The sequence below is a fragment of the Nicrophorus vespilloides genome, unplaced genomic scaffold (genome assembly GCF_001412225.1).
Source record: "Nicrophorus vespilloides isolate i.1.1-1 unplaced genomic scaffold, Nicve_v1.0, whole genome shotgun sequence".
Taxonomy (NCBI): domain Eukaryota; kingdom Metazoa; phylum Arthropoda; class Insecta; order Coleoptera; family Silphidae; genus Nicrophorus; species Nicrophorus vespilloides.
This window is the reverse complement of record NW_017095778.1, coordinates 494,017-566,105: the sequence shown is the minus strand read 5'-3', so window position 1 is coordinate 566,105 and position 72,089 is coordinate 494,017. Positions and strand designations below refer to the sequence as shown.

Below are 72,089 nucleotides of genomic sequence, written 5' to 3'. Positions count from 1 at the left end.
GTTACCAATGTTTACAATGATATATTTTGTTATATCTGTTCTCAGTAAAAAAAAATGAGTCCTTACATAATTTGATAGGTTAGAGTCCTTAGCAACCATTCAGCGTTCTAAACAACCAAATCAAAACTATAGTTACCAATGTTTACAATGATATAATTTGTTATATCTGTTCTCAGTAAAAAAAAAATGAGTCCTTACATAATTTGATAGAGTAGAGTCCTTAGCAACCATTCAGCGTTCTAAGCAACCAAAGAAATCCTGTAGTTACGAACGTTTACAATGATATAATTTGTTATATCTGTTATCAGTAAAAAAAAAAGTCCTTACATAATTTAATAGAGTAGTGTCCTTAACAACCATTCAGCGTTCTAAACAACCAAAGAAATCCTATAGTTACCAATGTTTACAATGATATATTTTGTTATATCTGTTCTCAGTAAAAAAAAAAATGAGTCCTTATATAATTTGATAGGTTAGAGTCCTTAGCAACCATTCAGCGTTCTAAACAACCAAAGAAATCCTTAGTTACCAATGTTTATAATGATATAATTTGATAGAGTAGAGTCCTTAGCAACCATTCAGCGTTCTAAACAACCAAAGCAATCCTATAGTTACCAATGTTTACAATGATATAATTTGTTATATCTGTTCTCAGAAAAAAAAATGAGTCCTTGCATAATTTGATAGAATAGAGTCCTTAGCAACCATTCAGCGTTCTAAATAACCAAAGAAATCCTATAGTTACCAATGTTTACAATGATATAATTTGTTATATCTATTCTCAGTAAAAACAAATGAGTCCTTGCACAATTTGATAGGTTAGAGTCCTTAGCAACCATTTAGCGTTCTAAACAACCAAAGCAATCCTATAGTTATTAATGTTTACAATGAAATAAGATTTATAGGATTATGATAAACTTTAATGTGCTGAAATAGTTGAATGTGATTGCAGTTGATATTTGAATTTCATGAAAGATTTAAAGAAGAATACGCGGTTGAAATATGCGAAAGCACGTTGTTTCGTTTGCGAATTTGTAAGAATTTAATATGCATAAATATAAACGGGAATATTATACTTATTTTTAAATTGCGGAAATGATTTCCTCCCTCCTGGCTTTATTAATAAAACTTCCTTCTCTCTCTTTCATTTTCTCTCATTTTTTAAGTCTATCTCTCCTGCTCACTTTATCTGCGTATGCATGGTGTGCTTAATATTCTCAAGTAAATAGAAATTTCTGATTTAAAAGGAATTTATTTCCTTTTGCAGGAATTGAAAACGTTTCCCGTAAAATGTAATTAGAATCAGGAGGTGGATAAAAGGAAGTAAGGAAGGAGGGAGGTGAAGAAATGGAAGGGGGTCGAGTGTATAAAGAAGTGAAGTAGGAAGGAGATGTAATAATAAAAAGGATAATTAAAAATTCCTTTTCATTATTTTGCGTTGTGTCCTCCGCGAAATTCCAGCCGTTGTTTTCCTAAAGTCCTTTTTACTCTGTATGTATGTATATTTATTTCGTTGGAGTTTGAGGTGATGCAAGAGGAGAAGAGCAGAAGAGGTCAGCAGGAGAGAGAAAGAGACGTGATGAAGAAGATGATGATGATGCTTGGGTACCTTTGTACCGTTACTCACCTAACAATATAATCAATCGAATCCTCCATGCAGAAGGGGGGCAAGCTGTGCGACTCTCCTTCTTCTTCGGACAGCTCTTCCTGAAAACTGAAAGAGACGGAATCGGACAGGCCGCGTCCGTGTTTTGCACATACACACGGACACGTGGATGTTGTATATACATATATATATATATTTCGCAAAGAGAAAACGATGCTGCTCGGCCGTATTAAAATGCTTTTTCCCTCCTCTCGCCGCCCCGACGTAACCTTATTATTGTGTAGCCAATTTTTCGATGCATCATTATTTATTGCTCCGGACCAAACTTTCCAATAAGCGTCTCTTTCTTTTCTTTTTTCCGTTCGGTTTCGACGAGAAATTTCTTTGAAACGCGCATTCCGTAGGATAATACAAATGAAATATTGATTTGCCTTATATATATAATACATTTTGAAATCCCTCTGAATGATGATGACATAGCATTCGTGATTTGCGACTATGGAAACACTCTTTGTTCACGTTTTTTTACCTCTTTTTCTAATACCAATTTCACAGTTTCTTCTCACTTTCTTTCTCTCAATTAAGGCAATTTGTGTTTATTGAAATTTTGTATTAACTAAATTAATAATTATTCAATTTATTGCAGTACAAGTTTTTTTACATTCACTAAAATTATTTCAATAATTCGTTAGTTAGGAAATTCTTTAGCACTTAGGCTGAATTCCTAAGCATCAAGCACTAAACGAAACAACGAAATATAAAGTTTCAAGATTCGAGTAAACCGCTTTATATCAAATCAGCGTTAATTAATACGTAAACTAATTACAAACATATTTGATATAATTTAAGGTTACTAACTATAATATTTACATGATCATATTAATTTGTATTATTAGAGTTAAAAAATCAATTTATAAGTAACAAAGATAATTGGTAGAAGTATTATTAATAGTAAATTAGCAATTAGTTGTGAAGAAATAGAAAAATTCAAATTGGTAAAACTGCATTCATCACACCTTTATAATTATTTTAAATTGAGGCAGTTGAAACAATAATTGTTATTGTAGAAATGAAGAAAATAAAGATGTTAATATTGACAAATTATATAAATGGAAGTAACAAATATTGAAAAAGAAATGTAATTAGTATTGAAGAAATAAAAGAAAAAAAATGTTAACATTGCATTTATCACATTTTATATTAGAAATTGAATTCTTTAACTCGTAAGTCCTAGAGATGGGTGATCTACTTATTTGTTATTATTCGTATTCTATTTTAATTTGCAGTAGGAGCAAACCAGTCGCGGTCAGAGGATTTGGATTTCAAAGTGGAATAAGTTTGTTTTCCTATGTACCAAAACTGGGAAAATTAGTAATTCTGATATCCACTATGCAGCGCACTAATACCATAAATAAAATTGTTCTACTTTTATCATATGTGATAATCGGGTCATTATTACCTATACTTAGTATTTGTGTTTAATTTATATATGCTTAGTAGTTGCGGATTATATATTGATAATTGACGGAGTTCGAACAGAAATTGTTATTATAGAAATACAAAATACTTTTATGACACCCTGTATAAATATTGATATATAAATGAAATGTTATTCAAACATTAATTATAATTGTATAATTAGTAGATAAATAAAATAGTAACGTTTCTTTTATGACTATTATTAGTGTAAATATAGAATTTTAATTTGTAAAAGTAAGTTGTATTGAAATAAGGAAGTAATGATAGAAAAATAATTATGTCTGATGTCTAAAATCAATTGCAATAAATTAGTCTCATTTATTTAAAATTTTAATTATTCTTGTGTAATGTAGTGGAAAAGAAAACAGTAAAGTTTCTTTTATGACACTTATAAGTATAAAATTAGAATTTAATAAATTGGATCAAATTAGTCTTATTTACATTTAATTTGATAAAATGTAAATGAATTAGAGTAAATATTATAAAATATATAATAAATTGTATTTACAAGATTATATTTATGTAACAATTATTTTTTATTATAATAACACCTCATTGAAGTATAACGTAAATCTTTCTTTACTAAACACTTGGTTACCAAAGCGTTTATGCAAGACGATATAGATGCAAACTAGCTATATATATATGAGTTAAACAGAGTGGATAAAAGCAATTAATAACTTAATAAACTTGCAGAAATTATATGCTCTTAGCGGATTAACAAAAAGATCATTAGTATTAAAGAAAATCTGATAAGTGCACTACTCTGCACGATACCTGCAACTACTTATGGATGGAGGAAGGCTTGCTTGCAAACATAATGAGGTAGGGAGAATGCTGAAAGAACAACTAAATAGCAGCAGCGGCAAAGCACACATCCTTGCGCCGCAATCAGATCGTCTTGCATCGCCACCGAACAACACCTGTCAAAGAAGCGAAATCAGAACGATTAAAATTGTATTTACAAAATCATATACAGGTATCCCCCGACTTACGAACTAGTTCCGTTCGAAAGAGTTGTTTGTAAGTCGGAAGAATTTTAAAAATGTCAAAATATACTTATCTTACCACACTTAAATTCCGTATTACTGACTGCATAAATTTGAATAAATAGATTAAAATAAACAAAATACTTACTTACAAATACTTTTCAATGTAGACATCACAATTATTTAATAAAAAACAAATGCAACAAAACAGATAGTACAAAAATATTGTATTAGTTAGAGCTTTTAGAATTTTGTTCGTAAGTCCGGGAGATCGTAAATCGGGGGATACCTGTATACTTGTTGAAACAAGTCAAAAATATTTAAGCTGTCTATTCTTTTTTTTATAGAAGATTCTAAGCTTAAGCTTCATTCCGAACTGAAACGCTTTCACGACCATGAAAGTAAAATAAATAAGACGCGTAGACTAAACTTAACCGTCCCATTTACATGGAAGCCAAGAAATAAGGCCTGTTTTGTATATATCATATTTTACGAACTTTTTTTCATTGCATTCAATAACAATATACAAAATAATTATATTCGGGTCAAAAAAATAAACTAAGTTGTAATTAATACCATTTTGTATTATCCTAAAATAAGAATGAGGTGTATAAATAAATTTAAAACTAATTGACGAAATATCTTTTAATTGAAATTGTACACAATTTTCAGCTAGAAAACAAGTTTTTGAATCAGAAAATGAACCAGATTTAGAAATTTTAGGTAAAATTGGCGATGGAATCAGAAAAAGACAAATAATAAAAAAACAAACGATAGTAGTGACGAAATTAATCACTAACGTTATATTTACCGGAGTTTCTCAGACGCCACGCGTGTAACGGTTTTACGATATACAGCGCGAGTAAAATTACTTCTAAAATATTCCTCTCAATACATTTTGAACCCACTTCAGTGCTTTCATTTTCTATTGGTTTAGATTTGGATTTAAAAAATGATGAGCCACCAATGGTTTGCGAGCCAACACAAACGTTAGAACCAATAAAATTGATAGTAAGGAAAAAAAGTGACGTGTTGCCAATCCCTCGTTTCGCGTTTGGCGATATGATTCGCAGCTGCAACTATTTTTTCATTATTACTATCTTATCTACTGTTCAAAACTCACTATTTTTGTGGCCCGTTCAAATAAGTTGTGATTCGTCGTTTCTCAGATAGTTGTATACCAATCTGGAGTATTTTAACTTTAAATACAAATAAGTCAGTTATGGCGAATCTTCTGGAATAGGTGTATTAAAATTCGGAAAAAAAATGTAGCTTAACTGGAGGATTTCCAATAGTTTTTCTAAAATTATAATTTCTGGTGTGACCTAAAATGTCTCACCGTGTCATCTCTTATACGCGTGTCATAGGTTTATGTAAACATAATTCTGAAACCAGATTTTAGAAATTTCCAAAATGACTCTAATTCATCAAAATATGATCTTAATAAACAAATCATTATATAATAAACGATTCAATAGAGGAAATTGACATAAATACATTTATTCTCTTATTAAACAATGTATACAATTGATATACTTGTAACAAGTTTTACAAAAGTTGGATTAGATGAAGTTAGGTTTACAGTTTCGTTTGTACTTTATTGGTTATAATTAAAGTTATGCTCAGAAGTTATGAAATTAACTTTCATTCCTAAAACCAAGACATTTTCAAACTTGATAGAGAAACAGTCATCATAAACTTTTTTAAATTTTACCTGAATTTCTAAAAAGTTTAATGTGTAAAGCAAACGTTACTAAATTATACGTTTTTTTTACTAAAGGAAAATACTAAATACAAAAAAATGGGGTGTTTCCAAATTCAAATCGGATTGATTTATACGCAATTTGCATAATGAAGAGTCGTTTCGAATTAAACACTTTCCTGTTAAAAAATGGATCGATTTGAACAGAAAAAAAATATAACTGTAATCGGAAGGCGTAGGCGGTGTTTTTATTATCCTCCACGTTTTTTTTTTTGTTTCACGTTGTCGCTTGATCCTGGCCGAGTCCTTTGTTTGCCTGTTTTATCTGCAAATCTCTATTTGTTTCCATTTGATTTACGGTCCGAATTTACATTTCGAGGGGTTTAAGCGGTACGAAGGGGATGCGCGAACGCAGGACGGGGGAGGGATTGTGTTTCGGTTTGGTTTTGGATCGGATGGATTCGAGTGTTGCGAGAGAAAAAAAAAGAATAAATAATCGTCACATTAATTTATGAAATATTGCAAATTATTACCCGAAATAGATTCAATTTAACAATGAATAATAAATCGCCGCCCGCTTTTTGGATGAGGGGAATTTATTGCCATCAACCAATAAATATTAATCGAAATGTATTACGTTATTTATTGGTTGCGAATTGCAAAAAATGGGTGAGCTGGATGTGGAAGAGGAGGTGGGATTGCATGTTGTTGATGATGGTGATGATGATGATGAAACAGTCGCACATTTGGGAGTAAAATCTGGTTTGCTGGTCCCATGTGGTTGTGGTTTGGGTGGATGCATGTGAGAACGCGAAGACAAAGTGAATTGCATGTAGGTCAATGCATAAAATATCCTATTGAAATTTGGCTTCGGCATCGGCTGTATCCATGGTGGGAGATAAAAATTGCGAGCGGCTCGCACATAAAGTTTGCAACAACTACAAAAAAAACACATACACAGCTGTGGCCCTCCTCTCCATTAACTCCTTTTCTGTTGCTCCTCTTTCCCAATTCTGTATTTAGTCTACTCTAAACTTTCTCGTCGCTCTCAAAAACTGAAGCTGCTGTATGTGTCTGACTGGTAGGAAGAAGAAGATGGTTGGAAGGATGGATGGATGTGGATGCGTGCACGGAGGAGGCGCGGTCGTCGAAAAACGCAGAGAGAGAGGAATAAATAAATAAATAAATAAAAGGCGATTTCTCATCTCGCCTGTTTATTATTGTTATTAGCGCAGACCCCTCCGATCTTTAAATAATTTCTGATTCTTGCACACATGACACATTTTTATAGGCAACTTTCGAATATGTCTCTCTCTCCTTCCATTCACCAATTGCTGTTGTTGCTGCTGCTGCAGCGACTAAGAAGATCATGCCTCAGTGGTAAAATGTAGGCGAAACCTGCCCACTTCTGCCAAATTATAACTTGCTTACAATGAGCGTATTTATTGGACATTTTATTGCCTTTTCACCTGCTGCTGCTACTCCTCCTGCAGACCATCGCGCATACTGCATTCGCGTACTCCTTTCCAAACAACCTCCACTTACACAAGAATTGCAAACCCATTATTTTATTCAAATTTCGCAAAAACTGATTACATGCAAATACCAATCTTTCTTTTTTTTTTTACTTTTCAACGACTATTCAAATTTAAACCACAATTATATAACAGCCCTTTGTTTCGATTCAATTCGCATTCGTATCAAAATCTACAATCTAAACGCAATTTCAAATATTCAATCATATTACAATCTACTAATACAAAGCAAAATATATGTTTTATTTTTTTCTTACATCATTGTTAAACATTGTTTCATTATTAAACACACGTTCATTTCTCATTATAATATTATTCAATATTACTAAATAATAAAATCAGTTCCAAATTTGTATTTTATGAGCTTGATAAATAATGATACAATTAGCAAATAATTACAAAATCTAATTTTAAATTTTATTATAAAAAGCAATCTTAAAGTTTATTTAAAATTCAATTGAGCAGGTGAGAAATATATGAAAAACAATTATTTACTATAACGATCTTCTTAAAATAAATTTATTATATTGATTTATGTTGTAGCTATTTAAGACAATAGATAATTTTGTACTTTCAAGAATGTTCATATAATTTGAATAAAAACTGTAATAAAATTATTTTTCATTTTTTACATTTTTAAGTTTTATATAAGATTGAATAACCACATTATTTATATATGTATATACAATGTCTTAGTTTATAAATTTTAATAATTTAATAAATTATAAATTATATACTGCAGATTCCTTTTCTATTTCTTAAGCTCTAATTTGTAAAATGGATATTTCCTATTAACTATAATGCAAAAGTAATTTTCTTAAAAAAAATCATAAAATTAAGTTCAATTTTGACATAAATTGAGCAAAAAACGATTAATGAGTAAAGACATCGATCTTAGTAAATATTTGTTGGAATTGGAATAGAAATCAATAATTTTATTTTCTTCGATATTTTGAATAATCATTAAGAAAATATTAGGACAAAGTTTTACACATACGTTTGTACTATTAAATTTCAACACTCAAATCTTATACAATCATTATGGGGATAATAGGTTTTTGATCTAATTTACTATGTTTATTATATCAAAATTTATTTACATTATATAACTAAAATAACTAATAGTAAATTATTGTTCTGCAGATGATAAACTTTCTAACATTCTCGGTTTATATTTCATAAACATTTTTTTAAAATTGAAACTTTAATTTAATTTAAGATAAAATATTTCATTTAGCCTACAATTTCTGAAAGATTGAAAGACAATTTTCTACAAATATGTTTTTTTTACTGTTTCTATTCCTCTTCTCGAATTCAGCATTACCTAAATTCACGTACACAAATTTGATTATATCACTGAGGAATTATCTTAAAAATAAACCTAGAATGTATGGTCTATAAACAAAACAAAATCTCCTACATTCTAATATAAATAAAGCGTTAATCTCCAATTTGTATAACACTTCTTAGAATAAACGACCTTACTAGTCTTATTTAATATCTATTTAAATTTTTAATGTCATTAAATGACAGCTGTCATCTTACGTCATATCGTCAAACAAAAATTATCTATTAGGACAGAATACAAAATTTTTAAACAAATTTGTTGGGTGACGCAAAGGTTAAGAAACTCTGATCCAGATTGAAAATTAGAAAATTGAAAAAAATATTTCTAAAAATAGAAACAATTTCGTAGTCATATTTATTATCTAGATCAGCGTTCCTCAACCTATTTTCAATGGCATTAAATGACAGCTGTCGCCTTATGCCAAATCGTCAATAATGGTATCTAATAAACTATTGATCTAGATTCTTAATCAATTAGATATGTTTTTAATGGGTCACAAAAAATGACAGCTGTCACCTTACGTCAAATCGGCAAAAAATTATCAAATAAACTATTTGGACGGAATACGACTATAATATATACAAACAAATTTGTTGGGTCACGCAACAAAAAGGTTAAGAAACTCTGATCCACATTGCAGATTGGTCAGTTGATGAAAATATTTCTAAGAAAAAAACAAGTTTATTATATAGATTACTTTTTTTTTAAATATTAGAAACAATTTGTATACCATTTCTTAGAATCGATGATCTTCGCAGTTATATTTATTATATAGATCAGCGTTTCTCAACCTATTCAAATTTGTAATGGCTTGAAATGACAGCTATCACCGTACGTCAAATCGTCAATAACGGTATCTAGTAAACTACTGGGTTGTAATACTACTACAAACAAGTATATTAGGTAACGTGATAAAAAAGTAGAGAAATGCTGATCTAGATTCTGAACTAATTAGTTAATTTGACAGCTGTCACATTACGTCAAATCGGCAAAAAAAATATCTATTAAACTATTTGGACGGAATGCCACTACAAAATCTACAAACAAATTTGTTGGGTCACGCAGCAAAAAGGTTAAGAAACTCTGATCCACATTGCAGATTGGTCATTTGATGAAAATATTTCTAAAAAAAAAACAAGTTTATTATATTGATCAATTTATTAATAATATATATATACTCACCGCAATTGCAGATAAAGTTTCTATTTTTTTTTCTCTGTTGAAACTAAGAAATTAAAAGAAACAAAGACATTTTTAAACCACATTTTTATTTAATTCGCTTATGAATGAACGAATGTATGTGAGTCTCACAAATCAATTTTCTAAGACTTAAAATCTGCGTTGTTCATTTCCTTATTCCCATATTCTTGTATTTTCTGTTTATCTCCTTATTACATCATGCATTCAGTAAAAACTAATGAACTGTTAACACTTTAAGCCCGGCATCAACAAAAAAAAAGAAAGAAATACTCCTCCACCACACATCGATTACAAATTACAGCACATTTATAGTAATAGTATTATTATGATGATAGTTATGATAAAGTTCGCTATTATATTTAATAATCCCTCTTCTTTTTTTTAGCATCTACCCCTTTGCATCCTCTTGCAACAATCACAAGAAGCAAAAGGGAAAAAAACCAAGACTGAAAGTGTTAACGAAATTTAAAATTTCTTATTTTTTTTTTGGTTCCTTTTCATTTTATTTCATAATTTTTTTTATTCCCTTTTCCAAGTTTTAAATTTTATTTAAAATATTATATAATATAATTCATTTATAGTTTCATAACTTACAATATATATATATATATATCATCTTTGTATTTTTTTTCTCTCTTTTCTTTGTATTAGTTTTATTTTAGTGTATAATTAATGTTTTATACCCGCACAATGTGTAATTAATAATAATCTCCACTAAAACTCGCTTATTCCTTTCATCTATATACAATTTACGTAAAACTTCAATTACAACCCATTCAAATATATAACTTGCATTATTATTATTTTATATTTTTTTTTCTTTCTTCGTCTTCTTTTAATTCATTTCTCGAATGATCACAATTTTTTTCCTCTCCAAAATATCTAAATCAAACAACAACGTTTCGACGATCCAAAGGAAACTTCAACGTTCCAAATCCGAATTCTCGTCTATTCGTTTCGTTGTTGGAAATACAAGTTTGTTTGTTTTTGTTTAGGAACTTTTGGATTCTTTCTGTTCGGATTCGAACAATTGTAGTTTCCTTGATTCGTCTCACTACAAACAATATAATACAAACAATTCCAAATTACATAACAAAACAACGCCTTAAAAATATCTATTCTCACTATAAAGAAAAACAGTTAGAATTCCCTTTACTTTTTGCTTACAAATTATAATAATAATAGTAGCAGTATTAATACTGATAAAAGATACAATCACAATTTTTCAATTTCTTTATGTTCATTAAAATAAGATCACTTTTTGTACATGCACGACACTTATCTTTGTCTTTTAGTATTATATTTTATTACTTCTTTTTTAATATATTTATGTTATTTATATTCTCTTCTTCCTATACTTGTGTTTCACACAACTAACTATCCTCTACAACAGCGTTTCTCAACTTTTCTTTGTAGCTGTACCCAATTGCTAAACACTAGTTCACCAGTTCATTGCTTTTGACACATGATGACAGCTGTCATTTCGCGACGCTTTAGTAAAAACAAATTTCGGTTATATAACAGTTGAGAAACGCTGCTCTACAAAATCTGGACAAACTACGAAATCAATATATCTCAATATATTATTTTTTTTGAATCAATGTACAATTTACAATAAGGACGGTCGTATAATTAATTATTTCACTTACTAAACTTATAGAAAATAAGAAACGTATCGCAGGCTCTAATATATTTACTTAAAGTCGTCTTTAAAGGAACGTGACGGGAATTGCTGTTGGATCTAATATCAAATGGAATTTCGAATGCAAAATTATTGTGGTGTTCAATGTTTAGAGCAAAATCGAGCCATTTTCATGCACGTTCTTCGAATGCAAATGTTGTTTATTTCATTGGAATCTCGCCTATCGCATTTTTTCTTCTTCTACGCATTTCTCGCTGTTCCTTTAATTTCATATTCTAAAAGAGTCTATCTGCAGCGGAATGTAGGTTCTGCATGGCCTAGCCCACTCTCATTGCATTCTTTTAACATTTATCTTCCAATACAAAAAAAAACTGTATACAAAACGAAGAATTTTTCTCAATTACCATTAATTTCTCACATTTAACAATAATAATATTATTTACAATATTTAAATTGAAATAAAAATCTGTTTAATTTCACTAATGAATTATTAAAACTATAGACAATTATCGTTTTTTAAATTGTTCAGTAGTTTGTGTTAATTTTAATTGAATCCTGAAAGAAAAAATATTGATTTAAATGTAATAATTCAACGTTTGAAATCTTAAACTTATTATAGAACAAAAAATCTAATTTATGATATATTAATACAAAATAGTGTAACTTTTTTATAGGAATTAGTAAACTTTTACTAAAATTTTAAAATATTTAATACATTTATCTTATACTGTATATATTTAATAAACTTAATAAAGAAGTTAAATATCATATTTCTATGTATGAATTAAAATAGTAATTAATGTAATTAAATATCAATGATTAACATTCTTTTTTTCTCATGTGCTTTATGTACCTTTTAGTTAAACTTAATAAAATAACTAATATAAAATTTCTATAAATTAATTATAAATTGTTGTGTTTCAATAAATATATTAGAGCCTGAAGCGAATTCGTAAATCCTTCGCATATTTGTATAAAATAAATGGCAAATATAATGAATTTGATTCACAATTTGTACCCTAAAATAATGTGTTTTTTATGCACGCGAAACGTCAGTTATAACAGCAGCAAAACGTGCAGCGCAGAGACAGGACTCTCTCACATTTAGATGAGTATCATACAGCTCCGTACTCGCTCTCTGGAAACGCTTTTAAAGACACCAAAAGCTGATGAACAAGATGACGATCTCCGCACCATAGCGATGTTTATCTAATTGGTGGATAAATTTATGTACATCCAGTGTGAGTTTGCAAATATGAGGAACAAAACGTTTCCAATTAATTAGTGTTGCAAAAAAAAATATGAATACGTACACTCTTCAAAAGTTATGTATTTTCATTCCCTCCTCGTCCCACGGCCTTTATTTACATAATAATAAAGTGGAGCTAATTAATTGGTCGGGAATGTTTCTCGAGCGATTCTGATCAATTTACAAAAATAATAAAAATCAACAGCTGCGCTTCTTCCTTAAAATATTATTATAAAGCCATCCCCAAAAAAAAACGCTCCGCAGCAGTGGTTATTATATGTATTATTTTGTATTCCACGCGTCCTTCTTTTAGTTTGATTTATACAACTACACCTTTCAATTAAAATTGTTCCCAGCCTTCGGAGAGCGAAAACTGTTAATGATGCAATTGCGAAATTGTTATTTAAGTGAGCCTGGTGTGTGTGTGTTTGTGTATATATGGTAAGAAGAGGAGAGTCCAAGAAAACTGGAGTTTGCGTTTCTAAGAAGACTACTCTGATCTTCCTCGTAATTTTCATAAAAATATTTTTTGGGAGGAACCATATAGTATATGTAGTATGTGTGTGCGCTCGGATCGCATGTTGGAATAACCTGACTTGACCCATGGGTCTTTAAACTGTAATAAAAGGACAGAACAGGTTTCGCACTCTTCTTGCACCTCTTCTTCTCCTCCTCCTCACCTACCCAAAAAACTAAGAACCACAAAACGAGCAGCAGGAGGCGGCTGCAGCGGCGGATGAAGAGGAGGAGAATGTGAGGTAAGATGAGGCAGGAGCGCAGTTTACACCCTTCCAAATAAAACAACGTCAGAAATTAAATTGATACCTACAAATATTTGCATGGGATGCCAACGCCTCCTCCCGCTCCGGCCCAAAACGGCGTACAACAAACCGAAGAATTCCTCGCAGCTGCCCCCAAAGACGAAGAAGCAAAAAATAAACGAACGAGGCGAAGGACAATCGAGCGAGATTTATATGGGATCGGATGCCTTTTGTTTTGCTCTCGTCACCGTGAGCGAACGGCTCAATCATCTCCGGTGGCGTCGCCCGATCTAATTTGCTCCTCGACATCCTCCACCCGTTTCACGGACAGATCCGAGAGCAACGGGTCCATCTGATCGGAAGTCCTGGGACTCTTGTAGACGGCGGAGGTGATCTTCGGTTTGCTGCTGTCCTCCAGCTTCTGCGGCGGTTCATCGTTGATGTAGCCACTGTACGTGGGATAACCGTAGAAGCCGTTATCGTATCCTTGCTGATTCCCATAGCTGTAGCTTTGGTTGGCCAAGCTCTGATTCGACTGCGATAGTCCGGTCCTGCACGTCACCATCTCCTGCACTTCAGGCGAATCCTCTCCTGAATCTCCGGAATCCTCCTGATAGTAACTATCTCCAAGTTGGTCTTCCTCGCTGTCCCTAGATAAACCAAAATTAAAATAAACTTCAAATTATGTGCAAGAATAAAGAGCCTCACGTGTCGGGTTCGTTGTGCACAAGCGCGCATTGGTGTTTCTGATGCCTGTAATTATAGTTAGCTCCTCTCATATCGTCAGCCCCATAAGCTCCGCCGCTCGGACTCCTCCTCACACCCTGCTGCACTTCAACCACGAACACGCTATCCCTCGCACCTGGCGAATACTTCATAGTCGTCTCTCTGCTGTCCTCCTCGATATCCTAAAACCAAAGAGCGACACGTTACGAAAATAATCCATTCCCAACAAATGCGAAAAACAATCAAGGCAACAGCACTAAAAAAAACTATAGTTTTACGGAAGGTTACACATAGAAGAAGCAAGTTTTTTTAAAGCGAACAAGTAGGGTATACAGTTAGGTGGTTTTTCATTTGGAAGTGAGTGTGAAACACATAAATTAAAGTCTGACTTTCATACGTTTCTCTCCTCTGTCTCTACAATTAGATGATTATTCTTCAGAGTCATAGTAATGATACTTCCATTTGTCGTCGAATGACTGTTGCCGGTTTCTTTGATGCCATTGGTGATGGCCCCGTCGCAGATTTCCTCGGCGCTATTGCACACGTGAGACTCGACCAGCTGAAAACGAAATTACATAATTCCAAGTGTAACTCAAAATTGCACATCATCATCATCATCATCAGAACATTGTCCTATATTTCCGGGGCACTCTTGCGGTGTCCTCTTTTTTTTTCCCCGACAAGCACATAACGGTACACACACAATTATATAATGCGGTAATTCTCCAAAAAGAAAAAAAAATGTATAAATATTCAAATTGCTCGTCCTTTTATATAGATAATTCGGAGCCGGGAGACAAAAATAACAGAAAGAGAGATTCGCAGTGGGGAAAAAGCGCATGTAAATGTGGTTTGCGTGATGGCATTTCAATGATAACATTTGTTACGAACCCTCGGAAACAGGACTAAATGACCTGCTGCTGCTGCTGCTTCATCGGAAAAAGACCCAATTTGAATAAAATAAAATGAGAAATAATAATGCAACAAGAATAAAAAAAAATAATAATAAAGAAGAATATGGAGGAGGAAGAGGAAGCACGAAGAGGTGGATTCGAGAAGGAGGATCAAACAAAAAAAAAACAAAAATATTACGTGAAATGGGCACCGGGCCAGGGTTTCTTCGAATTCGCCTGCCCCTTCCGAGAATCGGGCGTTGCGTAATTATTAAGGGATCTCGGATGGTCAGAGGATATGTCGAATATAATTTCTCTTTGTTTTTAAGGATAATGGCCAAATATAGGACGACTGAGGTCAAGTAAACGTATAGGAGACGAGAACAACGGTATTGCTGCAGCCTTCTTCGACTCGCTTTGCTTCTCCATTCCTTTTCTCCTCTCATCACATCTCATTCCTTTCTCTCCATCTTTCTCTTTCACTTTTTTTTCCTTCTTCTTTCCTTTCTGTTCGCTCGGATCCTTTATTGTTTCGTTTCACCATTAAATATGATGTTTCAAACTGCAATTTGCTCGACTGCCAAATTGATATTAACTGGGTCAGCTTTTAACATTTTTTATTTTGTTTTGTTCGTTTTCATTCTTTTTTTGTTTCTCTTGCCTTCTTCCATTCCCACCCTTAACACGACACCAAAATTACTTCGACACCATTTCCATAGAAATGCAATATAAACAAAACAAAACGAAAGTAAATAAAATTAAACAGAAGAAACAATCATTTTCTTCTTTTTTTTTTACAAAACGAATCAATGACCTCTTGTTTATCTAACTTTAAAAATAAAAAGTTGTGACATTTCGGTATGATTTCATTGGAATAAAATATTTAGAATAAACGTCTAGACATGTAGTTTGTATATGAATTGCGTAAACATTCGCCGATGACACACGAATAATAAAACCCAAGGAAAAAAGCATTACACACAGAATGCACTTCCTTTATTGATCGCAAACTAAATATATATATATATATACACAAATAAGATTTACAACAATGTAAGGATGATTGTTGGAATAAAGTTAAATGAAACATATTTTATAGGATCGAAAATAATACGAGTCCTTCAAGGCTAATTATTGGGTTTTAGAATAGCAGCGCAGACGTTCATTTCCTCCTACTTCCTTAATAACACACATTTCAGTGGACATGGGAGCTTCTTTGTAATTCTAATATTTGTATTTAATGGCGACCCTAAACAAGACAAATTTCACAATTCGTTTTTTTTTCGATTCTTGGAAACGTATTTTTTTTTGTACACACATCGACTAAATCAAAATCCTCATAAAGCAACAAAAAAATACAACATTAATTTATTTATTCTTATTAAATCAAAAGATTTATTAGGAACGAATGAACTTGTTTGTGTCTTTGATGACTTAGGTGATATGAGAAAACAAACAATACTATGGGATAAGTAATACCAACGTCACCGTTGATAAACAATAAAAAAAATACGTTACGAAATATTTCGATGAGATATTGCCAAAGTGCACAAAAAAAAGAAACGGGTCGAGTGTGTGTGAGAGAGAGAGAGAAAAGATGCATGTTTTCGGTTGATGTTAGAAATTGGTTGAGAATTGTTGAATGCATCGTTGCATTTATAGTATTGACGTCAAGTGGAAATGTCGAGTAATTTCACACCATCTCATTTCAATGCAAACTGACCACGGTTAATAGTCTAGGAGGATGAAGGTCAAGGCTGTCAGAAGGCCATTCGTATACATACTGGTAAATACAACCGCGTTTGCATTGTCTTTACTTTATTGGCTAGAGACTAAATGAAACGAAATAAAAATCCAATTACCAAAGAATTTCTTGAGTAAATTTCAATGTTCTCCATTATTGTAATATTTACTAACATACAGTGTACGCTTTATCATATGAAACAACAACAACAACAAGTGTTAATGCGTATAATGACAGTAATTGGTACTTAGCAAACTATAAAGTAGCTTGTTGAATGAGCGTCGAAATTATGCGTTGTCTTGAGAATAATCTCTAATACAATTATGTGATATAATTGGATTAGCAATTCGCTTAGGCCGTAGTAGTACACGATTCAACAAGTTGCATTCGAAATGAGCAATGTTTGACGCCTCAAATAACATTGGCCTACTTGACCCAATGTACATTGGAAACCTTGAATTTTCGTATTTACTTTGCATACTGTCTGTTTTACATTTCGGTAACTTTACTGTCTAATAGATACATGTCTAAAATATTTTAACAAATTTTAAATACAATTACAGCTTTCATTTTTACTGTTTTCATTTCAATCAAGAATAGAAGCAAATATTATTGATTAATGGAAATATCAATATTGTTTCGAAAATTGAGTAAAACTTTCAAAACATTTAATTCTCAATAAAATAAAAATATTATACCCATATGAAAATACATTTTTTTGTACAAGTTGAGAAAAATGGATTAAGTTAAAAGAATATTCAAATAACAACTTGATATTTGTAGAAATGTATACATCAAAAGACTTATAAACTAAGGTCATACGATTCCCAAAAGAAAACAGTTTAAAAATAATAAAAAAACTCGTAAAAAAAAGCAATTTCTTTATATACATATAAACATGATATAACTTTTACAGTTGTTGACTTCAAAATTATTTAATTTAGGATAAAATAAAACTTTTTTTTGAGAAATTGTATAAAGAATTACAGCCTGGAAAAAATTCGTACATATTTAATTTTTTTAACAATTTTTACAGTTTCTAATTGTAATTAGTGAAGTAAATGTTAACAGTTAAAAGAAAAACTTCGTATTAATAAAAAAATAACATATTTAAATTTAACATTGTTAAAATTTATAAATATTTCTCAAAAATATTTCAATATCAAAAATTTATTATAACAAATTCGAATTAGTTTGAAGCATATGAAATAATAAATTGAAAGTAGATTTAAAATTATCGTTATTGTACAGAATCCTAATGAAATTTTCAAGTTTACCAAATTTCTTCATTATTTTGGCATTCTTTTTAAACTCATATCTATAAAGTTAAGTAATTAAGTAGTTAAGAAATTAGTATATTTATGTCGAATTCCTTCTTGAAATTAGTTTAAAAGCATTAAATATTCTAATTACTTCATTATTTTGGTATATATTTTAAAACAAATTTGTATTGATTTAGAAATAGTGTAAATGTATCAAAATTATAATTGTACTTAATTCTATTTATACATTATCTTCATTTATTTGATGGTATCATTATACCATTGCGTCTACAACATGAAGAACTATTATTGGTTATATATTGGTGCTAATAAACTATAATTATGTCTCTTGTATAGTGTGGAAGAAGGTTTATAAAAATTGTTATGAAATCATGAAAATAAAACTGAAAGTTTTTCAGAGGAGAGAGATGATTCAATAATAACGCGTTTAAATATAGCAGCAAACGCGTCGCGTGTGCTGTGTGAATTGGAAGTGGAAATGAGTCTGGTTACGGTCCTGCTCGATGGTGAGCAATTGATGAAAGAACCAGTGGGCTTGTATTTTCGTCTAGTCACTATTATTGCATAGATAGCAACACATTAAGCAGCTCGAAAACAAGTCTCGCAGAGTTTATTCACACTGCCTGCATCGGTGTGAGTGCGTTCGTTGTGTCCGTGTACGAGTGTGTGCATATGTGAACGTGTATGATATGCACCGCGGATTCGGCAGAATTTGGGGTAGACCCACCGGTCTATAGTCGCGCCGTCCGCTCGCAAACCTCAACAGCGTAGGAGAGACAAGGATGGGGATAAGTGCAAGTCCGTGCAGTCGATGTACGAGCGCAACATTCCGTTGACTTTGCGAAAGTCAAATGCGATTAGAGACTCTGCCCAGTTCAACAAAAAAAAAAACAATAAAAAAAATATATGGGGGGAACCGAAAGGGGGGACGCCCAAATATTTTCGGCGCGGCACTGTCTCCCCCCCTTGTCTCTCGCAGCCTTGCACACACACATATTTGTATGAGCATGCATATATATATATATATATACACACTAAAATATTCTTATGTATAAGTGCGCTGCTTTTTTTTTTGTAGACCATATTAATTTTTCGTACACGTCGTATGCGGCTCTCGTTGCAGTCGATGTGAATGGACTTTGCTTTGCTAATAAATATGAATTTGATAATTTTTTTTCCCCCCTCGACGGATTCCGTCCGTCTGTGTGTGCACATGCACACGAAAAATGTTCTTGTAGACTTTACAAAATAATATTTATAGTTGGTGTATCGACCTCGTGTTTATTCAAACTAAAACTCCTTTCCTTCTTCTTCGCATCTTCTCAAGCTTCTTTCTTTTCCTCCACATTATTTATATTAATGTGCACATTCGCCCATCCGCCATGACTAACAACCTAAAAACGTACGAGAACAAACAAAACTACAATTTCAAAATATCAATTACAATCCGCAATTATTTAATTAATTAGCCTTAAAACCCTTAACCCACTTTCTCGATCCTAAAAATAATCAAGCCTTAAGTCAGAGAAAAAGAGAGTAAACGTAACGCTTCGTTTTACGTTATTATTTTCAAAATTATTTAATTTAAGACAAAATAAAACTTCTTTTTGGGAAATTTGTACAAATAGTCACAACCTGGAAAATATCGCACATGCTGATTTTAATTCAGTTTTTAAAATTTATATGTTGTTATCAATTTTTGCAGCTTTTAAATAAAATTTCTCAGTGTTAAAATTTGTAAATATTTTTGAAAATATGAACAAGCAAAAATATATAAATTTATATAATAAACAAAAATTCAATATTAAAGTTTTTTTAATTATTTATTAGTTATTTTAAAATTATTCTACTATATGGATCAAATTTCTATTCGAATTAGTTTGAAACATGATAGTAGATATAAAACTATCATTACTTATATGTTGTACAAAATCTTAATGAAATTCGTTTACTAAATTTCTTCCTTATTTTGACAAAAATTTCCAACTGATATCTATAAAGTACATAACTTCTTTTTTTTTCCTCCACATTATTTATATTAATGTGCACATTCACCCATCCGCCAAGACTAACAACCTAAAAACGTACGAGAACCAACAAAACTACAATTTCAAAATATCAATTACAATCCGCAATTATTTAATTCATTAGCCTTAAAACCATTAACTCACTTTCTCGATCCGAAAAATAATCGAGCCTTAAGTCAGAGAAAAAGGGAGAGAAAAATATAATTTGTAAACGTAAAAAGAAGCGAATCAGTCAGTGTTTTCAAAATTATTTAATTTAAGACAAAATAAAACTTTTTGGAAAATTGTACAAATAATCACAGCCTAGAAAATGTCGCACATATTGATTTTAATTCAGATTTCTAAATTTATGTGTAGTTAGCAATTTTTGCAGTTTTAAATACAATTTCTAAAGCAAAAATATATAAATTTATATAATCAACAAGAATTCAATATCAAAGTTTTAGATGTATACTTTATATACAAAATAAATCAGTTCAAAGTTATTCGAAATTATTTAATTATTTACTATATGGATCAAATTTCTATTCGAATTAGTTTGAAACATGATAGTAGTTATAAAATAATCAATCTCTTAATAAAATTCGTTTACCAAATTTCTTCATTATGTTGGCAAACATTTCAAAATTATATCTATAAAGTACATAGCTTCTTTCATTTCCTCCACATTATTTACATTAATGTTCACTCGCCCATCCGACATGACTAACAACCCAAAAACGTACGAAAATAAACAAAACTACAATTTAAAAATATCAATTACAATCCGCAATTACTTAATTAATTAGCCTTAAAGCCCTTAACCCACTTTCTCGATCCGCAAATAATCGAGTCTTAAGTCAGATAAAGAGAGAGAGAGAGAAAACAAATTAAATTCGAAAACGTAAAAAGAACCGAATCATATCCGACGACGAAGGTTTTCTTTTTGGGTATGAAAATCATTAGCATACTTGAAAAACAATTTGGAAGGAACGTCGGATTTGCATTTCTATTGTCAGGAGTGAGACGAAGCCACTACGGTTTGCTTGCGTGTGTTGTGTGTGTGGGGGACGTTAAATTCGCGCAAAAGACATTGAAAAAGTGCAACGCTTCGAATTGAGGTCGGCAAAATGCACCAAGGCCATATCATTTGGACGGCTACTACTAACAATTTAAAACAAATCCGACTACGAAAAAAAAATTAAATAAATAAATACACATACATACACACCACAGAGAGCGCGCGTCATCGTGGACAATAATATTTATTCCGTTTTCTATTGGTTTGCGGTTAGAATCATTCATATTTTTTGTTTGTTAGTATTTTTTTTGTCTGGAAAGTCTGATGACTGATTGAAGGTTCTCTTTATAATACAGTATTCTTGCAGACGGTCTACAATGTTTGGTCTACGTTCGCCCAATCTAGATTGAAATCGTTAAAGCTGCAACCATACATTTGTATCAGCAGCTCATCACAAATTATATTAATATTACATTTCAGAATCACTGCCAATGCTATTAATAATATTGCTTATATTATATTAAAAAAAAATTGTATTCATACACGATGAATCATAGTTCTTCAAAAAATACATTAACTTTAAAATACTAAATGTATTTTAATAACAACAAAATATGACAAATATTGTGAAAAATAATTAATAAAAAGTGCATTTATTTCCTAATATTATGTAAATTTAATTTAGCTAATTATATAAATTTGATATAACAATTTTTCATTTATTTAAGAATAACTTTTTTATATATTTTTATAGTGACTAAAGAAAGCACAGAAAAATATATTTTCCGTGTATAATTAAGTTTCAATTTTTAGTCTAGAATTTGTGTTTGGAAAATAATTAATAAATATATAAAAGAAATACTGTTTTTCAATTTTACTTAGAAAGATATAGGAAATACTTTAATTACATTAATTTTGATTGATTGGCTTTGAAGTTCTTAATTAATAATTTATTACTAATCAGGAGTTATTTTTAAATAAAAGAATTATTTCTCACATAAAATGACAGAATATCACTTTTCTTTATAACTATTGAACCATTAATAGTTATAAAGCTAATTATATTTAAAATCACCAATTTCTTATAAAAATTGTATAAAACTATTGGGTCGGAAAGAAAGTAGGTTCGATTTGTTAGTGTGAATGTATACAAAGAATACAATTTAATCAATTATAAATTTTCCATTTTGTTATCTTTCTGGCAACTTCATGATTCTGCGCTCATAGAATTTCTCATCTTTATTAGCAAAAAACTGAAGAAAATGCGATTTAAGCTCATTATAATTAGTTAAATTTTCTAAATTTCGAAATAATTCCCAATGAAGCTCCAATAATTTTTCACGGTGAGGATTTGCATTGTTTTGATGGAATGCCAATTCTGGCCACTTTTCCTCCAGTTTCATTAGTTGCTAAAAGTAAACATCTGAAGAAACATCTCAAAATACACAACACCTTGCAAATTCCACCACATTTGATCTTTTTGATGCAACTCAGTTTTCGATGTGGTTTCATCAAGTTTGGATCATGACTGTTTTCGATTGATGTTATTATAGACAATCTATTTTTCATCGCCATTGATGATTCGTTTAAAGAAAGTGATGATTCAATTACGTTTGAGATGGACATTGCAAATATTAAGTGAATCTTTGACAATTCTTGCGTATATTGCGAAATTCCAAGATATTTGAGTGATTTTCAGTTGTGTGTTATATATTTAACCTCTCTGCACTCTCTTACACAGTTATATTACGATCCAATTCAATTATGACTTTGATTTGATCATCATAAACTTCAGTAGATAGATCAGAATATTGATCATCTTTGAATGAAAAGTCTCCAAATTATTTTAAACCAATTTTGATACGTGCTTTCTGTTAAATAATCAATATCATAAACTGTACATATCTCTTTGTCAGCTTCAGCAGCTTTTTTTTGCTTTATGGAAAAAACGAAAATATTTGAATAAAAAGAGGGCGACTAATAGTCGAATGGTTAAGTCACCCTACCAATGAGCTAGTGTGCGCAAGTTCAAATCCTGGTTAAGCCAGGCCCTTTGTGAGCCGTGTCGGTGCTTACATCAATAGGGCCATCGTTCATCACAGATAGACAGTCAAATGAATGAGGTTCAGCATATGGACCTTCAGGCAATGACAATGTTAAAGATAGTAACGGATTCACAGTGAAAGAAAATAGTGGAATCGCAGATCTTAAATATATTCAATGTTCTCATAGATGAACTTATTGTGAATAAAATTACACGACATAAAAAAGTATCTTGAAAATGTTCGTTTTCGCACTCTTGTTATAGTTAACCCTGAACTGACAGTTGCAAACAAAATAACCACCTGAAGGAGGCTAAAAGTGACATCTTTCAAATCACCATAGGAAAATCATTAACATGACTTGACATAATAACTGAAATATCCTTCTTGTCAAAATAGTTTCTCTCAAACTATTCAATTTTTTGATGAGTTGTAATTTTTTCTTCATCTTCAATGATCTAAACTTTTTCTAAAATTAAATCGACATTTTATAAATAAACAATATTTAGTATTCAAATTATTTCAACCTTTTATCCAAAACTATTAAATTTTTCAATACATTATTTTTTTGTCCATATTCTACAATCAAAAATTTGAAACTTTTCCAAAACACAAATCGACATTTTCTAATTAACAAAGTGAAAATCATTTATAGCAGCTCCAGTTGAACTTCAATACAATCAATTCAATTGATTCTGAAGCGCACGTTAAATTTAAACGAAACTAATCAGCAGCTTTGGTAAATAGGTGAATTTACGCAATGGACGGAACATGAGGTATATTGAAATCAAACAAGAATATAACGTATATTGGAAATGTGTAATTGCGAAGCCGTGGAGGCAGTAATTCCATTAATTGTAAATCGCCAACTAATTAACTCGACGTGCACAAAGGTTTAGATTATAAGAGAACAGCAATTGAATGGCCTAGTGCAATTTATATATCGAGTTTCCAATGATTCCGTCAACGTCAAATTTAGTTTGCACGCTTGAATATCTACAATTTAATTACGCTCAAAATCATAGTTTACGAGCTGTAAAATGTATATTAGCTTAGATTTTATTTGTTTAAGTCATATTCTAAACATTATGATAACTAGATAATTGTTACGACATGTTTTCACACGTAAATGCAATTTCTTAAATTTATTAGATTAATAACAATAAACATAATTTATTATGCAATAAATGCTTAAACATATATATATATATAGTGATTAGTGATAGAATTATTCTTTATAATCTATATTAAATAAATAGAAATGGCTTCGATCAGTGCGGATTCACTATAGTACGGTTTGAAATTTTCAAAGCATAGTAAATGAGCAAAATAAATTCTAAAAAAAAGTTTTCTAGATCTTTCATACTTTCTGTAAAAGTAAGCGAAAATGATATTTACTTTTCAACATGACTTTGATGAATTTAGTCCAATTTTTAAAGACTTTTCAATACTTTTAACGAAATAATGGAGCCAAAATCATATTCATTTTTCAACATTTAGTCTTCAAATAATATTAATATTTAGAAAACATTTTTTTAGTTTTAATGAAACAACTAAGTCTAAGTTCGAGAATCTTCCATAGCTTCAAAGAAATATCTAAACAAGATCTTCAACATTTGAGGTTTTCAAGACTTTTCATAAAAATAACTAAGAGAAAACCTATATTATTTTTTCAACATTAAGTCAAACAGTTTGTAGATCTTCCATAGCTTTAATGAAAAATGAAGCAAAATCTATATAATAAATGCTTAAACATATATACAAAGCTTAGTGATAGAATTATTATTTATAATAAATAGAAACGTCTTCGATCAGTGCGGATTAACTATAGTACGGTTTGAAATTTTCAAAGCAAATGAACAAAATAAATTGTAAAAAATTAGTACACAAAAATATATTTTCCTCGATTAGGTTTCAAACAATGTAAGATTTAGTCGAAACCCGCATTATTCGAGGTATTCCTGTATTCCTTTTATTATTAATATTAATATTCATATTTAATAAACAATCTGTAATTATCAAGGAAAAATTTATGGTATACAATAAATTATGCTCTACTTTAGTAATTAAATATTGTATTTCTGCATTTGTTGTGAATAACGAGAAAATATATTGAGTTTTACCACGAAGGGAAGCGTTTATCGTGTATTTAAATCTACAAATTGGACACCGGACGACAATCCCATGTACGACAATCCCGTAATTATGCAAAATCGCAAAACTTCCAAGGTTTATTTTTTTGTTTTAAATATAAAAATGTATATTTTTTAAAGAAGCAATTAACGTTATAAATGGCTTTATGAAGGTAGAATATTAATGTTTCCAAAAACGTATTGAAAATACGTTACAGTTTCATTCACGTAATTGTATAATGAACATGTTTTAATGGACATCCAATTTTATATATTTAAGGTATAAAATAAGTATGCTTATATAGATACGCAAATAAATATGTATGTACATAAAAATATGCTAATATATATGAAAAACGAATAATTTCTATAACAAAAATGAGACTATTTTATTTACTATAGTATTAGCTTTTATTTTGCTTAAGCTTGATTTTGTTATATGTAGTAATCTAGATAATGTAAAGACTAATTTAGTAGTTTTGTGGAACAGTTTGTGAATATTTCATAGCTTCAATGAAATATCTAAGCCAAATGTTCAACAAACTTTTCATAAAATAACTATAGAAAATCTGTATTCATGTTTCAATGTTTGATAATTTTCCATAGTTTCGATAAAATAAATAAGTAAAATCCAATTATTTGTTTCAAAATTGTGATCAAAGCATTAATTTGCATGCTTAAACTTTATTTTGAAATATGTAGTAATCTAGATAATATATTAAGACTAATAAACAAAATCTTATTGATATATCTTGAAAATATTGCTTTTATCTTATTGATAAAAGCAATATTTTCAAGATCTTTCATATTTTTAATGGTATAACTAAGTAAGCAACATTTTTCAACATTTAGTCCAACGGCTTTAAAACTTTTCATGGGATAAAAATCATATTCATTTTTCAATTTAGTTCAACGGTTTTGAAAATCTTTCTGAATTTTAATGAAATAAATATGTCTAATTTGTTTGAATCGTTTGAGAATATTCCATAGCTTCAATGAAATATCTAAGCAAAATCTTCAACTGTTTTCAAGACTTTTCATGAAATAACTAAGGAATAGCTGTATTCATTTTGCAACATTAAGTCTAACAGTTTGATGATCTTTGATAGCTGCAATTATCAAAATTTTGATCAAAATTTTTGAAGATCTGCTATACTTTCAATGAAATAACTATGATACAACTATTAAACTATTCATATTTTTTGGTATGTTCAATCAATTTTGTAAGAATTTATGCAAGAGAAAGATGCATGTAAAAAGTATTTAGCAATGCTTTTAAAATTTTGAATATCTAATCGGGCAAATTCGAACGGAGAATTCGATTCAGCTGAGATGGGGACATTCGGGCGCTGATTGTGTTTTAAAAATCACTTCGGCCCCGGCAGGAAAAACGAGCCGAGCAGAAGAAGAAAAAGAAAGAGTAGCGGAGGAGGTCGAAATAAGTAATGGCCAAAACAAATGCGTTTTTCTGTATTCTCTCTCGCACACTCTTCATGTTTGTACGTCCTCCTCTTCTGTTATTTCAGTTTCTGCTCTTCGGACGACGTTCCTCTTCTTCGTTTTTTATTTTATTTTATTTCGTTCGTCCTCTCTTCCTTCTTGTTCTTCTGCTGCCAAAGAGAAGAGAGGTGTTCTCGTTGGACCATGTTTCCGCTATGCAGTTGAGCGGGCACGGCCCAGTCCGCTTCTCTTCTTCCCTTCTTCTTATTCTTCCTCTGTGGATAGCCCAAACCGAAAATAATGAAAGAAAGAAAAGAAAAGAAAAACAGCGGAGAGAAGTGAAAGAGCGAGAACGGACGAGAGAGCGTAAGGAAGAGAACACGACCGAGCCGAAATCCCATCCACAACCTCCGTCCGTCCGTCCTTTACGTCCCTTACGTAACGGATCTTTGCGATGGACGAGGAACGCGAACAACCATCGCCGGGCCTCTGGGGTCTCTCTCTTCCTCTCGCGTTCTCCTTCCTTTCTGCTAATTTCTTTTTGTCCCCTTTGCGTTTTGTTTTCGGGAGTGAATGGCCGGCCAAAGACCTTCATTTCGGCGTATGTGTGTGTGTGTGTGTATTGCCAAATGCAACGAGGAATGCAATTTACTCGAAAACGGTATACAGGGATGGCTCGATGCATCCCATACCTAGAACTCATTCTAAATTTCTGCATACTTCTTTCTAATTATCATAACTTTTTATATACACTTTCATAGAAGTTCTACAGATGATAGTTGTATCAATAAATTTATGCACTTTCGAATGGATACAATTATATAAAAAAGAAATTGTCTAATAAAAACTATACATTAATAATACTTAAATAAAAGAACTTTACATATAAACAATCATAGATAATCATAATTTCAATGAATATACCCAATAAACTAGTAAAAATTCTAAAAAAATATTTATAGTATACTTTTACAAACTAAAAAAATCTACATATCTTTTTCAATCAAAATACCTAAGAAATATTATAAGGGTTCGTCAAGAATAAACAAATATACGAAGATCTTCATATAGATACGGTCGAGGACACAATACCAACATTTAGTAGTAGATACCAAGATAGACTGGAGTCACATAATAATGTTCTGGCTCTTGGTCTACTCGACAACAGGGAAACCACAAACAGGCTGATTTAGTCTATATATTTAAGTAATTATTAATGTTAAAAATTATCATAATGTTAACTATCGATGTCAACCGCGATTTACTCGATGTTCACATTGATGAACAGATTCTGAACAAAATTATTACGACATAAAAGAAATATATCTTTTTCAACATCACAAAATTGTACATAGATATTCAAAAAAGTGTCATAGATGGTGGATATATAGAGTTTTGTCAATAATTTACCAACAGAGTAATTTGGTAAGAGCAAATAAATCATTTTTAACAAACATTGAAACATTAATTCTTAGAAGCTTTATAGAATCCAGTATATCCATAATTTAACGTAATTTAATAAATTTTATGAATATAACCAATAAACCAGTAAATATTCTAAGACAAAGTAAATATTTATAGTATAGTATTTTTGCAAACGAAAAATTCTTCATATTTCTTTTTCAATATCACAAAATAGTACATAGATTTTCAATAAAATCATAGATGAAGGATATTTCTTTAATATTTCAGTACATCTAAATGTTAGTAGTAGTTTTCTCAATGATTTAAGAGGCAATAAATCGTTTTTAACAAACATTTCATAAACCTCATGATATTTTTGTATACAAAAAAGGATTGAAACATAAAATTCTTAGAAGCTTTATCGAATCTAGTATATCCATAATCAAACGTAATATTATATAATTTAAAAATATACTTATAATATACTATACCAGTAAAAATTCTAAGAAAAAGTAAATATTTATAGTATATTTTTGCAAATGAACAATTATTCATATTTCTTTTTCAATATCACCAATTAGTACATAGATTTTCAAATATAATTTATATATGAAGGATATTTCATTAATATTTCAGTACATCTAAATGTTAGTAGTAGTTTTCTCAATGATTTAATAGGAAATAAATCGTTTTTAACAAACATTTCATAAACCTCATGATATTTTTGTATAGAAAAAAGGAATGAAACATTAATTTTTAGAAGCTTTATCGAATCTAGTATATCCATAATCAAACGTAATATTATATAATTTAAAAATATACTTATAATATACTATACCAGTAAACATTCTAAGAAAAAGTCAATATTTATAGTATATTTTTGCAAACGAAAAATTCTTTATATGTATATTTCAATACGACAAATTTGTACATGGATTTTCAAAAAAAAAAATATAGATAAAAGATATTTCAGTAGATTTAAGAGGAAAAAAATAATTACTATAATATTTTTAAATAGAAAAATTGATTGAAACATTAATGCACAGATGCTTTATAGAATCACTAATCTAATGTAATATAAATTAACCAAATTGTAGCTAAATTATAATCTGTTCATAATTTTGTTTCGATATAATTCTATATGAATTTAAATAAACAAGGAATATTAAAAGGTTATATAAAATGATGAAAAACACTCGTATTTCACTATATTAAGGTGAGATAAAGCATTTTTTTATTATTAAATAAATACCGTCTCAATCCTGATCATGTTTAGCCTTAACCTCGTGTAAATTGAACAAGTTTTTTTTGTTTAAAAGAAGGAGAGAAGGAGAAAAAAACTCGGCAATTTCCAGGGGTCATTTTTGTTTGCGTATAATAATCCGATTAATTGGTTATTATTGAAATCGCAATAACGAAGACAGCGAGAGACGAAGCGCAAATAAGTAATTCAAAAATTAAATTAAAATTTATATTTATATAGAGAGAGAGACAGAAAAGGGAAATTCTTCAAATATTTATACGATGAACAGTCTTAATTAAAATCGAATTCGAAGGAATTCACAAAAAGAAGGGACTAATTAAATCGGAATTTGTGGAAAAAGAGACTTGACAAATTGCGTTTAATAAAAAAATATATAAAATTTAATAATAATAATAATAAGGAGAATTGGAACGGTTTGCATCTGATTTTCCTTGATGATATCTCGAAGCCTTTCGGGGCTCACGAAAAGCAGATGTTCCGGAGAGCCGTTCCTCATCTGCGGCTTTAAATGTGATTATAATAAACAAAACATCTGCACGAGAAAATAATTAATGTATGGAAAAGTGCGAAACAGTTATACACACGAATGTACGTAGAACGTACGCGAATGCATACAAAAAAAAAAATGAAATGGAGGAGGATAAAAATATGGAAGGATGTTAAAATTGTCTAAGTGGTAACCGAAGAAGCGAAACGGTAAGACGATCCTCGAAAAAAAGAAGAATATGGCGCTTAAATATAGAGGAATTTGCGAGGTTTGAGCTAGGCAACCAATTGCAGGAATTGGTAGAATGGGAAAAGTAAACAAAAGAAAATATCTTCGTTGGGGTAATGCTAATTGTTTATATGTTGTTCGCCTTAAAGTGACATGGTTTTCTCGACGTTTTTTTATTCTTTCTTTTTGCAGCCGTAATTAGCATAAAAATGTCTTTATCTGGTGGCTGCAACAGCGCGACCTTCATGATCGACTTAGTAACAGTAACTTAAAACCAAAGTAATTAATATTTGACATACTTTATATATACGCCATGGCAGTAGCTTTGAAAGTTCAAATTTCAACAGAAATCCTTGACGGACAGGAAACGGCCTTTTCTTTCATTATTATTACTGCTGGCGTATACACACACACGCACACAAATATATAAATATACAAACAAACATACGCACGCACAGACAATATCAAAATCGTTTTTGTGTCTTTCCATTTGCGAATATCCAATTAAGTTCGATCCTTGCGTTATTATTTTATTGCACATTACGCCGTTCCTCCGGTTTCGTCTATACTCTCTCTCTCTCTTTCTCTCCTTCTTCGCTTCATCTTCGTTACGACCATCTTCTTCTTCTTCATCTCTACATTGGGTGGTGGGTTTTTGGTATGCCCAAATTGCATCTCCGCTGCTGGCTATTTAATTGGGCATAATACATGGTATACGAAAAGTATTTCCTTTTGGGCTATAAGGTGTAATAAGGGATAATGCGAGAGAGTTCATCAAGACCGAGAAGGGGGGCAACGACCATCGTGCTCATACTTAAGCTCATTATATTTTTCGACAACTTTACGCACCGACGGGTTTTTGCCCGGCGAAAATGCAAAAACGAAATAAAATCCGGGCGCTGCAAATGGCAGAGAACCTCTAGTCTCTTTGTTTATTTATTTTTACGTGCATCCGCAATAATATTTCATACATTATTATTATTATTTTAACTTCAGACTGGTTTCCTTTCCTTTCACACATGCACACACACAGAGCTTTCTAACTTTCAACAACCGATGTTCATTGATCAATTCAACAGAAAACTACTGTAACAACATAAGTTTTTTTTAACAAATAAACATTATTATTATAATTAAAGAATTGCAATATTTCACACATTACATCATAGTAAATTATTTAAAAAATAATAAATTTAGATAATAAAACTTAGAAATGTTTTTATATTATTTCTGTACGAAATTTTCTAAATTTAAGTTTACAAACTATTATCAATTAAATCACGTTATTAATATTTCATATTAGAAAGCTTTCATTTATTCATTTTCAATAATTTACTTGGATGAAATAATTTTACTTTATTGTTTAAATTATATTGAAGTCTTTAAAAAAAATTTATGCAAAGAGGAAATTCAGACAGGTTTTCTTTACAATTAATTTACAGAAGACATGTACAACTACTGTTTTATACAAATATTACTATAATTAATAATCTAAGAATAAATAATGTTTTCTAATACTAAATACTAATAACGTGATTTAGTTAGTTTGTAAACTTAAATTTATTACATTTCATACAAAACAATTATAAAAACATTATTCAGATTTCTGATTTTTCTTTCTCAATAATTTACTTAGATATGTGATATGAAATATTGCAATTCTTTAATTTTGTTTGTATATCTGTGAGTATATTAAATTCCTTTAAAAATAGATACAAAAAAGAAATGTGTAATTCGAAAAAATTGCTCTCAAAAGTAATTGAATCAAGGATACTCGAGAAAAGTGTCCTCGAGCAAAGTATTATTATCGACTTTTGTGTATTCTGTATGAAGTTTATTTTTTAATTGATAAAATCCTTTTGAAATCTTCAAAGTAAACGAGTAATTAAATAAATGCTGGTAATATTAATTAATTAAATTCTATTTTATAAAGAATATTTGAAAATTAAATTAAACTTGATAATTCTAATAAACAAAGATGAAATATTTGACAATTAATTAATTAATTATTATAGAGATAAAAAGTAAAGGAAATTAAAAAAATATTATATAATCTATCATGGTTTGAAGCAAAAAATATTGATATTTTTCTGAGTTTGATTTCAATGATACATTTTACGTTCGAGCATGATAAAGTTGTCGTTTTAAGTGGTATGAAATATGAAAGCACCGAGGCCAATTTTGATCGATGTATTAGAATTGGTATTTCATGAGCTGACAGGGCAAATGGAAGAAGATGAATCGAAATTGCGGAGAACATCGAATTAGTCCCGGCTCACGTCAGCGGCGCGGCGGCCCCCATCAATGCAAATCATTCATGTTCATGTTGGGACCAACTGTTGATAAGTATTTGGTATAATTAAAACGATTCCCGCTAGTGAGTAACGAGTATCTCGGGGCGGTTGCAGCGCAAAAAAAACCGCACCGCCAAAAAAGAAGAAAACCAAGAAAACTGGAGAGCCAATTTCTGCGGGTTTGTTGACTCCCCTGAACAACGAGTTTCTTATGTCGAAGAAGCAGAAGCAGCAGCAGCAGCAACAGCAGAAGAAGAAAAATAATTTGGCATCATCGCCGTGTACCGTGTAAATATTCATTGCGCAACAGCACTGCCTTAATTAGGCAGGAAATTTCCCTTTCCTCAATTATCCTTTTAGCTGGCGGCGCCTGTTGTCAGGTGATTGATGGCTCCTCGAAAGGAAGCAGAACAAGAAGAAGAGTAAAGAAGAAAAAAAAAGAAGGAGGATATAACAACGTAAAAATGTAACGAGATGTGGAAGGGTCCGGGCGTTATTGAAATTTTTCAATCGATTCGTACATTTTCTCGTCAATCATTATCGGACCGTTGTCGTTGTCGTGCAGGGATTTTGGGATTCGGCGTGGAATGCGAGGAACTGTTTCCAAATTGAGATCACGTTCTTACGTGCAAACTTCGATGTGTGTCATTATTGGGCGCCCTTCGGGCGAGAATTACGTGATTGCATCGTTGCTCCGAAGACACCTTTTGCAGCAACAATAAAATCGAGTTTCCAAATAACTACATTCAATTCCAATGCATAAACACATTCGCAATGTGCAAAACTTTCACACTGTTAAATGTAATGATATTACAACAATTCTCCATACAATTTACATAATAAACGAAATTTTGTAATTGTACATAAAATATCAAAAATTCAATCAACCTCTTTGACATTCAATGACGCGTCCCCAGACGTCGAAAGTTTTCAGTCTGTAAAATTGTATAGAAATAAATAATTCTGACGAAAGTGTACTAAGTGGTTCAAGCGAAAGTTCTGAAGTTATATGAAAAAATTGTTCGTGAATGAGTAAAACCTTTATCAACAAGTGATAAAACAAATTCATCAGAAAAATTGAATTGGATATTAATAATATAAAGACATTTAATTCAAATAATGGAATCAACTCAAAAAAAATAGAGTTAAATTAAATAATTCTTTAAGCTCTCCTACAAGTACTGAATAAAGACTTTTCGGAATGATAGTAATAGATACAAACAGATATGCGGTTTACTAACAAAACAATTATTATTAACTAAAGTAACTGTACAAAATCAACGTATTTTTTTCTTTCGTAACTTATATTTTATTCGTATGTCAAAGAGTTAAAGTATCCTATAATTATTTATAAATTTAACTGCTACAAACTAATTGATACTTGCTAAGTAAAACAATAGTTTATTAAAAAATTAACATTTCCTAAAATTTTTATATCAATATCTATTATCGAAATTGCTTTAAAATTATTCATCTCATGATTTTTTTTTTAAATTATTGTATAATAAATTGCTGCACTATATATTTTTTTAAATTTATTATTTACGAAACAGAGAGATTACATTGTTACTAGCAAAAAAAACACGTTTGAGCATTGTGTTAATATTGTAATCCAATTTGATACACGTGTCAAATCATATTGGTTATTTAATACAATGTCCGTCCGAAATCACGACATGTTCAATCCAAATTAAAATGATTTTTCAATTATTTTTTATTATTAATTAACTGAATATTGTTAATATAAACATTTAAAAAAAATGCCTACTTTCTATTTGTATATTTACTGTATAGATTACATAATTTATACAAGTATTTTTATTTATTTCAAGAATTTAATTTAGTTTAATATATTATAAATTTGCTGCTTGTCAAGTAATAATTGTGATTATGTAATTTTGAATAATGTTTAAATATAAAAATTAGTAATATTTGAAAAAGAACAACAAATATATCAATAGAAAGTTACGTAAATTATATTTGCTACTTACATGTCAAGTAAGATCATAGCTTATTTAGCTTGCATTTTATGTGTTACTTAAAGCTCTAAGTAATTTTTAAGCTTAACTTTCTATTTCCAGTTGCACTAACATAATTGAACTTGATTTAGAATAGAGTTTTCTGAAATTTCAGAAATATGAGTAAAATGAAAGTAGTTTTTAAATTCAATGAATTGTGATTATGTATTTTTTTTTTAAATTTAAATATAAAAATTAGTGATTTTTGAAAGAGAATAACAAATCAATATCAATACAATTTAAAAAAAGTTACGTAAATTATATAATTATATTTTATAAATTTGCTACTTGGTACTTGTCAAGTATGTTCATAGCTTCTTTTGCAAATTCTTGCATTTTATGTGTTACTTAAAGCTGTTACGTAAAGTTCATATTTGTAGTTGTAATAACATATTTGAACTTGATTTAGAACAGAGATGAAGCTTTCTGAAAACACTGAAAACTGAGTAAAATAAAAGTTATGTTGATTAAGTAATTTTCATTAAATTTTACATCAGAAAATTGTTGTTATTTGAAAATGAAAAATGAACAACAAATACATGAATGGAACATAAAGAATGTAGTGTTTTTTTTCATTGGTGTGTATATCGAATGTTCAAAGAGTGGAACAATAGAGCAACGATGGAAGTATTATGAGAGTTAATCGATGGCATTTTCAGTCCTTTCGAATGGATCCTGTACATTCGGAACGCACTAAATCCAGGTCATTGAATTTCAACGCCCTCCGGCCAACTGATAATCTGCAAACTCGTAATGTCTTCACACACACACAGACAGACATAGTGAGAGAGACAAGCGGCAAGTAATGGGCAAACAAATCCATAACTATGCAAATTTACCTACACTACTCGGCCAGTTTTATTATTCCATCCATATCCATAGGGGAAAGAGGAATACTAATTTTGATTTCATTACTCTGAACATCCTCAAGACGTATTTCCAACGCCATTCCCATTAGGAACCGCTAATAAATCTCGCATCCTCTGCAAGCTCTCATAATGAATACGCCGTAGACTCTCTACATTGTTTCTGAGTTATAGACATTCATTTCAGATTTCTACACGCAAATAAATTCTCGAATTCACATACACTTAATTTTTAACTATCAAGTATAACTAAACTTTTAATAAAAAACAAATCTGTAAATAATTATTGTTAATATTAATATTTAGTCTAAAATCATAACTCTCTTGCTTTAATTAAAATATATTATAATTAAGTATGAGGTAATCAATGATTACGTGCGTAAAATAAGTATTACGTAAAGAGTAATCATTACATTAATTTCTTTCATAAATATATAAAAGGAGTGTAAATATTTTTTCTTTCGAGCGCGGACTTTAATATATGCAACCAGCACTTCACAAGTACGTTCGCAAATATCACGTGTATTGAAATAAGTGAAGAAAAAAATAAAACGCGTCCGGCTTGCAGCTAAAATTATAATTAATGGTTGCACAAAGTTACTTACTTTATCTCCATTAAGTAGATGCGAATGCAAAGGCCTTTCTGGCGGCCCGAAGCTACTTTCTCTGTGTATGACTCCATCGTAGTCCATACATTCCGTGGTTCGCCTCTTATACCGACGCCAAAGAACCCTGCACAAAGACAGCTTACATAAGATAGTTCCATTAATTTCAATTAAAATGTTAGCAAATTTAGATTTCTTGTCAACTTTTATTGTTAATTTTAATCAAAATTTGTTTTGTTAACTTTTATTGTAATTGTAGTTGAATTTATTTGATCCTGTACAAAGACGAACAAAATATACAACTTACATAAGATAGTTCCATTAATTTGAATGAAAATGTTATAAAATTTAGGTTTTTTTTAACTTTTATTGTAATTTTAGTTGATTTTTATAAAGTAAAGAAGAAAAATTGAATTTGAGATGTGCCCGACGCATCCACCATAAATTAGATTCGGCGATGTGAAAGAGCTTACCTAATTACGAATCCCGTCACTAAAATGATGACTAGAGGAATCAGCGTGGCGAAGCATGCCAGGAACAAGGTCTGTATATCGTTGAATCCTGCAGGATAAAAGAGAAAATATTAGAGACGTCACGCGAGAAGCAAAAGAAAAGCGGATGTAATAGGAGAAACTAAAAACTATTTACTTCCTCAGCGTTGCCTTTGTGCCAAAAGAAACTGAGGCCAACTGCGGAAAATAGTATGGGGAAAAGCAAAATAAGAAAGAAAAAAAAAAACTAAAAGACGAAACAATAACAGTGAGAACGTGGGCAGAGTAGGATTTATGGTCTTCAAGGAAGGAAAAACACGGCTTTCCCATTCTCTCCATTTAATTCAAATAGTTTTCGTCCCCGAATAAAGTGTTATTTAAACAAATCGAGATTTATATTTGCTCACCGGATTCGCCCTCCTCTTCAATGTAATACCCGGTGCCGTTGAAAGATCGCTCCTTGACGTTGGTCACCGTTTTATTCACGAACGTCGGAGTGGATCCTGGGATGAATCTGTACTGTTCCGGCGGTAATGTTGCGTTTAATGGATAAAGGGAAACCCGCGTCGTCGAACTCTCCACCGACGATGGAGACGTTTGATTTGCAGGCATGCTTCCATTCATCAAATCCATTGGATTTCCTAAAAACAACACACAGAAAAAAAATGCTATTAGTCATTGTGAATGTATCCATTTTTAGTCAAATTTTGATTTTTTTTAGAAATCACAGTTTCTTATAAACAAAACAAAAATTAATCATCGAATTCTCGAAAACAACACACAGAAAAAAAATGCAATTAGTCATTGTGAATGTATTAATTTTTTAGTCTAATTTTGAAATTTATTTTTAGAAATCACAGTTTCTTATAAACAAAAATTAATCTTTGGATTCTTTAAAACAACACACATTGTATAAAACAATCATTGTAAATTTATCTATTTTTTTAGTTTAGTTCTGAAATTATTTTTTTTATTTTAGGCAAGACAAAAATTAGTTAATAAAAATTTAGAATTTTTAGTCTAATTTTAAAATGTATTTTTAGAAATCACAATTTCTTTTAAACAAAACAAAAATTAATCATTGAATTCGCTAAAACAACACTCATAAAGAAAAATACACAATTAATCATCGTAAATTTATGATTTTTGTAGTCTAATTTTGAAATATCTTTTTTAGAAACGAAACTTTCTTTTATACAAAATTGATCATTTATTTTTTTTATATTTCTTGTCTAATTAAATTTCTTTGCAGAAATAACATCAATGCTTTTATGAACAAGAAATTAAATAACAAATGTATGTAAAATGAATATTCCATGTTAATTTTAAACTTCTCTATAAATAATGACGATAAATATAATGTATTAATAGACAATGTCATATAAGAAACGTTCTCATATTATTTTGTCACCATTTTATTTTGTGTGAGTTTATATAACTTTTTATTAAATAATTATATAGAAAATATTGATGCAATTTCAATTCAAAGTTATTTAATAACAAAATAGTAACGTTTCTTTTATGACATTATGTGTAAATAAAAATAAATTAGGTAAAATTAATAATAACTATTTTTTAGTCTAATTTTGATATTTCTTTTAGTAAAAACAGTTTCTTAAGCCACACATTGCAATTTTTTTATTTTTGTTACCTAATTTTTAAATTTCTTACAATAAATTCAATAATCCAAAATATTGTTGAAAATTGTCCATTTCTACAAGAAATACAAATTGTTATTTAAGAGTTTTTTGTATTGATCAAAATTTTGATTATTAGTATCGCTTCTTTTATGACACTATGTTTAAATGACAATAAACTATGTTGTATTAATAATATCTATTTTTAGTCTAATAGTGATATTTCTTTCAGAAATCACCTTATTTTCAAATTTCTTTCAATGAACAAAAAATATTCCAAAAATATTGATGAAAATTGTACATTTCTACAAGATATACAAATTGATATTTGACAGATTTAATAGTTTTTAAATAATTGGAAGGATTGATAAAAATATTGATGTAATACTTATTTTTTTTAGTCTAATATTGATATTTCTTTTAGAAAACACATTTTCTTAAGCAACGCATTGCAAATACATTGTTTTCACATTTTCATATTTATTAGTTTTGTTACCAAATTTTCATACAATAAATTCAATAAAAACAAATATTATTGAAAATTTCCATTTCTATAAGAAATTGATAGATTTGCTAGGTTGAACAACATTTTATATAATTTTATTGTTTCAATTCAAAGTTATTTGATAAGAAAATAGTAACGTTTCTTTTATGACACTCTGACATAAATTACATTAAATTAATAATATCTTGAGAAAATACTTTTTTTTACATTTGTAGGAAGTTAACTAAACAAGCAGACATTTCCTCGAGGAAAGCAGATTGCGAATTAATTAATATCGGTTGGAGGGTGGTAGTAGTAATAAATCAACTAATTTATTGCGAGAGGAGAGTTTTTGGTAAGCGACGGAAATTAATTCTACGTAGCTGGCAGTTCGTTTTTTTCTTTATTTTTTTTATTATTATCTGTGTGCGATGTTGTCTTCTGTTCGTACAACGCCGCTTTCGTCCTTCTAATGAATGAAGATGGATAGCGGTTGGTTGGAAAATGGTGCAGAAGTGAGTGAGTGAGAGAAGGGGACAGAGAGGAGGCAATTAATTTGTGGTATTCAACGCACAATTCACGGGATTAGTTCATTAAACGGCTCGTTTATCATGAATGAATGCGTTTCGGGGCTCAGGTGTCTTCAAGTCTGCCGATTCGATGTTTTTCTTTTCGCGCAAATCCATTAAAAGGGGATTCAGGGATTCGGTGGCACGATTGAACAAATTAGTCCAGGTTTTAATTTCCATTAAGGAAACTTTAATCTCCGGATAAACTATTTCCTCCTTCGTCTGTCGGTCCATCTCTGGTTTCGTTTAAAGTGAAAATGGGGTGATAAAATAGTTTTGAAGCGAGATTACTTGTTTTTTTTTCTTGTTGCGGAGGTTGGGATTACGTTGGAGAAAATATAGAACAAGGGCGCCAAGTAGATAGAGTGAAAGAGAAGGAGAGAAAAAGAAGGAGAAGGAATGGGAGGAAAATACACACGAGAGAGGAGCAGGAAAAGAAGACAAGGGGGAAATTGCAATCGTGCGTATTTGTCCTTACAAATATATGGAGCTGCGAAGGACGCTCCGTCGGGATAACAATTTCTTAAAAGGACTCTTTCGTCGCATTGCTATTTATACATTGAATGCTTGAATCAATTTCCACATGTTTTTTTTTCCTTCGTTGTTTGTTGTTCTTGCTGTTGTTATTGTTATTATTTCCATCATGTATTTATTTTATTTATTTACATTTCCTCTGAGTTGTTATCATCATTCGACCATATTTTTATGTACGGAATTTATTAAATCTTTTTTGTGGACTCTTGAGACGCTTGGATTTTTCATTATATATTATTACAAGTCTACTTTGAACTGAAGTCGGTATTATTTTAAATTTAGTCTGCAACACATTTTTCATTTACTTTTTTTAGACAAATTTCGCATATGTATTTATTACAAATTATGTTTTTCTTAAAACAGCAATACTTCCCATAGTTCTGCTTCGATCAGTCCGGATTCACTATAATATAAAGATTAGTCCGGGATATTTGCTGAACTTATTACCGAATTAATATTGAAATTGACTTTTCATGTAGTAAACTAAACTATTTCATCAAAAATGAATGAAGCGCAGACCTCTAATTTCGGTGATACTTTCAAATTATTGTATTATCTTAATACTGCAATACTTTCCAGAGTGCTGCTTCAATCCGGTTTAAAGATTAGTCCGGTTTCAAATAGTCTGGGATATTGGCTGAACCTATTACATTCAGTTTAGGTAGTAAATTAAACTATTTAATCAGAAATGAATGGAGAAAATCGTTATGCGAGTGATTACTTTCACAACATTAAAAGTAATACTACTATAATAGTATTATACGCGCAAACCTCTAATTTCAGTGAAGTCTATATAACCTTTAAATTTGAAAACAATAAATTTCATTCGATAAACTTTAACGCTTTTGTGTTCAAATCAGTCTAAAAATAAAAACATCATTACTTATTTTTCTAACATTACAAACTTTTTGTTATAATTATATCCAATTTAGATGAAAAGATCAAAAATTGCATTTTTTTAATAAAATATTAATTGACGATATTGTTCAATTCTTGGTATTTATTTGTTGAGTTTCTGTGCGGATCATTTTTTTAAATTAAATACTCGATTAGTCCGGTTTCAAAGTGGAGGAAAAGGTTACCCGCACTATGTGAGGTATTGCTTTATTACGTCAAAAGGATTATACAAAATTCAATGTAATTTTAGATTGATCTTTTTCAATTTTTTATAATTATAAGCTTTGATTCTATTAGATTAACACAGATTATCTAAGGATTTGTACAAAAATAGCATTTCTTACTTTCTTTATACAAAATGTGTTTTATTTCAATGAAGTAAACGTTCAATAATTAATAATATTTTTTTTATAGGTGATGACAGTCCAACAAACCTGGAACCTATGAGTCGCGATCCCAAAATTGGATGACGTTCAATTTTTGATAGATCGCAAAATGACAGCTGTCACTTTTTGCCAAAACGATGAATCGTTGAAATAGTAGCAATTGGGTTGCTTAGCAATTACAAACAAATATGTTTAGTTACGTTTAAAAGGTTGAGAACCGCTGGTATATATTACGAATACTTGAGAAGTTACTTTGTGAGTCACAAGTAGCAAGAGTAAACAGATTTAGATGAATAGATCGCAAAATGACAGCTGTCACTTTGTGTCAAAGCGATGTACTTTTGAAATACTAACAATTGGATCAGTCGGTGTAGAACTAAAAACAAATATGTTGCATCACACGGCTAAAAGGTTGTGGAATGTTGGTATATATTATGAATACTTGAGAAGTTACTTTATCTGTAACAAGTATCAAGATTAAACAACTTTAGATGAATAGATCGCAAAATGACAGCTGTGACTTTGCACTTTTGAAATACTAACAATTGGATGCTGTACAAAAACAAACAAATATGTTGAATCAGGTGGCTAAAAGGTTGAAAAACGGTGGTATATATTACGAATACTTGAGAAAATACTTTATGAGTAACAAGTATCAAGATTAAACAACTTTAGATGAATAGGTCGCAAAAAGACAGCTGTCACTTTGTGTAAAAGCGATGTACTTTTGAAATACTAGCAATTGAATCAGTTAGTGTACAACTACAAACAAATATGTGGGATCACACTGCTAAAAGGTTCTGTAATGTTGTTATATATTATGAATACTTGAGAAGTTACTTTGTAAGTAACAAGTAGGAAGTGTAAACAGTTTTAGATGAATAGATCGCAAATGACAGCTGTCACTTTGTGTCAAAGCGATGCACTTTCGAAATACTAGCAATTAGATCTTAAACTGGATCACAAGGCTAAAAAGTTGTGGAATGTTAGTATATATTATGAATACTTGAGAAGTTACTTTGTGAGTAACAAGTAGGAAGAATAAATAGCTTTAGATGAATAGATCGCAAAATGACATTTGTCACTTTTTGTCAAAGTGATGCATTTCTTAAATACTAACAATTGGGTGCTATACAAATACAAACAAATATGTTAGGTCACGTGGCTAAAAGTTTGAGAAACGCAGGTATATATTACAAATACTTGAGAAGTTACTTTGTGAGTAACAAGTACCAAGAGTAAACAGCTTTAGATGTTATTCTACTTTACAGCGTGTACATATCCTAGAGTAAATACGTTTTCTGTGTTCATCTTGTTTGTGTTTTCATCTCATTATGATAATTGCTCGACAAGCGTGTCACCTTAAATCATATACCGAGCACACAGTAAATCTGCGTCCCGCCATAATTTGCATGTGTTTACTCGTTAGAAATGATACTCCGGTCATAACAAACTCCTAGCAAAGCGCCGAAAGTGGCGTAAACACATCAAAAACGTATAAAAAAGAAGGGCAAAAGGACAAAAAAAAAGAGAGAGAAAGACTCCCATTCTGTTCCTTGACATTCGAGGCCCTCTCCACTTAATTAGATCGACTGCAGTTGGCACGATCGGGAGCAGTCGCAACGTTCCTCCGGGTATTTTGTAACCCAACAAAAAAAAAATAGAAAAAAAATCCGAAGAAGAAGTTTCCATCCATATTTCACCTTCGGGAAAACTTGCGAGGCACAAAGCCGCGCCACTTTCAGTGCAATTAGTGAGGCTGCTCGGATGATGAGGACGTTTCTTTTTTTTCTGTAGTTGTTTGTTTCATATTTATATCCAATTCTGGCGAGACGGCAGCCCCACCGGTTTCTATTCATGAAGTTACAGAAGTTTACCACCACACGGCTTGTTGGATGCTGTCGCATGAAAAGCGAGTGTTTCGCGTTTTTAAATATTCCGGAACTTTTATTATGTACATATTACCCAACTACTCTTAAACAAACTACTCGATGAACAAGGAAACTTGAGAAGCGTCCGTGTCCACTTATTTATTTATTATTTATACCGATGCCCCACAAATGACATTACGTGAACTATGCTCACTGCAACGGACGTAAAATCATATCTTGAAAGCTGAATAAGTAAACAATACTCTGTAAAAATGGACTTTATACAACAACGTATTTTATGGTTGCATCAAAAATATATAAATATACTTGAAGATTTATTTATATGCAATAAAAATATATCTTATTCTCAGAAATGCCAAATGTATATGGATCTATGTCGAAATACCGTCAATCAAATTACAAATCCCGACAAGCCATAATCAAAGGAGTATGAGTGGAGGTTTTTTTGTACCTATGTATTTGTTTATACAATAAGACGTATAGACTAAAAAACTTCGTGGATATATCTTATACATAGTTTGTTTATATACTCTATTAACAATAACAATTATAGTAATAATGATTGGACACAATCATATTTAGTTTTATTTTTTTACATCTATATGAAATAATACAAGTTACTGTCGGGAATTTCAGTGTCGGGATTTTAATTATCGGGCACTCCGTTGTGGGTATTTTGATTTGAACCTAGTGTCTAAACAAATAAATAAACTAAGTACAGCAATACCTCGCATAGTGCGGATAATTGAATTTTCCAATATCTCGGACTGTTTGAAACCGAACAAAGCGAGGAACTAAATGAAATTTTGTTAAATTAAAATAAAGTTTGTTTTCAAATTTTCGAACCGGACTACATTGAATCAGTACTAATAGAATCCAGACTATGCGATTTTTTTTTAAATATTCATTAAGACAGGAATAACATGATTTGGTATAATTGAATTACAAGTCTGAACTGACGAGTGCATAACATAGAAATCTATGCAATTTCACGGAGATTACGAAATACATTTTCCCGCCGTGTGTATCCGCGTTTAACGAAATTACAATTCGGCCCAAAGTTCGCGTTTGATTGTCAGAATTAGAAAGTTAGCACGAGTTTACTCTACAAAACTAGATGATTCACGCCGCTAACGCGACAGGAAAATCAAATATGTAACACTTTGTGCAAATGGAAAACTGCAATATTCACATCAATTAATTAAGATAGTTGGTAATTACAAAAAAATCTTAATTTATCTGTAAATATATTAGGAAACATTATGAATAAAATATTACGAAATACACACAGTTTATTATTTGCAATATAAGACGCATTTATTTCAAGGAATCGAGAATTGAAATTTTATATTTCTAAATTTTCTCATAAATTACGAATAAAAATGCTGAAGAAAGTAAGTTTAACAAATTGTTAATAAATAAATCTGCTTTGCTGACAAAATAAAAACGCTTTAAGAAATATAAACTTTTCGTAGAGAAATATACTGAAATCTGCAATATTCTCATCAATTAAATAAGCTGTTGCAATTACGAGAATATTAGCAATTAATCAATAAATATGAATTACATATTACAAAATATAGACAGTATATTCGTACTATAAGACGTACTTTTTTATTAGATAAATAATTGGAAAAAATTGTTAATAAAAAAAATCAGCTTTGTACTATAATAAGTTATCAAAGCATGTTGATAGACTGAAGAAAAATAAAACATTGTAGCAAATACAAACATTGCGTTAGGAAATACGAGGGGTCTAAGGAAAGTTCGCTAAGTAGACGTTAATTCATTTGTTTCTGAAAAAACAAAAGTTGTTTCTCAATTTGTAAAAGTTTAACGATATTTCATGTCAAATTTCAAGAAGATCGCTAAGAATGGATAGGAGAAAATGCAAGATTAGTGATGTAAGATCGGTAGAAATCCACAACTAACACAGCAATAAATTTGTTTTGCCATTCTCTTCGGATTTCGACATCAACTGAAGCATATGCAAGTTTTCCCAAAATACATATAGAGTTCATCCCTTGTGACTATTTGCAAGTGCTTTCAAAGATTTCAGACCGGACATTTTTCTGTGAAGAAATTTGTTTTGCCGAATATTTCTTGGAAATTTTTGAAAATGAAGATCCTAGTACATTTAGGAAAATCGTAACAGGTGATGAATCTTACAGTTTGACCTGGAAACAAAGCAGCAGTCCATGGTATGGAGCGCAGAAGGTACAAATCTCCCCAGTTAAAGCAAGACAACAAAAATCAGCAACAATTTACTTTACCGGGGCTAAAGTGGTAGCTGCCATCTCGCTTTCTAAACTGATCAGAGGGTAACTGCTAAGTAGTACACAGAAATTTGTTTGCCACAAGTTTTCAAAAAATTGTTGGAAAACCAGAAAAAAGGGGACTTTTAACATCACGATCATGCGCCCACTCACATTACTGAAATAACCAACAACTTTCTTGTGCTCTCAGGCATCAATGAAATTCGCTAAGAACCTTATTCTACTGACCTGGCGCCTTCTGATTTCTGGCTGTTTTCAAAAATAAAAAAAAAAACAGAATTAAGAAAAGAGTCTTCAGTTCCTATGATTAATGCAGATAACTCAAACTTGAAAAGCTCCAAAAATCCGATTTTGAGGAATGTTTTGTAAGGTACCTCTACTGACTGAAGAAATGTCTTGAAATAAATGGAAATTATGAAGAGAAATTTCAAATGGATGAAAATTCAAAATATGAAAATAAGCGAAATTTTGTTAGACCACTCGTATAAGCAAACTGCAATATTCACATAAATTAATTAATATGTTGTAATTACATGAAAATTCTTGATTAATCTGTAAATATTGAATATTACAAAAAATATTCTAATATTTTAAAATCTCCTAAAAAAAATTCATTTTCTGATGTAGAAAATTGTTGAAAAAATAAAGCTACTTTTACAAATTGTTAATAAAAAAACAGCTTTATACTATAACTTATCAAAGGACGCTAATAGACTAAAGAAAAAAAACCTTGCACGCTTTGCGTTGGGAAATATAATGCAATTGCAATTTTATAAGTAACTGTTTTGTACAACGTTCGAGCATCCTTTTGTGAATTTAAAATATCAGCCTCGTAGGTTCTCCCATAATGTTCTAAAAATGTTGCCGGCAATTTATCTTTCATTACTTCTAGCAGGATGCACCGTTTCACAAATAGTTCATGGAACCGACAACATCGATACTGTAGTAAAAATAAAAATGTACTAGCAGTTAAGATATTATTGAATGCACCAGCATAGATAGATACATGAAATTTCAGCACAATCTTCATAAAATTCAGATAATCCAAATATTTACAAAATATATTTAAAAATACACAAGAATTAAGCTGTTTAAACAGCAAAAAATAATAATAATAATATAATAACATCTTCAAAATAAGGTCATTCTGATCACTTGAAATAACTTTCAAAAAAGTTATATTGAAATCTTCACAACTTCTTAAGAAATAAAAAGACAATACATCAAATGTAAAGAAATACCTCGCAAAGTGTTGTTTCGATCTGTGCGGGTTCACTATAGTACGGTTTGAACATTTCAAATATAGTACACAAAATTATTTTGTATACATTTTATTTATCAAGTTTATTTGTGTGTAGTTTAATTGTATGCGGTTTTAAAGTCCTCGATTAATCCGGTTTCAAACAGATTATCACCACCATTGCTGTATTAGTTAATTTATTTATTTGTACAAAAAAAATGAAATATTTAACGAATAGAAAAGAATAATTACAAATTAAGATTAAATTATAATATGAATTTGATTTGACCTAATTTACTATATTTATATAGTAGGACATATTGTTCACAAACTAATTAATTCAGGCAAACTAATTAATTAATTTAGCCCAAGATAATAAAACAAATAAACATCATGTAGTAATTATATTGTATAATGTTTTTTGTGGTTCTTTATTTGTGTAATGATATTATTAAAATCGATACGGGTTGCAGGCAGCACTGCGACAAAGTTTATTTTAAATATTATACAGGAAAGTTATGAAATTGGGACACTGCAATTATTAAATCATTTGATGTGGAAGTAACTTGAATTTCAAATAATTAGTTGCAATTAAATATGCATTTATGATTTAAACTTTAGTTACACAACATATAAATTTTAACATTAATAGTTAATCAAATGATCATTGTATACTTCAGTTGGTTATGTAATAGCAGTAAAACCATATTTTTTTAACGAATTCATACACAAATTGCAGAAATATTCTATACAAATATTTAATAAAATTATTATAAATTCAATTTTCTTGATATGTAAAATATAACTTTAAAAATTATTTTTTTTATTAAGAAAACAATCATTTTCTTTACTGATTTCGATTGAATTTACACATTAACACACTAATTGCAGAAATATTCTACAAATTTTCAATAAAATTATTACAAATTCAATTTGGTTGATATGTAAGAAATTTCATATCGAACTGACTTACATTTTCAAATTATGAAATATGTATTAACAATTTTATTGTACTAATACAAAATATAAATTGTAAAAGATGTTTTTCTTCATAATAACAATAAAACAACATTTTTCTCTAAGAATTTTCATCCAATGAATTCATCAAATAATTTAATAATTATTTTTACAAAGAATTTTTGAAATATTATCAAAAATTCAATGCTGTTCATATGCAGCTAATTTTATGTGAAACAAACTTTAATTTGGAAATACATGAATTTGCAATTACAATTTTATGTTTTGTTCATAATAACATAAAAACAACATTTTTTAGCAATTTTTTATAGTATAAATTAGTAAATAATTTAAATATACAAAGATTTTCACTAAAGTTATTATAGTGTTAATTTGCAGTTAATTTCATGTGTAAGTAACTTGGATTTTCATATAACATTTCATAATTTTTTAACAATTTTACTTTACTAATACAAAATATAAATTGTAAAAGATGTTTTTCTTCATAATAACTATAAAACAACATTTTTCTCTAATAATTTTGATCAACTAAATTCACAAATTATATAATTATTTTTTCAAAAAATGTCTGAAAAATTATCAAAAATTTAATGCTAATTTGATGTGAAACAAACTTCATAATAACATGGAAACAACATTATTTTTGAGATTTTTGTATAGTATAAATTTGTAAATATACAAAGATTTTCAGTAAATTTATAATAGTATTCAATTGCAGTTAATTTAATGTGTAAGTAACTTGAATTTTTATATAACATTTCATAATTTTTTAACAATTTTACTTTACTAATACAAAATATAAATTGTAAAAGATGTTTTTCTTCATAATAATAATAAAACAACAGTTTTTTCTAAGAATTTTGATCAAAATATAATTATTTTTATAAATTCGTAAATAATATAATTATTATACAAAGATTTTCAGTGAAACTATTTTAATGTTAATTTGTACGTAATTACATGTGGAAGTAACGATTGTCGATCGTAACGAAATACGGAAATTATGTAATTATTTTACAAACATTTCCATTAATATTACCACAAATTAAATACTGTACTTATACTGGTAGTCTTACACCAAATACGTATTCAATATTGAATATCAATAAACCCAGTTGCAGCAGAGAGAGATTATTAATATTCGAGGGAAATTCAATATTGATAGGTAAATCGAATCTCTGAGAAGTATCAAAAACTCGTTTTGCCATTTCGAGTTCGATATGCTTCCTTGATTGTACTTTTCAATACGTTATTTTCCGTGAAGAACGGAAGTGTGAAGATGTGATATTCGGACGAATTTATTTCCAGCTTCGCGCGAGGACGGAACGTTTTGGAACGCTGTTACGATCGATGTTAATGCATTTATTCGCATTTTGTTTACGCACATTTTACGGGCAATTAAATCACGAATTGCCTGGCACCGAAACGATTTGTTTGTTTAATCGATGATTAAATAAATCAAACTTTCCAAACAGAGCAAATTGATTTCTACAGTTTGTCGTTCATCATCGACATTTTAATGTAAATACTCACAAGTCCTTGTCCACTTACATTTGATTGCATCTATGTTTGTTTGTTTATAATCAATCATCGAAAGAGCATTTAGAAAATAATTTGTCAAATGTTAGTATTCAATCAATAAGCATTAATGTAAAAGTATTGAAACATTTAGAATATTTATTCTAATTAAGTTGTATTTTACTACTTAAATTAGTTGAACTTTATAAATAAATGAATTATAGCTGAAATAAATTTAATTTTTATTTACTAGCAAATATTTTTTCATTAAAAAATATTAAGCTAATATCAATTGAGAATGATTGAAATTGTAGTAATTTGACCAAAATACGTTACTTTCCATAATTCAAAAGTGAGTATACTTTACATCAATGAAGAATTATAGTGAAAATAAGAAATGTAGACTGAAATAGTAAAGAAACTTAGATAATAACATAAGCTAGAAAAAAAAAACATTTTCATTCAAAAAAAAAGCGTTAATTTCAAGTCGGAAGTATTGAAATATAGACAAACTTGACTAAAAATACGTTAATTTCTACGATTTTAAGATAATTAAACTTTACATCACTTAAGAATTATAGTGAAAGTAAGAAATGTAGACTAGAATAGTTCAAAAAAGCATTAATATCAATTCAGAAGTGTTCAAACATGGAGAAACTTGACTAAAAGTACGTTCCTTCTACAATTTTCTGATATTTATACTTTACACTAATGAAGAATTATAGTGAAAATAAGAAATATAGACTACAATAGTAAAGAAACTTATATAAGAACAGAAGCTAATAAACCTTCAGTAAAAAAATTATGTTAATAACAATTCAGAGTATTAAAATAAGAAGAAATTTGAATGAAAGTACGTTTTTTTTCTACAATTTTAAAAGAATTATATTTTACACTAATGAAGAATTGTAGTGAAAATAAGAAATGTAGACAAAAATAGTAAATAAACTTATATAACAACACTAGCTAGTAAATAAATTAATTAAAGAGATAATTTCAATTCAGAAGTATTGAAATATAGACAAACTTGAGCATGTTAATTTTCACGATTTTAAGATAATTATACTTTATATCAATGAAGAATTATAGTGAAAGTAAGAAATGTAGACTAGAATATTAAAGATACTTACATAACAACAGTAGCTAGAAAATACATTTTCATGCAAAAAAAAAAGAGTTCATATCAATTCAGTTTTGAAATATGAAGAAACTTGACTGAAAATAAGTTTCTTTCTACAATTTTAAGAAAATTATTCTTTACGCTAATGAAGAATTATAGTGAAAATAAGAAATATTGACTAGAATAGTAATGAAACTTATATAAGAACAGTAGCTAATAAACCTTCATTAAAAAAAACCGTTAATATCATTTCAGTTGTGTTGAAATATGGAGAAACTTGACTGAAAGTATGTTGCTTCTACAATTTTTTGATAATTATACTTTACACTAATGAAGAATTATAGTGAAAATAAGAAATGTAGACGACAATAGTAAGGAAATGTATATAAAAGCAGCCAGAAAATAAATTTTCATTCATAAAATTCAGAATTGTTGAAATATGGAGAAACTTGACTTAAAGTACTTATTTTACACAATTTTAAGAAAATGATACTTTATATCAATGAGAAATTATAGTGAATATTAAAAATATTGAGTAAAATCGTAAAGAAGCTTATAAAACACCAGTTAGAAAATAAATTTTTATTTAAGAAAATCATTACTCTAATATCGACTCAGAAGTATTGAAACATAAAAAAACTTGACCTAATTACATTGCTTTTCACAATTTTAAGATAATTATACTTTTAGTGTAAAGAATTATAGTGAAAATAAGAAATATTTGGACAGAAAGATCTATGGTCAATAGCCCTTTGTAGCAGATCAATTTATTTTTTTTATTTTCTTATTATGTTATGTTACTTTTTTTGAGTTAGTTGCATGATTTGTTGCATATTTAAGAAATATGACTAGAATTGTAAAAAAAAACTTGTTTAACAGAAGCTAGAAAATAAATATTCATTCATAACAAGAACTAATATCAATTCAAAAGTGTTGAAACATATAGAAACTTGTCATATTGACCCCTACAAATAACGGTTTTAGTCTTTCAAACAGTTCGAGATAATTACAAAACAGATTAACCGCACTAAGCGAGGTATTCCTGTATATATTTCCACTCATTAGATGATTTGATTAAGTAATTTTTATTTTATTTTTATTTTGGGAATTATTTTTTAATTAAATTAGAATTTATTAATTCTTTTTTATTGCAATTAATTTTAACAGAATATTGAATGTGTCTGTATTGAATCAAGAGATTAAAAAAAAATCTCAACATTCTATATCGAATATGTACAGAGACTACAAATGAAGAGTTCGAAATTAAAAAAAATGGTGTTTGCAGAATGAAATGACCACATGCTCTCTACCATTGATTTCCAGTTACGCAAATTTGCGTCCAAAAGCATAGAATTTTTTTTTGTGTGTAAGCTTTCATTGCAACTACTGACAAAAAAAAATGATAGAGGATGAACCGAAAATTGGAAGCGCTGTAAAAATTTTCGTTTGGCAATAACCAATCGAATGTTTTTTTCTATCGTTCATGGAGTTTCCAATTTAAAAAAAAATAGAAGTTTGAATACATATAGGTTTATCAATAGTTAAAAATTAATATAATATTTCGTTGATGTAAGCTTGAACTAGAATTTAAATAATGACCATTATCACTTGAATTGAATAGTTTTAGATTGCTTTAACCAAACGTTTGTCGGTTTGTTTCGAAAAACCGGGACAGTACTTTCATTAAAAACATAGACATTTTGACACAAATATAATGCTAAATACTAACAAACAGATAATCGAAAAGAAATTAAGTCTTAATTTTAACAGATAAATGAGATGGAACAGTTTAAAGGACACGATATAAATATTTGATACTTAATAATGTATTGTTTTAGCTCTCAGTATACTACTAAAGTTAACCTACAAGACGACAGCCAACCAACAAATAAAAAAATCAAATCATCATAATGGTAACTATTATAGAATTTTATAAGTTTTTTCTGAGCTTTTATATTGATTTACTTTTTAATCAAAAGAAAACTCACTGTAAAAACCTATTCCACCTATTTCTTTTGTAAATATTCGAAAACCGGTTTTTTAGAAAAGCTGAGATTCGAAAACCGGTTTATTTAAAGTAGTTTTTTGTATATACCCTAGTTTAACAATAATCAATGTATATTTTTAGTATCCAAGGAATTCCAATTAAAACAAAACAACATTATTACATACAGTTTTATCAACAGTTTTCATATAATTAATATACTATTTCACTGATGTAAGCTTTAATTAAATTAAAATTTGTGAAATAATTACTATATTCACATACTTTGTGTATGTTTTCATTGCAACTACTAAATGAAAATAGAGCTAAAAATTTGAAGCGATAAAAAAATTCGTTTCATGTTTTTTAGGGTTTTTTTTTGGCTTCTATTCATATTATATCAATAGTATAAATAAACTTATATAATATATCATTGACGTGAGTTAACTGAAAATTAGACATTTTCACTTGCATATTTATAATTTACATTTTTAGTCTACTATAATTATAACAATCAAAAAAGAGAATAATTTAAAAATTAATAATACTATGTTCACTTGTACTTTTATATTTTGTATATGTTTTCATTGAAATTATTAAATAATAAAATAAAATACAGCTAAACATTTGAAGCGATGGAAAATTTCGTTTTGGTGTAACAAAAACCATGTCTTTAGAGTTTTTGTCTACTATACAAATTACATCAATAGTATAAATACACTTTTATAATATTTCATTGACGTGAGCATTAGTTGAATAAAAATTAGTGAAGAAATGGACATTTGCACTTGCAAATTTATAATTTACATTTTTTGTCTGCTTTCATTATAGCAACCGAAAAAGAGAATAATTTAAAAATTAAAATGTGTGAAATAATTACTATGTTCACTTGTATTTCTATATTTTGTGGATGTTTTTATTGAAACTATAAAATGAAAGTAAAACTAAACATTGGAATCGATGGAAAATTTCGTTTTAGTGTAACAAAAACCAATCGAATGTTTTTTTAGCGTTCATGGAGTTTCCAATTACAAAAGGAAGTTTGAATACATATAGTTTCATCAATAGTTTTCATACAATTAATATAATATTTCGTTTATGTAAACTTCAACTAGAATTAAAATGTGTGAAATAATGACCATTTTCATGTGAATTGAATATTAGAAGCGCAGGACAATTTTTAGATTGGTTTAACAATAATCAAGGTTTTTTTGTAGTTTTCATGGAATTCCAATTAAAACAAAAAAATAAATACATATAGTTTTATCAATAGTTTTCATACAATTAGTATACTATTTCACTGATGTAAGCTTTAATTGAATTCAAATGTGTGAAATAATACTATGTATTACTACTAAATAAAAATAGAGCTAAACATTTGAAGCGATGAAAAATTTCGTTTTGGTGAAACAAAAACCACGTTTTTAGAGTTTTTGGCTACTATACAAATTATATCAATAGTATAAATACACTTGTATAATATTTCATTGACGTGAGCTTTAGTTGAATAAAAATTAGTGAAATAATGGACATTTGCAAATTTATAAATTACATTTTTTGTCTGCTTTCATTATAACAACAAAAAAAAGATTTAAAAATAGAAAGCTATGAAAAATGTGTTATTGTTGTAACAATAAACTAATGATTTTTTTTAATATTCAACTGCGAACATCATTAAATTTGTTTTGAATGCCTATAGTTTTCAAAAATTGAAAATCCTGAAAAATTTTGGTGCAACAGTAACGAATTATTTTTTTTGTTAAACATTCATGATTCCATATTATAATGTAATATTTCATTGATGTAAACATTAGCTGTATGAAAATGTGCATTTTGTTCGTGCATATTTGGAATATTGCGGTTATGACCAATGTATGTTGGATATGCTTGGAACTCGGTGCATTTGTGTGTCGATAGATGGTGATGAGGATACGGATTACTCCGGATTTGGACCTGAATCTCTAAAGTCTGTGCCTAGTCATCGGCCCTGTCTGTCAGGATTTGCTGGATTCTGCAATGAAAATCTTTGGGGCGAAACGCGTAAATAACCAACCAGTTCTTTTTTTTTGCTATAAGTTGAAATTAGTTTTCTGTTCTGATTTGATTTTATCATTTCCCCCAACAAAAAAAATACAATTATCAAAGGTAGATATCAAAATCATCAAAGAGTTTTACCCTTTGATAATTTTCTTAGCAAAATTTAAAGTTAAAATATTTCAATGTTAAATCAAAAGAATTAAATATGAGACAGATTTGTCAGATTTGCAATTATAACATTTAGAACACACTCTAAAGATATTAATTGGTATTCGTAGTTTAGGTAACTAAATAATGATTAAAAAGACGACATGAAATGAAAAACTCATTTTATGAATGATAATAGTATTTTCCTAATATATTCAATCAATCAATTCAATAAGTACAGTGAAACCTCGCTTAACGATTTTAATCCGTTCCAAAATTTCCGTATTTTTACTCGTATAGTGAAACATGTTCTAAAATTCACATATGTGTACACAAGTTTTAAAAATGATGTATCAAGCTCGCAATCAAGTCCCGGATTGTCTTCTCATCGTCACTCGTTATGCGAAATGTCGCTCGTTTAGCGAGTCATTTTTCTTACATACAAATGCTCGTTATGCGAGGTTCCACTGTATACTCATTTGAATATTTACGCTACAAAACTACTAGTAGCAATGTATAAAATAGTAAAAAGAAAATAAAGAATGGACACATCATTATGTATGAACAAACCTAAAATTGACACATATCCCTCGTTTATTATGTAATGTTTCTTTAATAAAGTCTATATAAAGAAAGTAACATTTTAGGATTCATTTCCTATCTTTAAACGCATCACCTAAGAAACGAAACATGTGCCGTTTCTATCTACCAATTCCATCTGCCAATCTGTGCGTCTGCAAACCCCTTTGCAGCAAAGAAATACTTCCAGAAACTTATCGATCACGTCATTCAAGCCATGCATCAATGAGTAAATTGCAAGAGAAAACACAGTATTGATTTAGATTTTTTTGTATCTTGCTGTTCAAGACACAAGAACTTTAATTATTTATGGTTTTGTATACAAAAAAAAAAAACAAATGTAGCGAAATCCAATTTTGATTAAAAATTTACCAAAATAATCCTATACGTCAAATATATTTACTTGTTTGTAGCTTTTAATTATTTATGGTTTTATATACAAAAAAGTTAAAAAACGTAACAAAATAAAATTTTTATTAAAAATTTACCAAAATTATCCTAAAATTTAATATTACGTTAATAACAAAAGTTTAATTTTATACATAACTGAGTCTTTTTGTAGTTAAAACTAACATTTTGATGTAAACTGATTAAAATTGGGTAGAAGTACTTTCAGAGTAAGAAAGATACAAAATTGTATGAATGTCCTTTGAAATTTACTTATTTACATATAAAAAACTAGCGTGCATTCAAAATTAAAGAAAAAAAAATAGAGATAGTAGAGAAACTAATTTAATTTAATGAATTAATTTACATTCATCGGTGGGAATATACACACACGCAGAGAAGAAGATGTGAAAAAAAAAGGGACAGTTTTGGCAAACCGGACGTCCCATTTACACTTGGTCCCAGTCCTGGATTAATATGAATATAATTACGAAAGGGCTTAAACAAACTCCGGTTGAGTGTATTAAAAGTGGTTTTAATAAATTTTCATGAAATAATCGCTCGAGTAAACAAACTTTCAAGCAACTGACCACAATTCGTTTTGCAACAAGGAGGGTAGAAACGCGTTTCAACAAAAAAATAAGAGATAAAAATAAATAGACAGTTTTTACTATAAATGAAGATTCTGCAATTGTTATGATTGGGAACAGAAGAGGCTTTATTAAATTTGTTTTCATTTTTCGCAGTGAACTAATCTCCATTAGTCGCAATTTTGCTGAAGAAGCTACAGCTTTATTGAATCTTCGAAATGCAATACTGCAATATTGGGAATTCATTACATTCTTTCAATTTGTACATGTTTTCAGAAAAAAATATGAGCATCAACTGATTTCTGATTTATTAGAATCGCTTAAAAAAAAATACAAATCTGTTAGAATATTAGTTGTTTTTTTCATCAAATTTGTTTAAAATATTATATAAATCTTATATATAGTAAAACCTTTTTTGTCCGGTAGATAGAGACCGCATAAAAAAATCGTACAAAAACAAAATTAGAAATTTTCATAAATTCATACAAATAAGTTTGTATAATATATTTATAACATTTTAAAAACATTTAATTTGTCATTGTACATATGGAGAAATTTGCACGTACATAATTCACTGCTACTCGTGTTAATTCTTCTTGTGATGAATTGATTCAAAATTAACTAACAGTATACCGCATAAAAAATCGCATAAAAAGGACCGCACAAAAACAGGTTCTACTATACTAATAATAAATCCATAGATTTTAGTTTACATATGAATACAAATATTTTTTTATAAACTAGTTGAAGTATTTTGTAAATGTATCTATTTTGATTTCATTGATATCAATTTTTCCTTTGTATGTAAATCCATAAATAATATGGTTGAGCTTTTAACAAAATGAGTATTACAAAAATATGTGGGATTTTTTTTTCTTCAATTATTTTCTAAAGGAGAAAAGGGTTATTGGGATTATTGGGTTACATAAAAGTCTAGTATCGGATATAAAAGAAATGCTAGTAATATCCTAAAGGAAGACCAACATGGTACATGGTTAGACTCAAATGAATGCGAATAAAGTGATGAGCCGATGCCAGGTCGCACGCAAGAAAGCAATGAAAGCCGCCCATCCTTCCTTACTTCCTTTCAAGCAAAAGAGAATTACTCTTGTGATAAATATGAGGCCTAGTCGAAAAAAGGATCGAAAAATAGATGACATGAGTAATGTATACCTATATGATTCTATACTTGCAGCATGGGGTAAGTTTTTTTTATCCATTCTTCAAGAGAATTTTGGATAATATTCAGATTCGAACAAGAAAAAAATAACAATTTTAAAGTAGATGTTTGAATACGTATTATTCATGATTCAAAATATATTTTATTGGTATTTAAATGTACTTTTTACGGTTTTCAAATTTGAATTACTTACAAAAAGAAATATGTCTATAAGTTGAAATATGTACATCAAATATATAATTATTAAATTAAGTATTTCAATTCAAGCATTTTTACATTCATTCCAAAAAAAATAACTTTGTATATACATTGAAAAATTAGTGAACACTTATTACTATATCAACTTATTATTACTAATTACACTCGTTTTTCTTTTCAAAAGTAATATAATTATTTAATAATGATAATCTTCCTAAAGTCATTTCACAAAGAAAATAATTATCACAAGAATATTGAAATTAATAATGTGATTCAACAATTTAAACGAAGACTTTTTAGTGAAACGTGTAAAAAAATATTGGAAATTATATAATTTACAAGAATTTCTTTAATAACACAGTAAACAAATCTTAATAATTGCAAATAAACCTATTTTTTAAAATAAATTAATTTATTAAATACTATTCTCAATTATTTATAAAATATTATATAATGTATACAAAAAAAGTACTTCAATTACTCATAGTAATTAAAGAGAATTTATTAAGAAGTTTTATGAAGAAATGTAACATTTGAATCGTCAAGTTCTCAATTTAAAAAGTAAAGATTTTATTTCACTATATATATTGAATAAATAAATAATATGTTTTTAATTTCAGATATTAAATAAACTATATTACTTTCTTATATCAAAGAAATGAAAGAATCAATGAAATTAACTAAATACATTTGAAATAAATGTATCAAGTTTGGTTTCATTCATAAAAATATTAATTTTTGTTCAATTTTTCACCTTAAATTCTTATATAATGAGATTAAATCAATCCGTTTTTAATAATAAATACTATTTGAGATAAAAGTACTTCTCGTATAATTTTTTAATTGATTACATGACATTATGCCAAAGACCTGTTGGTTTATTGAAATGTATGTGTTGTTATCATCATAATAGGCGTATGAACATAAAATGAAAATTCCAATAAAATGTCCATTAATATTAAAAAAAAAACTAAACTACTAAACACATACATAATTAGTATTTATATATAATATTGTCATTGTTATTAACTCTTTGTTAAAATTAAATCGTTAATCGATAATACGAGGTCCACTGCATGATTTCATTTGATAATTCCGGAACCAAAACCGGAATAGACCGCATCATATCACATACCGAACGGATCGCCAATTACGCAATCCGCCGAGCGAGAATCATATTAATGAGACTAATTAACTAAACGCAAATTTCGCCACCCCTCAGCAAAAAAAATATAATAATAAGCGGTGGTTTTCAATTAAAATAAAATGTGTCGCAACGTAAAGGAAATTTGAAACTGGATTATAAAAATATAATAAGTCTTTTGATCCGCGTGTGTATGTGTGCTGCATAACATCTGCGTTTTCTGTTTCCCCATACAAATAACGGCTTTGCATTAGATAGAATGCGAAGATGGGAATAAGAATATATAAATGTTCGGTTTTAATATCAAATGGTTATAATTTTCTTACCTGTTGTTGATGTTCAAATTATCATCCTATACTTCTGTACGCTCTTTGAGTGTTGTGGTGTGTGGCTGTGTCAGAGGTCTTGCTTGCACTTGATGGTTAGTTTGGAAACAATGTATTATTTTTTGTTTTAGTTGTTATTGCTGCTGGTTCGTTTCGATGATGGTGTCGTATTTAGTGTTATATTTTTTTTCTTTTTATTTACGGGGGTGGTGGGAATGGAGTCGCGATGGTTTTGCCACCCCCTTGCCTTCGGAACTGCTGCGTCGGGGGGTTAAGTTTCAGAGAATATCTCGGGATGATTCCCGTCGTCGACACACCTCAGGATGCTGTGACCAACTGCGACGCCGCCAGACGCCATTGATTACACGCACACACGGACACGACGCGTCTCTGCACAGTGGCGTGCAGACCACCGTAGGATTCATCTAGGAATTTCTCCTTGGATAGTTGGTATACATATACACACAGTTCACAACCCCCAACGTGACAGGATTGGCAGCAAACTGACAGTTCTATATCAATTATTTTTGTTAACATAGCCTTCTCAAACAACTACATACATTTAAACATAATTAGTGTTATTTATAGTTACTACAAAAATTCAAATTAAAGAAAATTTATTATTTTTTTTAAATTATTTATTTGTTTCCACCATTTCATCTATTTCAACCATACATATTCAAATTACGGTATTCCCCGACTTACGAACTCCCGCACTTACAAACAAAATTTTAAAAGCTCTAACTTGTTACAAGGAGATATATAGTGATAAGAAACTTAACTGTCACAACAAAAATTGATATTTTCTTTAATAAAATATTATATATTTGGAAATGTACTATCTTTTTTGTACTATCTGTTTTGTGTCTTTTGTCGTTTTTTCTTAAATAATTGTGATGTCTACATTGAAAAGCATTTGTAAGTAAGTATTTTGCTTATTTATTGTTTATTTATTGTTCATATTTTCAAATGTATGCAGTCAGTCAGTATGCAGTCAGTAAAAAACATGATAAAGATAAGTATATTTTGAAATTTTTTAAATTCCCTGACTTACGAACAACCCTTTTGCAACGGAACTTGTTCGTAAGTCGAAGGATACCTGTATATCTTTTTTTTTTCTATAATTTATAAGAGAAAAGTGACAGTTTGTGTCATTTTATTGATAAACTTATCCTTCTACATTCATAATTAAATTTGCTAATAATTATCAACATCTAAAAATGTGCATATTAAAATAATTAAAGAAAATAGTAATATTATTACAGTTTGACAGTTCATTGATTTCATTCCTTAATTTCAAAAACATACAAAAAACGCAATTATTTTTGTTAAATTAACCCAATTTATTTTTATTTCGTCATTTTTTTTTCCACATCACGTTTAATTAATCAGCAGATTCATTAGTGAATACCTTTTTATTTAATTAATAAAGTAAAAAATAAATAATTAGAAGATTTTTGCAAATACATTGATTTTTAAATCATAGTTACAGTATTACAATCTAGTATTTTTTTGTTGTTACAGTTGATAGAAATAAACGATTTATACCAGAAAGCTGACAGTTCTATTTCATTTAGTAACATAACCTTAATATTCAGGTCTGTTTGAAATCGGACTAAAATAAATAAAATAATAATTTATTGTACTATTTTTTTAGAAACAATTTTTAGTTTACTGAATTAATTTTTAAACCGTATTATAATGAATCCGTACTGATCGAAGCCGCACTATGTGAGGTATTGTGGGATATAAATATATTTATTAATGGTTACCAACATAAGATTTATGTAGTTTTCTAAAAAGAAACTTACTATATAAAGGAAGAAAACAAAATATATAAAAAAAAATCTTGTATATAATTTATTGTTATTTTTCTAAATTTAAATTTAGTTTATTTTAAAATTTTCAAACCGTATTATAGTGAATCCGCACTGATCGAAGCAGCATTTTTTAACATAGCTTTTTCAATGAATTCCATAACATAATACAGCAAAATCTCGCACAGTCCGGGTAATCGTTCCCATAATATTCTGGACTGTTTGAAACAGGACTAAATACATATACAAATAAATCGCACAAAAAGAAACTTGACTTTATATAATCAGAGAAAAAAAATCTTGTGTATTATTATCTTCTTTAATTAATTTTTATTTTTTTTTTCAATTAAAATTTAGTTTGTTTTGTAATTTTCAAATCGAAACCGCACTATGTGAAGTACTGTTGTTTATAAAATGATTTGTTAATTGTTACCAACAACTAAAAATATTCACATTCAATAAAATTAATTGATTTTAGGTTGGTAAAACAAATAAACAATTTGTACCAGCAAAATATATAAAAACAAATATTTATTTTACTTTCTTATTTGCACTGCGGTAACATCAAAAACAACAATTCCTTAATTCAGCAAAATATTTTGATTCATACGTATTTTGTATTCCATTTCATTTCCTTTTGATTTCTCAATAAATATTTAATATGTTCACAATATTTTTTTTTGATTATCTGGTTTCTATAAACATATTTTGGACTAACAAATAAAAAAGGAAATTGGAAAATCTTATAAATTATCAAGTTATTTTTATTATCGTTTTTTTTTTATTTTACTTTATTTTTATTTAGAGAACTAAGTTTCTATATAAAAAAGTAAAATTACAAGAATCAATAAAGTGAGATAATTAAAATTCTGAAACTTTCGAGGAAACGATAGAAGTGATCATAAAATAGTACAGGAAATATGTGCCTTTATATGTTCAATAAACAAGATATAAAATAAAGCAATTTCCTTGGGTGGAATGAAAAGTTATTGCGAGATGTATATAAATCGATGAGGCGCAGTTGACTTGCTCTAAGATTAATGCAGTTGCGGATCAAAAGGGTTTCATACACGTTATATAAACAAAAGAAAATCGATTAAAGTGATGTCCATTATTTTGTATATGGTTGCATAATTGTGCTTAACTAATTAATTTTCTCAATGAAATAATATTTTATTTAAAAAATTATTCATTTTTTTTAGTATTTTTAAAATTAATCTTAAAGTATTATTTTTTTTAAAGAATATTTAACTTAATCCGTTTCCAATCAAATCTTTGTACACTTTTTGTAATTACTTTAAATGAATCATAAATTTCGACTAAAATTTACACTTTACAACATGTATTGGTTCTTTACCCAATTTCTACGTGCAAATGTTGGGAGTCACAACTAAAGTTTTTGGTATAAAAAATTAAAAAGATAATCTATTTGAGCCACAACAAAACTTTTGATGAGCCGCATGCGGCTCGCAGTTTGACCACTTCAGTGGTGTATTTATACCTATTCTTAGTTATCTACAAATTATAGATGTAAACTGCTTTCCAAATAAGTGCAAAATTAAGTAGTATTGTAACAAAGACACCTATAAATTACAGCAAATTGCAGGCTCACAGGCATCCTGAGCAATTATCCTTTATGATGCTTGGATCGTCCGGCGTGCCAAAAGCCGAAAGCCATAAATACGTTTGATTTAACAATTCCAGCGTAGACGACGTACGTGTGCATGTCTTCAAAAGCTTTAACCATTGACAAACTGTCCTTATAATGCGCAAATTTCAAAGCTTTTATTGCGCAAAGTTTCGCTGCGAAATGGGAATACGTTTGCAAGTTTCGTGCGCGTTTACACACCGAAACCCCAACATTACGAATTTAATTGCTACATTGACCGTTGTCCCACAGTTACTGTAAACCAACATTAAAGCATACATTTTTTTTTGGAAATATCGAATAACATATTTGGAAGTTTCATGAAACACCTTCTTTTAAAGCTCAAGTTTATCAAATTTGATTAACTTATGAAAAACATTTTTTGTTGGAACATCTTTTGATGCATGTAAAACTCAAGTTAATCAAATAATGTATTTGACTAAGTAATAAAAATCCACCAATTTTAACAAGAAACACATTTATTGAGAAATAATATTTTTGATGCTTTATAACATAAAAACATATTTTATTAATGAACCTTGAAAATAAATGTCAAGTTTGTCGAAAAATGCATGTGATTTTTAATATATCGACTATATTATATGATTTTTAATATATCAAGAGAACTCAAGTTTATCAAATAAATGTATGTGATTTTTGGGTATATCTATTTTTTTTTGTTGGATTTGAAGATCAAACATCTTCTATTGTGTAGGGCTCAAGTTTATCGCTATATCCGTACGCTTACGTCAAATGTTGCAGTGCGACGTAGCGAAAGTAATAATGTATGAAATATGAAGCACGAGATTGACAGTGATAGGATATCAATATCCATATATAATGTTATGAAAACGTAATTAACGTATGGTAATCCTATCAAAACCTTCAAACATCGAATGTTAGAAGTAAACAAACAGATTATGCATGGACTAAATTATACCTTTGTACGTTAAAATAAAATATCTAAATTTATTTTTTTGGAATTATATCAAAATAAAGATTCTAGACGTTATAAATAACGTCAATTTTAATTAAAACATAACATTTTGACAGTTACCAAATTAACTTAACCTGACATAACGTAACCTATCATTATCAAAACTTATAATTTTTATTACATTATTCAATAAATTTGTACTATTTTTTTATTTTATGAGAATGCAACAGATATTTCATTTAACAATTATTGATTTCCTAGGAATAATGTTGATTTAGGGTCAATTCAGAGATAACCCTTTCTTGGAATTTAACGTTTTTTTTGCGAGAACTTGGACTGCAACTGTATCTATAATTAATTAAACAAACAATTTGAGATTACAACTGGTTTCTTATAGGAAGGGTTCTCCGTATAATCTGATCAAATAATGGAATTAGTCCGCATCGAAACCGCACGTTTCGACCACAAAGATCCCGAACCGTTGTAAGTATTTGCAACGTGTTTATGACATAGGTCGTTAAGAATCGTAGGATGATGCATTTTCACTTAGCTGAAAGCTCTAGTTATATATACTAATGCATTTCAACAAGGAAACAACGCCAATTATTTAAGGATCAAATTTTAATTTTTCCTACTTCAGTTTGTAAATGATTGATTAAATAGAATTCTTCAATTAGTTTAACAAGTATTGATTTCTAATTAACTATTTCATTTAGCAATGACAAATTGTCTATTTAAGAAGCAAATTCTTCTTTTCCAGTTGCAACTTACAAATGTTTCATTAATTGAATAGATTTATTGAATTAGTTTATCAACTATTGATTTCTAACTATTTTACATTTCATTTTTAAAAATCTCAAACTCTTATAAGTATTTGCAACGTGTTTATGATCGAAGTTGTTAGAAATCGTTGGACGATGAATTTTTCACTTGTCTAAAAGTCCTAGTTCTATGCATCAATGCTTTTCAGTAAAAAAAATCGCCAATTATTTAAGGATAAAATTTTAATTTTCCAACAGCTTATAAATGTTTCATTGATTGAATAGAATTCTTCAATTAGTTTAACAAGTACTGATTTCTAATTAACTATTCCATTGAGCAATGAGAAATTGTTTATTTAAGAAGCAAATTATTTTTATTCAATTGCAGCTTACAGATGTTTCATTAATTAAATAGATTTGTTGAGTTAGTTTAACAACTATTGATTTCTAACTATTTCACGTATATTCTTAAAAATAACAAACTCTTATAGGTATTTGCAACGTGTTTATGATCGAAGTTGTTAGAAATCGTTGGACGATGAATTTTTCACTTGTCTAAAAGTCCTAGTTCTATGCATCAATGCTTTTCAGTAAAAAAAAATCGCCAATTATTTAAGGATCAAATTTAAATTTTTCAACTGCAGCTTATAAATGCTTCATTGATTGAATATAATTCTTCAATTAGTTTAACAAGTACTGATTTCTAATTAACTATTTCATAGAAATTGTTAATTTAAGAAGCAAATTCTTCTTTTCCAATTGCAACTTACAAATGTTTCATTAATTGAATATATTTGTTGAGTTCGTTTAACAACTATTGATTTCAAACTTTTACAGGTATTTGCAACGTTGTTAGGAATCGTAGAACGATGCATTTTTCACTTGGCTGAAGGACCTAGCTATATGCACGAATGCGTTTTACCAAAGGTATAACGCCAATTATGTAAGGATCAATTTGTAAAGAAAACTTATTTTCCAACTACAAATAGGTGTATAGATTTGTTTCATTAGTTTACTTCAAATTATATTTGAATTCCAAATATTGTGCGCAGTAGAAAAAAAATGATAAAACAAACTTTACAATTACAATATTCAAATTGAGTCTAAAGAAATAAATAAATTATGTATGTTTCGTGGGAATTAACTGTAGTTGGAATTGGTTCGCGCAGGAGAAACCCTTGGGTTTCGGAATTTCCAATTCGTTCGCGCGGTTTTCGCCCGAATAAATGGCTCCACCATATTTCCATGTTCATTGACATTCTTAATTACCAGCAACTGTTGAACTATTTTCATCATCCCAACTGACAGTGAAAATGATCGTAAATAATCCGAATTCCGTAAATTACCGTGTTTTTTTTTTGATTATCCAATGAAAGCGATTATTTCGGTATCTGTCAATTACGGCGAATCCGCAACAAATTACAATATGTACCAATGAATTTGCTCGGTTAATTTATCATAAATTTCAGAAATAAACACATTGTGTTTTCAGCAATTGTTTACAGGGTTTGTAATAAGAGAAACGTCCTTGACTTAAAGAATAGGAAAAAAGGAAGGTAATGCAATTATTATGAGGTAAACTTTTATTGATGTGCCTTTATTGAATCATGAAACAACTGTTTCTCTCTGTCGTCTTCTTTTAATCAATTATCTCAACTAATTAATTATTGAGTGCAAAACTTCAAAAAGAATTCATTGTTACTTATGCACTTATAAATTCTAATAATTATTAAAGTATAAAAAGACAAGTTAATTATCTTGTTATCTTTATTTAGTTAAGATTATCATGCTTTGGTTACGTCACACAATCATTATTTGCATATTAAAATCTTATCACACAGTTTAAATATAAACATGTAAAGTAATTACTAATATTTAAAGGATTGTCTATGCACTATCCTCACTTTCCTATCGTAAGATCCGTCATCTTTCATCCTGACATCTCTGCAGCTTTGAATCAGACTGCTCGGATCTAATTGTAAAGTTTTCAAAACGAATCCTTCTTTGCTCGTTCTGATCCCTGCGCTCTCCTCTTTCCTAGTGTATTTCTGATTATTGTCCTGTTTGCTATAATTAGGCAAAGTCTGAGCCCTCCTCCTTGGATTGCCGTTCTTCCTCGACAGTTTTTGCACAACCTCCAGAAGCTGCAAACGATCTTCCTGAGGAAGAATCGAAGAAACGTCCTGCAACAAATTCAATTTCTGCATCGACATCAGAGTTTCCACTATATCTCCTCCACATCTATGATCCCCAAATCTATGCTGCTTGTTGAACATCTTAGTCAAAGGACTGTTATCTCTTAAAATGCAATGCCAAGGGATTCGCATTTGAGAGCTTTCCAAATCTGAAAAAAAAAACAATAAATTATTAAATTAACTAAAGTAATAATTAACAAAAATTTACCATTTTTTAGTAGAGTGCAAAAATAGCTTTTTTTAGGTAACGTATTCAAATTGTAGCTTTCATCTTCAGCAATGGCTTTAGCTTTGAAATCGTTCGGAACCGACATCAAATGCCTTCCAATCTTTCCTCTACCTTCAACAAAAACAACCCTCAATCTCTGCCTTTCCACCAAAGTCAACATGTCTTTAGCCCACGACCATCTCTTGTTAATAGACTCTATCAATCCTTCAGCTGGTGTAATCTTCTCTTTATTAACCAACTCGGAAAATATCCCAAGGGATACAATTTCATCTCCTCGCGTTCTCTCTTTAAAACTCTCCAGAAACCAAGAGTTTCCATGTGATGAAATAAAAAGAGTATTGAGATACGGCCTCAGGATTGGTGATAGAAGTCTCTTGTTTTGATCCAAAACTCGGTAAAGCCATTTCAACGTAACCTTAACGAAATCTAAATCGTCCAAAATAGTTTCATCGCTACGTCTGATCAGATCCACTAATTTCATTATAGTCGAATCAAAATGTAGTTTTAGTTTCAATTTAAACTTTTCGTTTGTATTGACTTTCAGGAAATGATCCTTCGCTTGCTCTATTATTATTAGTATTATGTATACTAAATCTTCTGTAGTGTTCAAATCATCCTTTTTGGTATCCGGAGGATAGCCTTCCCAAGTCTCATCCAAAGGCTGTAATAAATCTATTAATATTGATTATAAATATAATTTAATTAATTGACTTACTTTTAGAATACTTTTCTTAGCAATTAAAGCATTTTTAAGGATCAAAGCTATATACTCCAACTGCCTCCCAGTGTATTGAGTATAAGCTACACGTTTGGTCTTCCCTATAAGACAAAACCTTCTTCCTCGCGTCGAAGCTGGTGGTAGTAAACCATCAATAAGCTCCTTCCATTTATGCAACAACGAAGATTCCAACTCCTGCGCTAAGCTTATACTTCTCTCAGCAATATGCGTTAAACTCATATCTTGCAGTTTAACTAAATGTATCAAAATCCTTTTGGATTCGTAAATGTAATCGTCTTCGCACAAATGACCGGGGTTTCCTATCAGATTGGTGGCGGGGAAGAAGTAGTTGGAAAGTTTTTGATTCCTCAACGATGAAATGATGTTATCGAAAATCTTAAGGACGTGAGTGGATAACGATTTTGGTGACCAATTTAGTAAAGTGACTGTTGGACCATCAAGATCTTTTTCCAGCTCGTAGAAGAGGGCCGTCTTCAAGATATAACCGTTTAATATTTTGTACGCTAACTGTAAAATTGAATTTCTTTTAAAAACTGTTAATTAAATTCGTAGTTGATTGATACTTGATATTTTTGATGCCTGGAACTTTCTTCGTAGATTTCATCGAGAGTGATTTTCAGAAGTTTCAGTATACTGTGAATTGTGCTGTTGGGACTGTAGTTCTTCAGAATCGTTTCTTCAGCTGCTGGAACTCGCATTTGCCACGCCGATGATTGCACTCCAAAACCAACCAAATAAAGTCCCTGTTAATTTTACCTTTAGTTCTATGATTTTATATTAAAATTAATTAATTATTAACAACAAAAGACACGAATTCGTTATTGATAAATAATCAAGATATTTGTATTAAATATGAAGTAACTATTGGAATGTTATAAAGTGAATGATAAAGAATTTGCAAATGTGAAATAAGTGATGCGCTAAATTTTTATAAGTGGAAAATAGAAAGGTGTATAAATGTTGGTTACGAAAAATTTGCAGTGAAAGGAAAACTTTTACTGATCCCATAACTGCAAATTATTGCATATACATGTATATTCTCCACACGGAAGAAATTGATGTATTGAATTATATATTATAATAAAATGAATATTCTTTAATTATATAAAAGTAAATGTGAAAGTAATATAATTATTTCAAACTTTTATTACATTTATTTCTAAAACGTACATGTATCAGTATGTTGATGTAAAATTACAAAAATCAATGTAATGAATGGAAATTATAGTTAAGAAGATTCTCTAAAATATATTTGGATTACATGAATATAAAATTTAGTAAATATCAGGTAAACAAAAAGAATCAATTAAAATTTGGCGCTAATTGTTTAATTCATACTTAAAAATAATTGTAATTTGAAACAAATATAACTTTATTCAATCTGAGTGATGAAACCATTCGTTTATACGTTTACCAGATAGAGAAAGCGTGAAAGTTATGTATTTTATAACGCAATAAAAATGTATTTTTTTATTGATCAGTTGTTAACTTGACTTTACGAAAAGTGGTTACTGTACTCTAATTCTAAGTGTTCTAATCAATGGATTTTACCAACTGATTTAATACTACACCAAAGACTTCCTTGCATCCAAAAAAAGATTTTATTGTGTATTTGGCGGAGAGTAGTCGGAATTGTCCATTATGAGTTTTTAGAAACGGATCAAACCACCAATGCTGTGTTTTATTGTAAACAGCTTCAGCAACTATAAACAGCCTTCTTTGATCAATCAAAAGTGAAGAATAGCACGAATATAAGCAATGCTCATACCGAAAAAGTGACCTGGGAAATAATCCTTCTTATTTTCCTGACATTTCGACAATTGATTATCACCTTCTCTTAATTCTAAACAACTGTATGAGGCATAGGTTTTGTTCAAAACTTGAGTTTTAAAGTAATAAATACAGTGCGACAATTTGTTGATACAAAATCTGTGGATTACTACAATAACGGCATACAATAATTCACCTCACGTTGTTAAAAGGTTATTGAATGTGATTGTAATTATTTCGATAGTACATTACTAGTTTCTAATACTTTTTTGGTTCCAAAATTTCCGGATATTTGCTCGTATAGTGAAATACTCGTATAGTGAAACACGTTTTCCCATTTAAACTAATGTAAATTACGTTAATGCGTTCCATGCCGGAGAAAAAAGTATAACATGGTCTCGATTTTTCATGATTTTGCTTTGCATATCTATGGTTGATTTTATTATTTAGCTTTTTATTCGGAGACATGTCAGTGTTATTAAATTTTGCACAAAAAAATCACAAACAACATGTCTAAACACAATTTTGGAAATTTTGTGATCACAAACAACACTAAGATGCAACTAGAATGACTACTAACAATAGGAACTGTTTTCCAATTCACACATGGTGCAATGAGTTTATATTTCTATCAATTTATCAATGTATCAATTGTTTATTACTTGTATCAATTCGAGGATTTGGTGGAGGTCTGCATTTACAGCAAACACAAATTATATTACAGTATAGTCTGCTTTAAACAAAGACAAAGAAATTCGAACAAGTTTTAAAAATGATGTAGCAGGCGCGCAATCCGGGACTTCTCTTCTCATCGTCACTCGTTATGCGAAACAAGCAACGTTAAGCGAGTAATTTTTCGTACAATTCAATTTGCTCGTTAAGCGAAATGTTTCACTGTATTTATTAATCCAAGTTTATACTCAAATATTTAAAACTATATTGTGTCTTTTTGTCTAATCTTTAAACACAATAAATAAAACTCAAATATCGACGATGTTAAATTAATTAGATCAGTGAAGAAATCGACATATTTTTGTGAAACATAATGTTTTTGGTAAACATTTGTTCGTGATATTAGTTAGTGTATATTTAAACAAGATAATTCTAAAAATAATGTTGACTTATCATTGACGAACATTCACTGAATGTGGTTTAGTACACATTTTAATATGTAATAATTATTAAATAAGTTATCATGTCCAATTTCAATTTGATTTTAAGTACCAAATTTTTATAATCCAATTCATATTTAAAGAATTAAAATACAAATTAGAGCTATATCTCACATAGAGCGAGTCCGGATGTTTAACATTTGCACTCTTATTTTGGAACTTAGAAGATTTATTAAGATATTAAAATTTAATGTTACAAAATTGAAACTAAAACAAGTTTAAATTTTTGAGTTCAAAGATTTTCGTTTTGTCAAAATTTTTTAATAGGATTTTTCAATATATTAATGAAATATTAAATAAATTTTCTAAACAATTTGTGGAATATTTCTTTATCAATTTAACATTTTGCACTATTTTTGAATCTTGAAAATTCACCATATTTTTAATAGATTAATGCAAGTTTATAATCAAATATTCAAAACTATATTGTTTGTTTGTGTTAAATGAAGAAATTGACAAATTTTTGTGGAAAATATTGTTAACTTAAAACATAAATTTGAATATCAAATTGTATACATAATAAATTAGATTATTGTTAATGGGATATGCGGTGGTGAGACTTACCGTTTGTGCGGTTAATTGGTAGAGTAATGAATCCGAATGGCCTAACGAGATTCTAGTGGGGAAATCGCTGGAAACGGGCCAGGAATCCGCTTCGATTCCGATTAAGATAGTTACATCCATGGCGAGGGATGAAAGGGCGGGGGAGAGGAATTCGATCCTGATCCGGATGCCGGTCGGCTCGTCGACAATTGCGAGCCGGAAATCGCGCGGATCCGGAAATCGAGGCGCATTTCCATCTGAACAGAAAAAAAAAATAGAACTGAATGAAGAAAAACGAAACAAACAAACCGAAACGCAACGATTTTAATCATATTTACTCGACCCGTAATAGACGTGCCTCTCCGTAGGGATTTTCAGGATCCTTTGAAGCGTGGACGGATCGACGACTTTACCGGGAGAAGCGCAGAGGATGGCCTCATCAAGGTACGCCGGAGAATTCGGTAGATCCGAAGAGGCGGCTCGTGCCAAAAGTGAGACATATCTACTCTGTATTTTATCGCTGTTAAAAAGTGTTAAAATTATTATTAAGATTAGGGCTGAAGGAAGAAAGGTTTAATACCGTCGCAAGTAGCCGTTGGCGTTAGCGTAATCTCCCCAGAGTTTGTAAAGCGACGAGAACATCCTGATCCTTGCGTATCCCTTAGGAAAATCAGGATCGTCCTCGATAATGGAATACTTCGGGAGAGAATCATCTTTGTACAAGGACGGTCGACTCAATTTATCCAATCGCACCAAATAACGCAAATTGGTGGTTCTCTCCTGTGGAAAGACTTTCAAATATATTTACTTTCTTACTACAAAAAAAATAAAGGAATGCAAATATTCATTCACTCACATCGCTCGAATGTAAATGAATCAGATATTTCGAAGAGAATTTCTCATCGATCGTACCGGCTCCGCACACCAATCTTTGTATAAGCCTCTCAGTTACGCTCCTAGCCAAAATTATATTACTTTCTATAAGCAAAAAATAAAAATAAAAATTCAATAGATAGAGAAGAAGCAATAACGAAAACAGTACCAATTTCTTTTGTGCACAAAGGCTCCAACAAACGCTTCTCGAAAACCAAATTCAAGTTTTGCAATTGCTGCGAGCTGAACTTCAATCTGCTACCTGGAAGCAGCAATTCCTCCAACTTCCTTCCGGATTTCCGCTTGCTATTCGACTTCAACATCATCAACGCATGGCTAAATAAACAAAATACAAACGTTTTTAGTTTCACACACACTAGATTATCGGAATTGCGAAACATCGACCTTGGTTCAACTTAATGTATTTGTATGCAATTACACGAAACTGTTTTGTGCAATTAATGAGCGTTTCGGAACAAAACTTACCAATATTTATATTTGTAATTAAACGAAATGTTTTTTTTTTCTTTCTTCTGAAATTTATGACTGCTTCAGTTTCGTTGTGCAACGATTGAAGGAAACTTACTTGGACGTCCGAAAACTGAATGATGAACAGTCTACTTTTCCAGATTCTGTGCCCACTTAGTGTCGGCGAATTGAGATGAATTTTTTATCAGTCTAATCGATACGTTATTGGCTTGTTTTTGTCTATATATAAATCAATCGAATTCGCTTCTTTGATTCTTTGAATGTTTAATTACGAATTTCCTTGGCCTTTGTGCAATTGAACGAAGCAACGTGCGGAAATTGTATGTGAATGTAAGAAGCACAAGAAATTGAAATATAT

The 72,089-nt window shown here is 29.5% G+C and overlaps 2 protein-coding genes across 6 annotated transcripts in view; both read right to left on the bottom strand.

Annotated features, from left to right (window-relative positions):
- Window positions 1–12,419: 12,419 nt before the first annotated feature.
- On the bottom strand, window positions 12,420–58,935 carry LOC108563744. Of its 3 annotated transcripts, none has more exons than XM_017922506.1 (7): window positions 58,559–58,935; window positions 36,863–37,096; window positions 36,438–36,525; window positions 35,965–36,091; window positions 14,635–14,796; window positions 14,220–14,419; window positions 12,420–14,161 (listed from the first exon to the last, which is right to left on the bottom strand). In XM_017922506.1, exons 2-7 carry the CDS (start codon window positions 37,086–37,088, stop codon window positions 13,774–13,776), a joined length of 1,191 nt encoding a protein of 396 aa, XP_017777995.1. In that variant the 5' UTR covers window positions 37,089–37,096; window positions 58,559–58,935; the 3' UTR covers window positions 12,420–13,773. The 3 variants fall into 3 exon arrangements, with proteins under 3 accessions (XP_017777995.1, XP_017778002.1, XP_017778011.1); XM_017922513.1 differs by having other exon boundaries at window positions 14,698–14,796; XM_017922522.1 differs by lacking the exon at window positions 14,635–14,796.
- Window positions 58,936–65,416: 6,481 nt separating this feature from the next.
- Window positions 65,417–72,089, bottom strand: part of LOC108563814 — a 9,731-nt gene continuing 3,058 nt past the window's right edge. For 2 of the 3 annotated variants that reach the window (XM_017922621.1, XM_017922607.1), the window contains exons 2-10: window positions 71,412–71,578; window positions 71,226–71,347; window positions 70,950–71,149; window positions 70,708–70,889; window positions 70,391–70,626; window positions 67,448–67,627; window positions 66,861–67,391; window positions 66,125–66,806; window positions 65,417–66,065 (exon numbers count right to left, since the gene is read on the bottom strand). In XM_017922621.1, coding sequence (XP_017778110.1) covers window positions 65,590–66,065; window positions 66,125–66,806; window positions 66,861–67,391; window positions 67,448–67,627; window positions 70,391–70,626; window positions 70,708–70,889; window positions 70,950–71,149; window positions 71,226–71,347; window positions 71,412–71,568 — 2,766 coding nt within the window. In that variant the 5' untranslated portion in view covers window positions 71,569–71,578 and the 3' untranslated portion in view covers window positions 65,417–65,589. Of the gene's footprint in view, window positions 66,066–66,124; window positions 66,807–66,860; window positions 67,392–67,447; window positions 67,628–70,390; window positions 70,627–70,707; window positions 70,890–70,949; window positions 71,150–71,225; window positions 71,348–71,411; window positions 71,579–71,828 lie in introns of all 3 variants that reach the window. The other variant, XM_017922613.1, reaches the window with a different exon arrangement.

Coding starts and splice junctions, on each gene's coding strand:
- LOC108563744 (XM_017922506.1), bottom strand. CDS start 37,088: ATGGATTTGATGAATGGAAGCATGCCTGCAAATCAAACGTCTCCATCG. Junction 36,092..36,437: donor GTGACGGGATTCGTAATTAG/GTAAGCTCTTTC, acceptor GTCTTTGTGCAG/GGTTCTTTGGCGTCGGTATA. Junction 14,162..14,219: donor GTGCACAACGAACCCGACAC/GTGAGGCTCTTT, acceptor TGGTTTATCTAG/GGACAGCGAGGAAGACCAAC.